This window comes from Phocoena sinus, chromosome 10 (genome assembly GCF_008692025.1).
Source record: "Phocoena sinus isolate mPhoSin1 chromosome 10, mPhoSin1.pri, whole genome shotgun sequence".
NCBI lineage: Eukaryota > Metazoa > Chordata > Mammalia > Artiodactyla > Phocoenidae > Phocoena > Phocoena sinus.
Genome location: NC_045772.1, coordinates 2,049,910 through 2,121,998, shown reverse-complemented (window position 1 = coordinate 2,121,998; position 72,089 = coordinate 2,049,910).

The window sequence follows — 72,089 nt, the reverse complement described above, 5'->3', positions numbered from 1 at the left end:
AATGTAGGCAAAACGGTGGAACAAAGTGTAGTCTACAAGTCTGGGGATGGGGGAGCAAGTATGTAGCTATAGTGCAAGCAGCAGCACGAAACTCCTATTTGAATAAAGTCTCTTTCCAAAATCCAAAACTTTCTGAAGAAATGGAATACAAACAAGACAGACTGAAATAGGTATGGGACTGTGGAGAATTTCCATGTATACATGACAGCGATAAGAGAAGATAAAGATGAACAGGAAGTATCCGCCATCAGTAAAAAGGTAAAGATATCATGGTATCAATAACAAGATACCAGTCCTTGAAAAAGATAGCTCATCAAAATAATACCAAGATTATCAAATGATGAATGGGGTATTTGAAGATTAAAAAGTCCAAAAGTTAAAAAAAATAAAGTACAACCAGAGTTACCTTATAACTATCTCTTCACTCTTATCTTGAATCAGAAAGAGGTTTTCAGTGGATGAAAATATCTTCATGAAAAAAAAAACACCACGAAAACAAACTCAATATTCAACCATCATGAAACCAACAACAAATAGTGTTTCTTATGATTGCATTTTAAAGAAGTGGATAGATTTTCATATTTGTGATTACTTTTATCCTACACAGTCTTTATTTTATTTCTAATACTTTAATCGTATTATTTTTTTCTCCCAATAATTTATGGAACAGCAATGTGTACTTAATTACATTTTTAAAGATTTTATATTTCAGTTGATCTTTTAAAAATATGTTTTATCATTTTTGGTATGTATATCATTTAGTTTCAATTTCTTTTTTAAGTGAATGTTGAACACTTAAAATTAAATGTCTGCGTTTTGGCCCTGTATAAAATACCCCAGTGGCAGTACTGTTACTTCATTACAGCCTAGGCATCATCGCTAATCCCTCCCCCCACTCCACTCTAGCCCCGCCAGCCGGCTGGCTGGACTTCACTGTGCATAGTGGTCGCTTTCTTGGCCAACGGCACTTGCTCTATGTAGGGCCTGGAGTGTGTTACTGGGAAACTCAAATGTCCTCTCAGTCCAGGCTTTTCTGCACGTCATCATCTCAGAGATGCTTTCTTGACCATCCTTTCCGGAGAGATTCCCTGTCACTCTCCGTGCCTGTACCCTGTTTCATTTGTCTTAATGGAATTAATTGATCTGAGTTTAAATAATGTATTTGTTGCTCGTGATCTGCCTCCCTTGTTAAAATTAATCACCATAAAAGCAGGGATACTGTCAGGGCTGTGGTAGAACAGTACTTGGCGTGGAATGACATTCAATATGCATTCCTTAAATAAATGAATGAGCATCGCCCAAAACAGGGGTGTGGGGAGGAGGAAAAATGAAATGTAAAAACCAGAGCTCAGAAGTGGAAGGAAAAATCAGAGATGTGGAAAGCAGAAAAAAATGAATTCCAACATTACTGATAAGTGGTGTCCCTTAAAAAAGAATCCAAATAATGTCTTTGAAAATGTAAAAAAGTAATTCAAAATGTTATTTCAGACATTAAAGGAATCTCTGATCCACCCATTAAAAGCGCACCTCATAATCTGGGAAAAACTGATGTCAAACAAATCATCACTGAATCCTATCACAATAAAATTCATTGAATTTTAAAATAAATAATATTTGAACATGCATGCTAAAAGATTAAGCCATCTAAAAGGGGAGAGACATCTCTTTGCTTAAGACTTCTCAACTATAATACTCAACACAATGAAAAAAAATTCCCCAAAGAAAGAGAAAGAGACCAAGAACCTACTACCCAGCTACACCCTTTTTGAAAATAGAAACAACAGACACCTGTTCTTAACACCCAGGACCCATGGCCACTTGATATATAACAGAGTAAACTTTGCAGGTTAGTGGGTAAAGAATAGCTCTTCAGTGAATTGTGCTAGGTCACCAGTAACTATAAGAAAATAATAAAGTAAACAGATCTCTACTTTGATGTAAGTACAAAAGTGATTTAAACACTCAAATCTAAATGACAAACTTTGAACATCTAAAAGAAAATATAAGAGGATGCCAGGGAGAGGCTTTTAAAAATAAGAACACTCTAAACATACACCTAAAATTAATACTTTGTAAGTTAATTAAAAATTAAAAATAATAAAAACAGTGCAAATCATAAAAGAAGAGAAGTTCTTTTTTGAAAAGTTACCACGAAGGGAGGGAAAATTCAATCTACAAAACATATTAGCAATTCATGTGATTTATAAAGAAGTAAAATTCAAAATATGAAAAAATTTTCAACAATCAATAGTTTAAAAAAATCCAGTTGGCAAAATATATGAATAAGCATTTTATAGCAGAGGAAAAGGACAATTAATACATGAATCAACAATATGCTTGATTAATAACCAGGGAAATGACAATTTAAAATGACATATATATTTTAAGCCAAAAAGATTGAAATAATTTTTAAAAATTTGACATTTGTAGGCAAATATGTAAAATAATAACATTGCTTAAATACTGCTTGTTACAAACACTTTGGTAGCGAAAAGAGTTAGGCTTTAATCTTGCAAAAAGTAAACATATTCATAAACTATGACTCAGCAAAAACATTCTAATTATATACACCTGAACCAAAAAGGAAATAATCAGAACACAAAAATTTATATGAGCACAGCAGGAAACATACAAAGTATTCAGAGCAGCTTTACTTGTAACAGCATAAAACTTGGAAACAATCCGAATGTCAATAGGGCAATGAATAAATAAATTGTGACAAAAAGATTCTGCACTATATAACAAAAACATAGAATAGAGTTATGTCCACCTATATGTATGAATCTTAGACCTTCACCGTTGATCGACAAAAGCAAATTGCAGAAGATTGCAGAAACACTGGTACCATTTGTAGAATGTGCACAGGCAAGAAAAGCTAAACAATCTGTAGCCTAGGGATATATATTAGTTTGGTAAAATAATAAAGGAAATCAGAAGATTAGTGAAACCCAGACCAGATTATTTGGTACTTTGGTGGGATGGAGCTGGGGTGAGGGAGAAGCACATGGGAAACATTAGCTCTGTCATTCTGTTTCCTAAGCAGGGAGGTGAGTGCGCAGGTGCTGGTTTATTATAAACATATAATGTATCTTCTTTTGCATATATTGATGTATATCTTTAGCTCCTAGAACACTGCTTGTTACATAATATATACTCATAAATATATGTCGGGTGAATGAGTGATTACACATTTTCTCAGGATGACCACCAAGAAAGCAAAGGAGTAATTCACAGGAGACGGAGACCTGTGATGCCGGAAATCGGGGACCCACCAAAAGAGCGAGTTAAAGACATCTCAGAGGACTCTGTGAGCCCACGTGAGGGAGGGGGAGACACACAGGGGCCAGAAGTGAAATGGATAGAGAAACTGGTGTATCTGCCTGTGACATCATGGCGATGGGTTTGCAGCTCTCTAAGGGGATCTGGTGAAGGATTCTTGGTCGTATTTAAATCAGCAAATGAGGCATTATTGGCTCCAGGGAAAATAGCAATGGTTACCATAGGGAAAGCGGTCATGGAACACTACAATATCGACATGATCATTATGCAGTAGGTACTGAAGGCTGATTCCACCAACACGGTGGCACCACCAATGGTGCTGGGCAGACAGGAGGAAAGGGGGTACATGCCTGGGGTGGGAGATGGGGGAGAAGGAGATTTTTAGAGCCTCATCTTCTGACTCTTGCTACAGCGGGCTTGGGAGTATACAGTAGGAAATGTCTACGTTTGTCTACATATAATTACACTGCTCTGTCTTACAAACTAAGAGAGCAGTGTAATTATATAATTTAGAATCTTGGAGGCAAGTAAAAGATGAAAGAGCTATAAGAGGTGAAACTAGGTGCCTCTGGGGAAGACTCAGGAGAAAGAAAAGGAAGGAAGGAAGGAAGGAAGGAAGGAAAGAAAGAAAGAAAGAAAGAAAGAAAGAAAGAAAGAAAGAAAGAAAGAAAGAAAGAAAGAAAGAAAGAAAGAAAGAAAGAAAGAAAGAAAGAAAAAGGGAAAGGAAGGAAGGAAGGAAGAAAGGAAGAAAGAAAGAAAGAAAGAGGGAAAGGAAGGAAGGAAGGAAGAAAAGAAGAAAGAAAGAAAGAAAGAAAGAGGGAAGGAAAGAAGGAAGGAAGGAAGAAAGAAAGGGGGAGGGAAGGAGGGAGGGGGAATAAGAAAGGGAAAGGAATGGGACCGTTTGCTGCTTTGGGTCATAAGTCTTATTATAACAGCATCTTATTAACCATATACACTCATTTCTTTAAAAAGTTAAAATTAAACATAAAATACTTAGTTCTGTAACTTAGGAAAACAAAAGGAAAAAGGAAAAAATAAAATTTCCAAAATATCACCAGAGGGGGGTAAAATATATATTTTTTCATCCAGAAATATATATATTTCATCATCCAGAAAGTTATTTTATTGCTGTGAAAATCTTTTTTTTTTTTTTGATTCGCGGGCTTCTCACTGTTGTGTCCTCTCCCGCTGCGGAGCACAGGCTCCGGACTCGCAGGCTCAGCGGCCATGGCTCACGGGCCCAGCTGCTCCGCGGCACATGGGATCTTCCCCGACCGAGGCACGAACCCGTGTCTCCTGCATCGGCAGGCGGACTCTCAACCACTGCGCCACCAGGGAAGCCCGGAAATCTTATTCTTTTGCAAACTAGCTGGCAGGCTCTCATTTACTTCACTCTATAAGGGTGTGATTTTATCTGAATTTACTACAAAATTAATGATGACCTTTAATGAAACAGTGTTCAGACCCTGGTACAACCTGATTACCTAATTGCAAATGTGTTTCCTAACATCGTAATAGCACTTTATGGCTTATGAAATCCTTTCTAACACCATTTCATTTTATCCTCTAATGCTACTTTTTAAATTATTTTCATGTTGCCCATATTTGGATTTCTCTCAACACCAAAAAAAAAAAAAAACAAAAAACATGATATCCTCAGACAAGCTTTTGATGTGAATACAGGAACAGAAAGCTTTGCTATTTATATTACTTCCCTTGAGTTTGTTTCATCTTCCATTTTTTTTCCAAAAGCTATTTCTGACTATTGAACAATGGTAAGTCTCAGCATTTTTTCTCCCAGAAACTTTCTTCCCGAGACCATGCTCCCTTGTTCTATTTCTCCCTCCACGCTAATAAAATGCCATACGCTTTCCACAGCTGGATCACTGTCCCCTGTAATTCTAGTTGCCTCCAAAAGCCTTCTTGGAGGCACAAAGGGTTCCTTTCCTCTGACTCAGTCTCTTTTGCTATTTAAACAGTCCAGGAGTACAGAGGAAAAATATAAACCGATCTCACTATCAATATATATATATATATATATATATATGTGCGAAAGTATTACTTTTGTATGTGGATTAAAAAAAATCTTTTGTCTATCTTGTCCTATTCTGAGTCCCAAAATCTTTATTAATGGAATATTCTATTTCCACCCTTCATTTTCCAATATGAGCAGGTGGATTTTGGAGTTCACTTTCAAATTGTTCAGTCTGTTTAAAGATGAAGTCCAGACTCAACACTGACCAGGTCTCTCCATCTTTGATTCAGTAACTGGTCACGTGCTTGCTTATAAATGAGTCCAGAGTACTGTGGGGCTATCCAGAGGCCCCCATGGTGAGGATGAGACAAACTCTGCTGATAAAAACCACAAATAATGTATACCCAGGAAATTATCCCCAGAAACTGTCTGTTCAGATTCACTGTTTCCAGACATGAATTCCTAAAGCTCCCATGTCACATTTCTTTGCTCATAAATTTATTTTCACCTCCAAGCATTCTGGTATCTCTTTTCCTGTCAGAGTTGTTGCTAACATTTTCACCAGCCCATCTTCTATTTTTATATTTCCAAAATTTAATATCTCTATTCTCTAATTTCTGTAACTTTGTTCATGATTTTCTAAGTCTTTTGTATATGTATGTGGGCATGTTACATCATTTTGATGCGTCAAAAATCCATATTTAAAAAGTATAGACAAATGAAAGAAAACATTCGATTTATACTAGGGATATCATATTATACAAGTGTGTAAGAATAAACCCAAATAGAAATGTGCAACATTGTGCAAAGAAGACTATTAAACGGTACTAAGGGATTCACCCAGAAAATCTTCGAACAGATGGAAGGTCATAGAATGGTCTTGGCAAAGCAGCCTAGATGTCTGAGAAATATATGATTTCCCTGAGAAATAGATGAGTTTAAAGTGATCTCACCAATGTATACTATCCCAATTATGGTTGCATACTTTCTTATATCTCCAGTGGTGTGAGTGTGTATACAGTATATATATAGATATATATACACACACACACATTATATATACAATATATATGTAATATCAAGTTGAAGTATCCATATATACTAGCAAGAATATCCAAGAGAGATATGTTTAAAAAAAGAGTCAGAATTTGCACTATTTACCAGGTATCATAACATGAACTTACACTAAAACAATGTGGTACTGGAATATAAATAGACCAATCAATTAAGCAAAGTGCATAACATAGAAATTCGCCCAAGTGCGTATAGTAAATTAATATGAGAAAAAAGCGTCATTTCAAAACCGTAGGAAAAAAATGGAAAATTTGATATATGTGTGGAGACGAGCATGGCTATTTGTAAAGAAAAAAATAATCCCGTGAGATTTTTACCTTATGACTCACATCACATAAATTCTACGTGGCTTGCTTAAAGGTAAAAAAGAAAGAAGGATAGAAGGGAGGGAAGGGAGGGAGGGAGGGAAGGAAGGAAGGAAGAAGGAGGGAAGAAGGATGAAAGGGAGGGAGGGTGGGAGGAGACAGGAAGTGTGGCTGGTGAGGTTCTGCCCAGACCCTGTTGCCGGGCTGTTCTTGCCTCCCTGGCTGCTGCAGATGTGGGCGCCAAGGGCTCCCACTGACTCTTCCCCAGAGGGTCCCCCTGTCTGTGGGGACACTAGGTGCCTGGAGCCACCAGCAGCCAATGACACTTGGGAGGGACAGTGCATCCTCTTTGCCCCCCCGCACCCCGGGGGAAGGGGAACATGGTGCTGTCTGCGCTCCGGTACCCCCATGGAACCGGGCAAGAGGCCAGGCTCCTGAAACCAGGAATCTGCTGCCCTCTCTGGCACGGTTCTGCCCCTCACTCTCTGACACGAAGTCGCCAGACCACACGCCCGCCCTCAATTCATCACTGGCCAGTGATCTCCAGATCAAGTTCTGCTTCTAAGTGATCTGGCCCAACACAGGTATTTGAAAAGCATAGGACGTTTTTTGAAAAAAAATTAGAGTAAGGAAGCCTTTTCTAAGAGATTATCACTAAAACTGTAAACTAAAAGAAAAAAATAATGAATTATACTAAAATTATAAATATTTAAGCAGCATGATAAAAAACGTAACATAAAGAAAGCCAATAGACAGAAATAAAACAAAAAATGTGTAGACATATGTCTCTGTATAGATACAGATTTATATCTATATTTATTATAAAGAGATAATTTTCTTAAAATTTCAAGAAAGTTATCAAATCATTAAGAAAAATACTAACAACTCAATAGTTAAAAGATATGAATGAAGATTTGGCCAAAAAAGGAAATGCAAGTGTCACTTAAACAAATGAAGGGCTTCTCAATCCACTACAAAAAACTAGGGAAAAAAAAAAAAAAAAACTACATAAAGACACTGTTTTGAGTTTGGCAGGTTGGAAAACCAAAAAACTAAAACCCCCAAAACCTCACTGGGATCTCTGTAAATTGTCAGGGTGCTGGTAGACCGGCACGTTCATAAATCACTGAGAAGAGCGTAAAACTTTCCAACCACTTTGACGTTCTGGCAACAGTTGTGAAATTACTAAGGTATCCACCCTTTGACTCAGCAGCTCTGCTTCTAGGGATTTATTGTACAGACATTTGTATGCATGTGCCAGATAATATATGACCAGGGATATTCATGGCAGTGCAGTTGGCAGCAGCAAAAGAATAGGGATAAAAGGGAACGTCTGTGAACAGAGGGGACTGTTTAAATAGATTGTAACACGGCCCTACAATGAAAGGCTCTGCAGTCATTAATTTATTTAAAAGAGAAAGAAAGAAAAACAAAGTACCATATTTATTGAAAAGGAAGCTCTCTCCAGTAAGTTTTAGGTGACAGAGGGGGGTGCAGGACAGTGCACCCATCCTAGAGTCTGTGTTGAAACTGAGAGCATGCCCGTGAGAGCGTTTTGCGCACATCATAGAAGTCGGCAGGAAGGATACAGAGCGGAGTTTGGAGGCTGGAGCAGGGATGGCGGGGATCTGCATGTGACACGAGTGAATTCCTCTGAGTGAGGGATCAGGCTCTCTCTCTCCTCGGGGGGAGGAAAGCCTTTCCCATGTTGCCTGCTCAGCCCCCCTCCAGAGCCCCCACTGGTCAGCTCCAGCTCCCTCCCGCTCACCCCTGCTCTCCATCAGCTGTGGTTCCTGGCGTCCTGCCGTCCACTGCTCCTCTGATGGCGGCCACAGCGCAGGTCCAGTGCCCATGTAGTTGGCCAGGCGCCGCAGTATGCTTTACTAGCATCATCATCGTCTCCGTTTAGTCCTTTATCACCAACCCCCTTGTAGAGATGGGCAAAATCCAGCTCAAAGACCCGAAGTCACAGGAGAATAAACGTCCTACATCAGGGTTCCACCCGGTTGTCCTGGGGCACCAGTGCCAGGCAGGTGCAGGAGGTGGCCCTCCAGCTGGTGCCCTTGGGGCAGTGGGCTGGCTTTTAGCCGACCAGCCTAGTGGGAGCAGACTGCAGCCATTGCTACATCTACAGTCAGTCCCCTGTCACAGTGAGAAAGCCCCAGGCCTGGGGGCTCCCCCGGTTCTGGTCAGGAAAGGAGAATGGGTGGAAGCCGCCAGCTCAGAGAACAGCAAGGGCCAGACCACAGAGAACGGGGTCGGGCATTCACCCTAAGGGCTGGAGATAGACAGAAAGCTGTGGGTGGGGACCTGGGACTGTCCAGGACCTGCATCTCGGAGGGTGGGTGTGCGGGAGAGTATAGAGCTTCGAGTTGATGCACAGGGTGTGTACAGGTAGCTGACTTTACCCACCAGCTGGCTCAGGCCCAGGTGGCCCGCAAGGGGGTGCATGGACAGCTGTGAGGCCTTCCTGGGGCCTGGGCCTGTGCTCTGGGAATTCTCATGGTGAATTAAGGCCAGGAAAGCTATGGTGCAGAGTGACCAAGGCATGGAAGACATCAGCCTGAAGCTGGAGTGTCTCACCCACGGTCTCCATGATCCCCAGAATACATCAGCCACACTTTGGCACATATATGCACATGCCACCCCAATTGTGGGTGGGAGAGGTCTGCTCCAGGACCAGGGACCCTGAACGGGGAAGGAGAGTGAGTGCCAACATGGTCCCTGGGCAATCCTGGTGCTGTGTCAGCCACGTGTCCCCGGGGACGGTCACTCCTCAAGAGGCCAGGACAGGCATGCAGCTGAGTCAGAGGGTGGCTTTGAGGCTGCGGGTCTGAGCCAGAGCTGCTGCTCAGCTGCTGTGTGACCTTGGCAGGGTCAGGCCGACCCATGCTGGGAGCTGGGCACCCGTTGAGGCTCTGGCCTAGCTGGCATCCAAGGGAGGCTTACCCAGTGGGTGAAGAGCCTGGCCCAGAGGTCAGCACACAGGCTGCTCCCTGGCTGCCCTGCGGTACGCATCTGAGCGGGGGCTGGCCTTCCTGCCCTGGATGGCGGCATCCATCGCTAAAGCCACGGAATGGACTTCTGACAAAGCATCTTTCCCACTGACCTGCTCTGCGTGGCCAACTTGATTTATTTTCAGACTGGACACATTTCCACCCAGGACAGGGTCCTGCTTGCTTCTGGGAGGGCTCAGACCGAGGACACTTGCTCTGGAGTACACTTCGGAGTCCACGAGGCTTCTCTTGGGCCGTCCCTCTGCCTGTCTGAGCCTCAGGCCACCACAGATTGGTATCTCACCCAGCCTGGTCATTGCCCTCTCCAGCACCGCACAGTCGTCCTTCAGGGGCAGCTGGAGCTCTCTGGGATGGTTGTGGCCATGCTAGCGGCGCCCCGGCTGGGAGCCCCGCCACGCGTGGGGGCACGTCCGCCTGGAAGCTGTGCACAGGCTAGCACTGCCGCAGCACCGAGACTCTGCCCTTGCACTTGCACTGCCTTCGGCCACTGCTGCAGAGACAGCGCATCCCCAGCCAGGGACCGGCAGAAGCTGCAGCTGCTTGTGTGGTCACCGAGGCCTCCAAACCAACGAGGGAGACGGATGTGCCTTGGAAGGCCCGGAGGAATTGCGGGGTCCCGGCTCTGTGACTCAGCCTCGCTGGCACAGGCAGTGACCACTTCTCCTAACTCCTGTCCCCGCGGGGATACATGCCCCCGTGCGTCCTTCAGTTCAGAGACCTGCATACAAGGCGGTGAGGACACGTGTCGGCAGGGAGCACCCTGCTTCCAACCTCCCACTGCTTACCCAGCTGGACATCCTTCAGTTTGTGGAAGAGAGAGCACAGAGCACGTGTGGCCTCATTTCAACCAAAGAGCAAAACCAGAGAGGCAAAAGGGAAGTTGTTTTATCCCCGCATCTAAACGAACACAGGGCCTCATCAGGAGGGTGATGCAGCCTGGAAATCAGGGTGGGGACGGGGTCTGGGCCGGAGCAGGGTCAGTCTGGGCTTAATGAGAGTCCACGGCTCCTGCCTGGGGGAGCAGGGACTGCGCCCCCTCCAGCCCCACGCCAGCCCCAGGCGCAGCCCTCTGAGCATCCCTGACCTGAGACCCTCAGACGGTGGTGCCAGGGGTCAGGTGGTGCCATTCTTGCGTGCACAGTCCCTGGCCCAGACTGAGGGCTCTGGGCCATCACCAGGTGGACAAGGTCCAACCCACCTGTCCCCCAGGGTGAAAGGAGCTTAGAGATCAAAGCCTGAGTCTCTGGATGAAGGCGCTCAGCGGAGGGCAGTGATCTGCTCGGAGTACCCCCTCTCCTTGAGTCTGCAGCCCCTCACCCCTCGGTCTCAGTTCAGCATCAGGCTGTCCGGGCATCTCCCTGCCTCTCAGATCCCAGGGCATGGTCCCTCCTCACTCTAGGCGCTGGGCACAGCTACAGCTCAGCTCCATCCATAGGCACTGGAATACGGGGAGGAGGGAAGTCCCAGGCCTGGGGGACTCCCAGCAGGGTGCTTCACCTGCTGGGGCCATGGGGTGAGGGTGCTTGTTTAGGAGGGAGATGTGCGCACACGTCTTCCCACGGTGCCAGGGTCACAGACCCGGCCCACGTCTGAAACCAGGCGGGCCTGGTGCCCCGTGTGCAGTTCTCCGACAGCACCGCCCTGTCCTGCAGGTGCCTCAATGGGGCCGAGAACAGGAGCCTGTCCGCTGAGGCCTCGCCCTCCCAGCCTGATGCCCTTTGAACATCTACACCTGCCATTCTCATGAGAAGAGAGGGCCATGGCTGGAGCGAGGACCCGTCCGGCAGGGCTTCTGCTTCCTGGGCCAGCCGTAGCTGTGAGCCTCGTGGAAAGATGCTGGGAGGCGTCGGGGTGGCCGGAGAGATGGCTGCCAGGCCCACAGGGTGTGAGCCGCCGGGCCGCCATCTCCCTATCACCTAGAGGTGCTGAGTCGTGAGATTCAATCCTTTCATCTCCCAAGAAAGGAAAAGGAGCCTCGATTCCCGGCAACCATGGAAAGTCTCCAGCTTTGCTTAGCTGCATGGGGATTGCACGTGGTGGGTGGTGATACTTCCGGGGCTGCCCGGGCTGGCATCTCAGGGTCAGCCCTTCCCTCCAGCCACCCCTCCGAGCATCTTCGGTTCCTGGAGCTCTGTCCACGACAGCTGGCCTACTCCGTCTTCAGCTACTGCTCTTGGTGCCCAGTGGCCGGCGCAAACCTCGGCTGTGTCCACCGCATCCTGGAGGTGCTCAGCCCCCCTCCCAGCACGGGACCCCCAGGACTTCCTGTCCCCCTACCTGCCCTCGCCGTCCCGTGTCTGCCGTGTGACCCTCCCTGGCCACTGGCAGATGCCTCGTAAAGCAGCCGGCACACGCAGGACCAGAGGTAGAGGGCCTTCCACCCACTTGCCCATCTGGCGCTGCTCCCCGAGCCCCCAGAACCTCAGCCGGCTTTGCGAAGAGGTCGTGGTCCGGGCACCGCCAGCTCAGAGTTCCTGGAGGGACAGATTCTTCCTCTGACAACGTCACTGAAGTCAGCAGCAGTCTTTCCTCCCATAGCTGATCTCTCACAATTATAAGACTGCACAGTCTGCTTTTACCTTATTAGGCTGTTTCTATTCTCGGCGTGCACTCAGAAAGCCACCGTGGGGCTGTCAGCTGTGGGTTGTCCCCGATGAGGATCCCGTGGGGACCGTGAGCCTCCACAGAGCTGCCTTCACCCCGGCGCTCACACCATCATCCCTGTCGGCCTGGAGATAACCTCCCGCATCCCTCCTGCCCTGACTGGTCCTCCGAGTCCTGCGGGGCCTGTCGGGGCCCCTGGGGCTGGTCCAGCATCCCTCGCAGGAGACCCTGGGGGCAGAGATCTGATTCTGAGGCCCAAGTACCAGCTTTGAGGATGTGCTGGACAGCACTTTCCAGGAGATCCTGGGAGAGCCGGCCGCCCAGATCTCGGGACCTACAAGCCACGTGTGGTGTTTCACCCTGAAACTGTCAGAGCTAAAGAGATTTCAGGATTCTGCTCCAACACTCTGCTTTCAGGCTCCAGCCTGAAGGCTCAGTAAGGAGGGTGGACGATGAAGAGGGTGGATGGACCCGGCCCAGCTCAGCCGTGCTTCACTAATCCAGAGCCTGTCGCTGCTTCCTTGGTCCTTAGCACACACATCTGGAGGAGCTTTGCCCTATGGAAGGTTCTGGAAGGCTGGATGAGGGCTTCTAACTGTGACTCTGACATGCGCGGAGGGGGAAGGAGGAACGTGCATTTCCGGAGGTCCCCGGGCTGTTCCCTGCAGGGTCCAGGATGCCAACATCACCTAGGACTCTGCTCATATCTTTCTTTCTTTCTTTCTTTCTTTTTAATGAAATCTTGTGGGGTTTTTTGTTTGGTTGGTTTTGTTTTTTTTAATATTTATTTATTTGCTTATTTGGTTGCACCGGGTCTTAGTTGTGGCACGTGGGCTTCTCAGTTGTGGCATGCGAACTCTTAGCTGTGGCACGCATGTGGGATCTAGCTCCCTACCAGGGATGGACCCCGGGCCCCCTGCATTGGGAGCGCAGTCTTAACCACTGTGTCACCGGGGACATCCCTCTGCTCATTTCTCAAAATCAAGAACACCCAGTGTTCTCGTCCAGTTGAGCTCAGGGCTTGAGGGTGGGCTTTGGGCAGAGCTGGGGCACAGGTACCTCTGGGGGTCATTGGTGAGTGACAGTGGTGACCGTGGCTGTTGTGTGTTGCACATTCACTGCCCAGGGTGTTCTGCACGTGTGTGACCTTAAATCCAGTGACATTATGAGGAAGGGCTGCTCATTTCCACTCAGCCACAAGTAAGCTAAATCTCGGGAAGGTGGAATCAGACGATGCACATAAGATACTCACAGTGCCACCTACACATCGTAAGCTCTAAAAAGGTCTCCATTAGCAAAATCATCTCCATCGTCATCTCCATCCCCTGGAGTCCTGCATCTCCCAGGGTCCAATGGAACATCCAAAGCAAGATTCTCAGCCTGTAAAATGTGAAGGCTCTCCCGACACCACCGCAACTCCTCTGGAGGGTAGCGAGTGTTTGGTGGGGCCAGCTCCCTGGGCGGGGGCGGTCCCTCAGGGGCAGCTTACTCGTGCACTGTCCATGTCCTTCACCCCACTTCCTGCTGGGTTCTGTTCAAAGGCTGTGTTACCTCTTCCAAGCATTTATTTCTTTTACCCCTGAGGAAGGCTCACACCTTTGCTGAGAACTACATTTATTTTTATCTGTTATTTATTCTCCTGACTCATGAAATTGCACCCTTCAAGATGCCAGTACAAAATGTTAAATAAAAATTAGTAAAAATGCATAAAATGGATGAAAGTTGTTAGGCTTCTTTTATCTCCTGAAATATGAATTTAAATACTTTCACTTTATGATCCTGAGAGAAAAAATTAAATAAAAAAGTAAGCACAGGGTCTTCCCTGGTGGCGCAGTGGTTGAGAGTCCGCCTGCCGATGCAGGGGACACGGGTTCGTGCCCCGGTCCAGGAAGATCCCACATGCCACGGAGCGGCTGGGCTCGTGAGCCATGGCCACTGAGCCTGCGTGTCTGGAGCATGTGCTCCGCAGTGGGAGAGGCCACAACAGTGAGAGGCCCACGCACTGCAAAAAAAAAAAAAAAAAAAAAAAAATGGTTGGATGGATTAAAGAATGGAGAGGAGATTTGGGGAAGAGAAAGTAGGATCTGAAAATCATGGATATGCAGAGAATGGCACATCTGGGAGGAAGAATGTGAGGCCAGCTGAGACTGGATAGGTGGGCTGGGAGAGGATCTGAAGTCTTGAGAGCTTTCAACTCCATCAGAAGACTGTCAAGATTTATCGAGGGAGGCAAAGAGGGACTCAGCAGAATCTTTAGAAGGAGGAGAGAGCTTGCCTGAGGCCCTACTTTCTCTGCATGCCCCACTGTGTCAGGCTCACCTGTGCCCACAGAGCTGGTGCTGAAATCACAGGGTTCACTCTAGAGGACAGAAAAAGGGAGGGTTGAGTTAAGGTGCTTCTTGGGAAGCTACCTTTGGGGGAAGAAGCAGTGGGGAAGGGGCGATGTCTTCACTCCGAGCCTCTCTGCGAAGAGAAACTCTCCTGCAAATGGCTCGGGTGCAGGATGGCAGGAGATAGCGATTTCTCAGCCCAAATCCAGGATCTCTTATGCTGATCCCAACCCCCATGTGAAGGCGAAATCATTTGGACTTTATGCTATTTCTGTCTCAGACTGAGCCCTATTTGAAGAGAGACAAATTGTGATAAATGATGTGCAGTTGTTTTCTCATGGGGCTGATTGCCAAGACCAAGTGAATTTCCTTGAAGGTCTCCCCAAAATGGAGCTGTATTTCTCAGGAGTAAGGAGGCAGGTGCTTCTCTGCCTCAACCCCTGCCTCTCTGATCCTGACCCCCTCAACCCCTTCCCCACTTTGGAGCAGGAGTGATGAAAACTGGAGCCGCTGAGGTCTTCATCATCGCTGCCCATACTAATTGACTCACCCCAAGTGGAGAAGGGCTGGCAGATGACACTCTAATAAGGAAACAGCTGCTTCTGTTTTAATGGGGCCCGTCACAGCCACCTGCAGAGCCCAGGGCTGGAGTGCTTCCCTAACAGGAATAGAGCAGCCCAACTCTGAACTTGTAAATCATTACAGAAATTGGGCTTCAAATACATCCCCAGAGGCTTGGGGTTTTTCTTTGTTGTGCTCCTAATAAGGACCATTCTTCCAAAGAAGTTTTTAATACCTTAAATTTTTTTTTAATCAGAATCATGTGCATTCTTCTGCCCCTCTGCTAGGTGAAAAATATGTTGTTAATTGTGCAATTCTGTGCCATCCACTGGGAAGTCAACACAGGGACAGGTACTTCATGATCTTTACAGAAGACTCAACACAACTTAGGTTCCAAAGTGGAAAAGGTCACAAGCAAAAGGTTCAACCAACCCAGCGCTGATGAACAAACCCATTCAGAGGCATTAAAAACCAAATGAAGTGTCATTGCTTTGAATGTGGTCCAAGAAGGGAAGCAAAGTCTTTTCCTCAGAGGTGTGTGGAGTAGAATGTTTTCAAGTGAACACACTAGGAAGAATTTTATACAGCAAAATGATAAAAGTTGGACAAGCCTGATGACATGCATGTCTAAGGACACACTTCAACCTCCAAGACATCCCAAGGATCTCCATGTCCACTCAGTGTCCAGAGGCTCTGAGTTCTGCTGTGTCCTATGTGCCATGTGTGGTAGGTACATGAATGAACAAACAATCAGACAATTCTAACTCTGGAGACTTATTCTTACTTGTCTCAAGCCAGAGTGGATTTGATGAATGGTTTTGAAAATATGCAGAATTCCTTGCATGCATCAGAAGGCTTCTGCTTGAAATATTGTTTTTTATCTTATTTGGAAATAATTATTCAGATAAATATTAATCTTGGATGACAAAGAAGTCAAGAAGCACGTAGAATACCAATAAGAAGGCAGATCATTTTGAACACGTGGGAGGCTTTGTACAGAATCAGAAACACATGCATGGTTACCTCTTCAATGGACACCCCCAATCTTTGTGCCCGAGTGCCCTAGCCAGACTGCTATCCTGACCGTGGGAACATTTTGTTCCCTCATTAAATGTTTTCTGAGCACTTGGGCTGCTCTGTTCTTGTAATTCTGCCTTGTGCAGAAGATACAGTCAATAAAACACAAGGCTGGTCCTTAAAGTCGCTTGTAGACACACGGGACAAATAAGTAACTAGACAAGTGACGTGCAGAGCAGTTGGTGTGGAGAGAGCTATGAGCACCCAGATGGGCATTCACAACTGCGCTCATCTGCTCGGGCTGCTGTGAAAACACACCAGACGCTTATTGCTCACAGTTCTGGAGCCTGGAAGACCAAGAAGAAGGTGCCAGCAGGGTTGGCTTCTGATGAGAACTCTCCCCTTGGGTAGCAGGTGGCTACCTTCTCTCTGTGTCTCACATGGTCTTTCCCTGGTACTTGTGCCCAGAGAGAGAGAGAGAGAAGTTCTCTAATGTCTTTTCTTATAAGGGCACCAATCCTGTGGGATCAGGACCCAACCCTCATGACCTCAATGAACATTAATTACTTTTTGAAGACTCCCTTCTCCAAATATAGCCACACAGGGGTTTGGGGTTTCAACATGTGAAATTTGGAGACACAATCATTGTCTGTAACAACAACCCAGGCAGGGAGGAGCAAAGGGTGTTTGTGGGGGTAGGTTTTATAGAGGACAGTAGGGTCTCTAGGACAAAAGGCCAAGTGCAAAGACCTGGAGAGTGGAAAGAATGTTGGTGATGGAGGAAACAAGACTGAATCATGTGTGTGAGTGTGTGCATGTGAGTGCTTGCCTGTGTGCACACGTGATCATTCTTGCAAGCACCCGGGTGCATGCGTGCTTGTGTGTATGTGTACCCGTGCCTTTGTGGTGGAGGAGAGTGGGGCCTGGGGACGATTCCCAGAGTTGGGAGTTGAGGTTGGGAAGATCAGAACTGAAGAGCCACAAATGCCATACAAAGGAGCCTGGAGTTAATCTCGAAGGTAGTGATGCTCCCTTAAAGCAATTTTCTGAGAGAAGCCTGTCAAAGGAACACGCATCTGAGGAAGAGACTGCAGGATGGTGAATAGTGGAAGTAAGCGATGTGGAAAGCCAGGAGGACCAGTCCCTCAACAAGCCAGCAGGAAATTCTCATGGGTCGTTGTGAGAAGTCGTGAGATCAGCCACATGAAGAGTGAGGGCACCGGACATCCAATGACATGAGCAATAGTGTGCCAGTCACCTGTCTGCAGGCTCTTCACCTCCACAGGGTTTGGGTTCTTCAAGGGAAGGGCCAGGGTACCTTTCCTCTCTGAAATCCCTATGTCTGGCACAAGGCACGTGTCCCACCATTCAGTTTTACAACTGTTCCATCTTCCTGATGAATCACACCTGTATGGCTAGGAGATGTCTTAAAATTCTATTTTAATGATTAATTAACACACTGTACCTCCAAAAATTACACATCATGATTATTCTCTATAATCAATATTTGTTTAGGTTTACTAATATGTTTACCATTTTTTTGCTCAACAATCCTTTAAACATCTTTTCCCTTGCCTCTGAAATAAGTATATTAGACATTTCTTTAGGGAGATAAACTCTCTCACTGTTAATTATCTAGAAGTGTCTTTTACCCTCATTGCTGAATAATGGTTTCACAGGTGAAAATGCGAGTGTAACTCTTTAGAAACAGAATTCCACTATCCTTTGGTTTCCATTGTTGCTGTTGGAATATAAGCTGTTGTTTCAAGCCATTTCCTTTCAGGTAATCTGGAGGCTTCTACAATCTTCTCCTTTTCCTCTGAATTAGGGTTCTCCATTGGTGTGTCTTGATATTAATTTATTTCTATTTATTTGCATTAGGGTTTATTAAACTGTCAGGATATGATGATTTATGGTCTTAATCTGAAAAAGTCTTTGCCATTATGTTCAATTTTGCTTTTTTCCATTTTTTCTTTCTCCCTTCTTTTCTCCCTTCCTTTCTTCCTTTCTTTCCTTCCTTCCCTTTTTTTCTAGAATTCATATTTAAATGTAGATTGTTTTTCTCATTCTATCCTCTACTTCTTTTAAACAGTCATATTTCCCATATCTGAGTCTCTCTGTGTTGAATATGGGGTGGTTTATTGAGACCTACCTCGCATTCTACCTGTCTTCTGCTCAAGTACTTCAAATCTTCCATTTAACCCATCCACTGAGAATTAAATTCAATTGATGAGATGCTTCACTGTGAAAGTTCTATTTGCTTTTCAGCTATGCCTGATCTTTTTGATTTTCTCATTCTTTTTAACATTTTTACTCAAAACTTTATTTTCTTTAAACATATCTGTTTAATATTCTTTTAAAATATTAAGCCTTGTATATATAAGTCCTCTGCCCCCCACCCATACCCTTCACTCTTGATGTGTTTTACCTGATTTTAGTTATTTCTATTCTTAAGCAGAGTGTTTTTGTTCTTTGAAATCCCATTGAAGTCATGGATGGTAGTTTTTGAGGGGAGTGGGTACCACCAGGGAGGGTATGTGTTTGCTTCAACCAAGCGCCTGGGAGTGACAGCAACTGAGAATGATGTTAACAAATGCATCCACTTGGGACCCAGCTTCTCATTCTCAGTGGTAGCTCCTGCTTTATCCCTGGTACCCAAGGAAAATTACCTTCTGGTCTCCATTGGCATGAGGGGTGTGGGGAGTATATTCTTCACTCGTCCACTTACTCTATGAGGGAGTGGCATTTATTTAAGAGTCTCAGTTCAAGCCCCCCCTCTCCTGGGGCCATCCCCATGTCTCCCTCACAACTGAGGTCTCCAGGGTCCAGGGTCATAGAATCCCTTTGAGGCAGTACAGCCATCAGCACAGCATGGATTTGTTCCCTGAGGACTCCCTGTGCTTTCATGGAAGCTTGACTACACACTTAAAATGTTGTTTTAACATGTAGTTCAGCATGTTTAACCTTGAGTCGTAGGGGGTTTTCCAGGGTGGGAAACCCACCATGTGTCCCACAAAAGAGTCCCCCTGTGTATTTCAGACACATCTCAGCCACTCAAGTACAGGGACCGTAGCTTCCTCAGCTCTGAGTCTCCCGCACCCGGCACAGGATCCTCCCCGGGGAATGATTTCATATCACGAGCATCTTCTCATCCATCATGTATTGCACCTCACAGCTATTCTACGCTCCAGGTGTAGCAGATGTTTTCTCACTTTATCATGTGTGTAAAACCTGAGACTCAGAGATTTTTAAGTGACTTGCTTGTGATCACACAGCTCATAACTGGCTTGCTGACATCTCAAATTTTTTGTCACGAGACCCTGATCACTGTCCGCATGCTCTGCCTTCATGACAGAGCTTTATCTGTGTCCATGCAGTGTGGCGTATTTATTTTACTGCCTATGATGGGTTCACAATACATTGCAGACATTAGTTTTACAGCCAGAGGGGCTGTTCATTCCTCAGCACTTTTAGAGCAGAGTTGCTACCGCATTTTCCTTTAGAGGGAAAGTTCTTTGGAACGTCCTGAAAAGTTTTTGCAGGACTTGACTGAGGAGTAGCCTTTGATGCGTGCTGCCGAGGATGAACTAGACCATCGCATTCAGTGGCTTTGAACGGAGGACAGGCAATTACTGCTCCCTCATTGTCTCCAGGTCTCTGTTCAATCTCACCCTTCCTGTCAGACCTTCCCTGATGGACTCTTTAAAACAGCAATCCAACCTCCACCCGGGTGCTCCCCACACCACTTACCATGCTCTATTTTCATCTATAGCTTCTACCATCATCTGACATGCTGTATGTTTTGTCTGTCTCCCCCATTCGAATGTCAGTGCCACAATGGTAGAGACACTGGCTGGATGCTTTATTAATGTGTTTCCAACGCTGAAAAGAATGACGACGATATAATTTACAAGTGTGTGGCTCATTCTTTCCATTATTTCAGTTGAGACTGGTATCAGCCTTCTGAGATAAGCAAGGGAGAAGTGCAGTAAGTCTCCTACATACGAACCTTCAAGTTGTGGACTTTCAAAGGTGTGAACGTGCGTTCGCATGTCCAATCGCGTACGTTAGTTCACACGTCTGGCGTACATCGTCACGTACGTGCATCCTCTACAAGTGGTTGTGCTTTTGTGTACTTTACTGTACAGTACTCTATAAGGTACAGTAGTACAGTATCTTTATTTCAAGTCCAGGATGTCTGGAAGCAAGCGTAAAAGCAGCAGTGATGTAGCTGGTACTGTTAAGAAGCACCAAGCGATAACGACGGAGACAAAAATGAAAATAATTGAGAGAGTGGATCAACAAGGGGAATAAGAAGTAAGTGAAGAACTGAAGAGATTCACGATGCAGGAAATGGCAAGGGGATTTTCTTTATCTGAGGAGGCACTGTTAGTTTTTGAGGCACAGGACCTAAACATAGAACTGTACACGAAGGTTGCAACAGCTGTTCAAAATGCAATTCAGTGCTACCACGTCATCTATGATGAGAAAAAAAAAAAAAGAGCTACTACCCAGACATCAGTGGATCATTTTTTCAAGAAGGTAGATAGAATTGAATCCAGCAAGGAACCAGAACCTCTTTCACCAGCGTCAGGCATAAGTGAGATTGCAGCTGGCCCTCCGTCTCCTACTGCGGAAGATCCTTCAGCTCTACCATCTCCCACCTCCTCTCCTCTCTCTCCTCCAGTCAGTAACTCTTCACTTCCCTGTTCACTGGATGCCAGCTGTTTACTGTACTACTGTACTTTTCAAGGCACTGTGCTGTAAGATTAAAAATGTTTTCTTTTTTTGGTGTGTGTTTGTTTTTTATGTATTATTTGTGTGAAAAGTATCATAAACCTATTATGGTACAGCACTATACAGCCGATTGTGTTAGTGGGTACCTAGGCTAAATTTGTTGGACTTATGAACAAATTGGACTTACAAATGCGCTCTCAGAACAGAACTTGTTTGTATGTAGGGGACTTACTGTAAATGATGGGAATGCAAGGATGCTCAGAGAAGCCTCTGTAACTGAGAGCTCGGGACTCATGACCAAGATGGTGGCCAAACTTCACAGCAGCCAGTGACATTTCCCAGAGTTCCCCTGCTACCCAAGGACAGGGAAGCCAATTAGTCACTGAGTGGCTTTGGGTAATATACTGTCTTTCCTCACCTAAATGTTCCCATCTGTAACCTCTCAGGTGGTTTCCAGATCTGAGTCATTGTGAGTGATCTGGGGGGCTTCTAGACCGGTGACACGTTTTTATCAAATCCTGAACATATTTTTTATGCATTATCTCCTGTACGTACACCTGGTCTCGTTCTTACTCCAGATCACTTCTTCTACCCACAGTTTATACCCCACAATGTCACACACACACAGTATTCATATGAAGCCACCTGGTAAAAGCCCTAGATTTCCTACACCACATGGTGAGGTTAAAAATAATAGTACTCACATCTCACGGTTGCCTGGTACTGAATAGGCACTGATTGTCTAGTTTGAGCGTCACAAGAACGTGAAGAGTCCCATCCAAAGGATGAGAAACCTTTTAAAAGTTGTGGGAGGACCCTCGTTAGTCAGGACCCTCTCTGATGTCCAGAGTTTCAGCCCTGTGTTCCCCAAATCAAGACCAGTTACTAATGCCACTTGTGCATTGATGGTCACCCCATGGATGTGGACAGGTTTCCGTAGCCCAAGGGCCCAAACTAAGTACCACACGACATGCAACACAAAGATGGTCCTTGTGTTTGTTTTTCATTCTGGCAACCGAACAGAATTAATACTTTCACAAGATTTGGTTTTAAGAGTATTATGGGGATTCAAAACTGTCAAAATTACCAGCCAGAATGTATCAGTATTCCTTATTTGTTCTCACCCTCCAGAATCCACATGTTCAACCTTACAGGTTTTCTCAAAACACAAACCATTTAAAATTCCCAGCCAGTAAAGGAGCCAAGAAATGACATGTCTAAAAATGAGCTGCACTATAAAAAAGAACAAAATAATGCCATTTGCAGCAACATGGATGGACCTAGAGATTATCATACTGAGTGAGGTAAGTCAGACAGAGAAGGACAAATATTATACGATATCACTTATATGTGGAATCTAAAATATGACGCAAATGAACTTACCTACAAAACAGACTCACAGACGTAGAGAACAGACTTGTAGTTGCCAAGGGGGAGGGGGGCGGGAGGGATGGACTGGGAGTTTGGGGTTAATAAATGCAAACTATTATATATAGAATGGATAAACAACAAGGTCCTACTGTAAAGCACAGGAAACTATATTCACTACCCTGTGATAAACCATAATGGAAAAGAATATAAAAAAAGAATGTATATATATATGTGTGTGTGTGTGTATAACTGAATCACTTTGCTGTATAGGAGAAATTAACACAACATTGTAAATCAACTATATTTCAATAAAAAAGAAATAGATACATCTCAAAAAATGAGCTATACACACAAGTACACATGTGCACACATGTACACACACATGTACACACACATACCCACACACACTCAAGTGGGTTTGGGTTTGGAGCCATGGGATTTAGGACAGCGGGTCAGTGAGATTTATGAATTGTGACCCGGTAAGGGGCAGACCATTGGTTTATGAATTTCAGCTTTTGTGACAGGCTGTCATGATGGAGGAGTTCACAGCATGCCCAGCTGGGCTCACATTCTCAATATTTAAGTATCATTCATAAGTTTATGAAACTGTCTGAAAATGTTCATCTCCCTGCTGATTCTAAAGATTTATTCTTCCTGGAACTTTTATTTATGTAGCTAAGTCCTGGAACTGAGACTCAGAGCAGGATTTTATTCTATATTTTGGGGGGTGAAAGTATCTGTTAAACAAGTAGGTGTTTTCTGCGGCTCTGGGCACTGGGCTGAAGCATCTGGCTGGGCTGGGAAACATTCAAACCAGTGGTTTTCAACAATTTCACAGCAAGTACAGCTTTTGTCATTTCCTTCCTATTAATTCAGGTTTTTAAATAAAATAGTTCTGACAAAACCTGACTACTGTGTGCTGTTTCACAAGTTTCCTGTGTTTTCTTGGTCAGGGTGGTACACCTCCAGGCTGGGCCTCATGCCTCCAATATTCTATATGCTCTTGTCTTGTCTGTTTGGACTATTGGTGAACTTTGACCTCCCTAACACTCTGTGAGCTTGATTTTATCCTGGCATTTCCAGTACGTCCTCGTACAATGCCCGCCTGCTACGTGCACTCAGAAATAGCTATTGAATGAATGGATAAAGAAGATGTGTGTGTAGGGGTATGTGTGTGTGTATATATATATATATATATATATATATATATATATATATACACACACACACACACACCCCTACACACACACAATGGAATACTACTCAGCCATAAAAAGAATGAAATAATGACATTTCTAAGTCCAGCAACATAGATGGACTTAGAGATTATCTTACTAAGTGAAGTAAGTCAGACCGAGAAAGACAAATACCATATGATATCACTTATACGTGGAATCTAAAATGACACAATGAACTTATCTATGAAACAGAAGCAGACTCACAGACATGGAGAACAGACTTATGGTTGCCAAGGGGGTGGAGGGGTTGGAGAGGGATAGACTGGGACATTGGGGTTAGCAGATGCAAACTATTATATACAGAATAAACAATAGGGTCCTACTGTATAGTGCAGGGAACTATATTCAATATCCTGTAATAACCTACAGTGGAAAAGAATATGAAAAAGAATATATGTGTGTATATATATATGTATATATGTGAATCACTTTGCTGTACAGCAGAAATTAACACAGCATTGTAAATTAACTATACTTCAATTTAGAAAGAGAGAAATATCTATTGAGCTGAAATCCAGCACATACTAGAACTCAACAAGCCTGGGAGATAATTAGGGTGGCTGTGCTGAGTCTGATCCTTCAGCTATAGTAACTGACATCAATGGAGTGGCTACAAGACACCACTCTTTCTTGAGGATGTAGATGATTGCTGTTCCATGCCCTAAAGTCCCTGAGATCCTTACCTCTTCTGGTCCTTGACGGACCACTTGAGTTGGGAGTGGAGGCCTTTGGGAGCCAGAGGACACTTGTCCTGGGGCTGATGCTGAATTGATGGTGGTCCCAAGGGGGTGGATGTACTGACAAGCTGTCAAAGGCTGCAAAAAGTGGGTGAAAGCGGGGCGAGAGACAGGGCAGAGAGTGAAAGGTTGGGAACAGGCTCTCAACCTGCAGGTGTGAAAATATATTCTTTGCAGAGCACTGTTCAGAAATAGCCCCGATATGACATTTGCATTGATTGGTCTGTAGGAATTGAATATAACACGGTGTGTGTATGTGTGGGTGCGTGGACCCGAGCTTATGTGTCTGCATGCTTGAGGCACCACATTGCTATTCACAGGCATACACACATACACCAAAGAAGAAACTCGTATGGGTCAAATGATTTGTATTGTTTACAATTGTGTTCACGATGCACAGGATTTGTGCCGAAGGTCTGTTTGCTTTGCTGCAGCTTTGGTCCCAGGGGTGCTGCAGAAACAGGCTTCCTCCACCAGTGGGGACAAGCAGACAGGAGGCAGCAGAGGTGGAAGCAAGGAGGAGGGTGCTCAGTGAGGCTGTGTGGATGCTCGGGGCCAGTGGCCCAGGCTGTGCTGTTTCCGTGGTTGCATTTCCTCGCTGGGACCGTGTGGCTGCCCCCCTTCCCAGTGCTCAGGGCATGGTTGGTCTCCCAAGGGATTCAGGAGAAAAGCTGCCAGGTCTCCTGTTGCACCATTTAGGAAATGAGCTGGGATCTTTTGGGAGACAGATTCTGGGCCACCGAACTTCTCCCCAATCCTCAAGATGCCTACTGTCTCCAGTCTTGTCAGTTTCCATGTCCATAAGCCTGGTATATCAAGAAGAGGTGGTCAGCTCAGCAGTGCAGCCTGTAGGGATGGAGAGGGGCATTTTGGGAGAGAAGGGGTCAGCTGTGAAGGGCATCATTAATTCACTCAGTCATTCAACAGACACTTATTTGGCATCTACTGTTTACCAAGATGTTGTTTCTTGTTAGGGTTACATTTATGGCTAAAACAACCCCCCAAATCTAGATCTTCTGCAGGAATTGGGAACATTTCCCATCAAGGTGTCGAACTTCTTCCTGCAGGCTGTGGGTGCCAGTTTCTCTGTGCTCTAGTTGTTCCAAAATTCATTCTGTAGTAAAATCTACATTAGAGATTAATCTAAGTGAGGGGGAAGGTTTATTTCTTCCTTTATAAAATGGGAAGTGAGAACTAATGGACCTTGGAAGCCTCTTCCACATCTAAGAAATGGTTACCCCCCAGCTCTGTGATCTGCACTTGGGGTCATTTCTTCTGTCACTGACTCCACTGGATGGTGCCAGGTGGGGGCAGTTGTCTCCCCTGGATCATTTGTCCATCCATCTGTTGATCCCCCTCCAAATAACTACCTATCCACCCATCACCCATCTATCCATCCACTCACCTACCCACTCACCCACCCATTCATCCCTTCATCCTTCCAATCTTCCACCCGTTTACCCAACACCCATTCATCTCTTTATCCATCTGTCTGTCCATCCCTTCATCCCTCCATCCAACCATCTCTCCTTCTTCCCTCTTTCTCTCTATCCATCCACCCATCCATCCATCCATCATCCATCCATCCATCCACCCATCCATCCATCCATCCATCCATCCATCCATCCATCATCCATCCACCCGTCCATCCATCCATCCATCCACCCATCCATCCATCCATCCATCATCCATCCAACCATCCATTCTTCCCTTCCTCTTCCCTCTTCCCTCTCTCTCTCTCCATTCCTGTCTTTACACTAAGCCAAGCACAATGAGCTCACCTATGCTTTCACCTGGGTAGATGCTGGGGTGAGGCTGAGATGGAGAAAAACATGTGTCCCTGGCTTCCTCCGCTACAAGCCAGCAGCTTACCTGGAAGACAGTCATGAGTTAACACCAGGATCAAGTCAAGCCTGCTGCGTGGCAGCTCCAGCCAAGCTACCCAGGATCAGGAGTGCAGGGCCTGAGACCCAGCCTTGCGGGAAGGGCCTGGAGCCCCCTCTGGGGAGTAGGGCTGGCACATCAGGCCACATGTGTCAGAACTAACCCCTGAATCCAGGAGGGGCTCCCATGTCTCTGCTGGGTGAGGATGCCAGGCCTGGCCTTGCCTTGTTTCCTGTCTGCTAGATGGGAATTCTAGAATACTCTGCTCCATGTCCTTCACTAGTGTTTTTTGTCTGTCTCCTTCTTATTCCACAAAGCCTCTTCTGTGATCACTGCAGCCTCCCCTCAATTTCACTTGTTCTCCAATAATTACTCTAAATCAGTCCACAGTGAGGGAGTCAGTTATGGTATCTTTCCAGGCTTTCGGGAATCACGTGGCGCAGACTCCCTGCCTTCACCATGAGGACATAATGCTCACTCTGCCGACTACACTTCTGTGTTAACCCTCCTTGGTTATTTTAGAAGTGGATGTCTTATCCAAACATCAGGCTCCATGTGGCTGTGAGTAATATCTCGATTCTATTTCTTTATCTTCCACAAACCCCAGCACCATTCTGGGCAAACAGTGGGGGTTAACTTGTTGGTTTAATTAGTTTGTGTTTCCAACACCTGCCCTAGTGTTTTCACAGCTCTTCTTAGCTCTCTGCCACAGCCTGAGCTGTACTTCTTCCTGGAGGCTGGAGATTCCTGCTCCTACAGCCCATGGTCTTACGCCTTGAGCAGCTCTGACCTGATCTCCACTCCATCAGAACACAAGCGAGTTCTGATCACAGCTTCCACACAGGGAACCTAGGGCACTTGTGCTGTATCTCTACACTTCCTCTCCTGCAGCCTTCAGAAGCCCACCCTGCCCCCAGAAAATCCCCTTTGATTTGATGTATGTTATCCCCATAAGTTCTCCAAAATTTACCTCTGACCACAGACACAGTCCCTGTATTAAGTGACAAAAGAAAAGAGAGAAGCTTCTTTTATGTGGCGCTGGGCTGTAAATCTCAGACACTCAGTGAACTGGGGGAGGGTGTGTTACGATCAGGCATCAGGAAAGAGTTGTGTGTGGGCTTGTGTGCTTGGGGGCAAAGCAGGCAGGAGGAGGGGCTGTGCTCGGTGTCTGCAGGGGGCCGTGGGGGGCACTGCGCTCAGCTGCCCACTTCTAGTACTGAGATTAGGGACATGGTAAGCACCTGCCATGATCTGTGTTGTAAATCACTTTCTCTGTAGATGAATCCCAAACTCCTTATGTTGAAAAAAATAAAAAGCAAACAAAAATCAATAGTGCCACAGGGTGAGTTAAGGAATGCCCAGAAGCTGAAGGTATCCTTATAGCGCATCCGCTGAAAGATGGGTCACTCACCAGGGGCTGTGAGGTCTTGCTGCCACCGCTCTGTACTGAGGAATCCAGAAACAATGGACCAGCCCATCGGGGAGAGAGCATATTCTCAGGTTCAGAGCCAAGGTGGAGGTGGGCTTTGGGGAACTAGGGCTATAGGGGTACAGCATGAGCCTGGATTTTCAGTACCTCAAATGCCAGCCTCAGTGGTTTACCTTTGATCCTGGAGCCATGGGTAGTTTCCCGCGCACAATCCAGCTGAAAATTCCCCAGCACCCATTAGATATCCTAAGTGTCGGCAGAGGGCTCATCTGTCGGAGGGGCTGGGGTTCTCATTCCTGCTTTCTGCAGATCTATTTTTTTGTTTCATTCGGAAGCTGGCCTCTGCTTATAAAGTGCTGTTGCTCTATCATTTTAAATAAAATTGATCCTTTTGTGGTTTCACCCCTGCACACGCTTTAATTCATGGGAATCCAACTGCACTTCCCAAGGGACATTGCTTAATGCGGTGTCAGAGGTGAATAAATAATAAATAGGGCACATCAGGGTTCCCGCATCCTCACTGCTGGTGGCTCTTCCAGGGGTGCACGTCAGCCAAGCATGGGGGCGTGACGTGCCCAAGCCAGGCTCCCACCCAGACTGACACCCAGTATGTCAGTGGACACTCGTTTGGGAGGGAGGCTACTTACCTTCAGCATCCTCTCTGCACATTTTGACGTAACCTACGCACCGGCTCTCCTTCCGGCTGTCCATGCACTGTGGGTCTGCAGCTTTCTGCCCGTTAGATTTCTGGGGCTGAAGAGGTTACAGTCTGGCCAGGAGTCTGGCTGTGACCAGTCCGTTGAAGGATGCTGGACCAACATGACTGGTAGAACGTCAGGAAGGGTGAGGCTTCTTGCTCTTGTGGAGAACACGGGATGAGCATCTTGAGACCCAGGCCCTGAGCTGGACACGGACCCTGTGATCTAGGAAAATGACATTTTAGGGTCTTGGTTACCTCGTCTATCAAACCAGCAGGCAGACCCCTAAACTGCTCCAGTTTGTCTGAAGAGGCAGGACCCATTGTTGAGTCCTGGGAGAACATGTCTACTGGGGAGGTGGACTGTGGGTGCCTAAGCCCTCCCACGAGGAATGAAGGGATGAGGGGAAGATGTATAACCTCAGACAGGACATACTCACAGGTGAGGATATTTAGGGATGCTGGCTAGTGGACCCCAAGTCAGGATACAGAGAGAAAACAAAGGTTCCAAATCTGCCCTTCCTGTTGGTCAAGATTTGTGTCTCATTTCCATTTTCTAATAATATGCATTAAAAGTAATGGAGATATAGAACCCCTTCCCCAGCCATGCACAGAGAAGCGGGCTCCGAGATCCTGACGTGTAATCAACATGCTTCCCACAAACTAATCCACCGGCCGAGCCAGGAATGATGGCTGCCCCTGAACAATGGCAAAGACCCCTGAGAAAGTATTTTGGATTCTGATCCTATCTTTTGTACCAAAGGAGGAATTCCTCCCCTGGGGTCCCCACATGACCTTTGGGTGAGGGGACACGAGAGCCCTGGATGTCACAAGGCTGCAGTTATCCACACACACACGCGTTTCTGGGCTGCTGTCTGAGGCTCAAAGGGCAGATGGTAGGGTCTCCACAGTGGAGCCAGACTGCCCCCATGGCTCCTGCAGCCTTGCAGAGGGGAGAGCTGTGTCCTGGAAAAGCACAGGCCCCGGGAGGGTCGCTTTCCATTGGTGTTTCTGGAAGGTAGAGAGAGACGAATGGCTCCGTGACCGTGGGCGTGTGGGACAATTGCAGTGTGATTTCTCTAAGTGTGGCATGGCAGCTCCTAAACCCCAAAGACGGAAAGCATCAGTAGTAAAATGCACATTAAAAGAGAATTTAACCGTAAGAGCATGACTACTCCTTTAACAAGAGTCTGCTTTCCCTTGGAATCGGCTCCAGAAAGCCCAGCCAGAGATATTTGATGAGCACATTTGCTGCGAGCCTAGGCACCTTGAGTCCTGCGGGCTGGGCTGAGTGGCCCTGTGGATCGCCTGCACCCCCTCCTCTTCCTGCCCTTCTCGGCAGCCTGGTCCCGCTACATCTGATTAAGTTACCTGACATCAACCTTGAAGGTCTCCTGGACACTCTGGTGATAAAGTGCTCTGAGTTCTGCAGGGCGCCCAATTCCAGAAAGAAAGTGGAAGAAACCAAGCAAAACGGTAAAGGAACAAATGCATATTTTCAGGAAACACAGGCAAAATGATCCAATCTAGAGCATGGAAGCAGCTAAAGCTGGAATTTTGAAAGGCTGGCAAGATTGGCAAAGAGTAACCAACGGAAACACAGAAGGCACCATGACCTTAGGGAAATGAGCAGTTTCACAGAAAATATACTCTTATTGAAACTGAACAGTAAGGATGGAAGAGCTCGGTAGTCAGTAGGAACCCGAGTGAGCAGATGATACCTTCCCCCAAGACCAGCCCTCTGAACTTCAAATCTGTAAATCAAGCTGGACGTTTTCTTTTTTCTTCTTCTTAATTTTATTGAAGTATAGTTGATTTACAATGTTGTGTTAGTTTCTGCTGTATAGCAAAGTGACTCAGTTACACATATATTTATACTTTTTCGTATTCTTTTCCATTATGGTTTATCACAGGATATTGAATATAGTTCCCTCTGCTATACAGTAGGACCTTGTTGTTTATCCATTCTCTATAAAATAGTTTGCCAGAGAGAAGTCCCAAATAAACAAAACAAGAAACAAAAGAGGAGAAATCACAACTGATACCACAGAAACACAGAAAACCATAAGAGAATATTATGAACAATTACACGCCAACAAATTTGACAACCTAGAAGAAATGACGACTTTCTAGAAACATACGGCCCCCCCAAAACTGAATCAAGAAGAAACAGACAACCTGAACAGATCAATCACTAGAAATGAAACAGAATCTGTAATTAAAAAAAAAAAAACCTCTCCCTACAAACAAAACTCCAGGACCAGGTGGCTTTACTGGGGAATTCCACCAAACACACATGGACATTTTCCCTGAGATTTCTCAAAGGGATGTGGAACTTACCCAAGAACCCTTCTGTAATGCCCACGGCCCTGATCCTTGCCCCAGCCTGTGGCCCCAACATTGTTATTTATGAGCATCACCATCGTGTACTCCACCCCTAACCTGAAAGCTCCAGTCACCTCCTTCCCTCATCCCTCACATCCAATCTTCTTTTAAGTGTGTCTGGACTCTGTCCCCTTCATCCTCCCCATCGTCTTTTTCCCAGGGTGGCAGGGACTGCTCCCCCAATTTCTAGGGGTGCCCTATTTACCCATAAGGTGGAGGTCATGTGATCTGACAGCATAAGTGGTGTGGACTGCTCTGGGCAGAGGCAGGGAAAGACCACCACATCTCTCTTCCTGGGGGTACTTAGCACAGCTGCAGGATGGCAGCAGACCACCCACCATGAGGAAGGTTTAGAGTTGGGGAGAAGTAAACCTATTACTTTGTGTTGTGTGTCTGAGGTAACACACCTGCCTTAACTTATCTGCCTGGGATCACAGCTGTGCCGGCCTCACTGGTGTCTCTGATGCCCCCTGAATTCATCCCAATTCATGTTTAATGATGTGCTCACGGCAAGCTTTCCTAGTGCAGGTTTAGTCTACGTGCCCTTCAGCAAGCGGCCAGCTCTTCCTGAGCCTAACCCACTGTTTCCACAATCCAGCTCATTCCTTGGCAATAAATCTGTTTGCTGCTCTTCTCACCACTAATTCTGAAACCTCGTATGTATAATCTCATGGTAGAGCATAAACTCGGAGGAATCATTCGGACGGACATGCCATGCAGGCAAGGAACAAACAGAATTTCATCCCGGCTCAACCCCAAGTCCTCCAAGACATCCCTGGAGGGGCAGCGTACTGCAGCGGTCACTGGGAACCTTCCCGGGGGGGAGTTGGCCAGAGCTTGGATCCTGGATTCTCCACTGACTACCCAGGGTGGCCCTAGAGAAGCTGCAGAAGTGTCTGTGCCTCTGTTTCCTTAATAACAACTACCCAAGCAGGGAGTGGGTGGGTAAAGAACCAGGGAAATCACGCCTGCAAAGCGCTCAGCCCTGCGCCTGGCCCAAAACACGCTTGCCTAACAAATGTTCAATACGGTTGCTCGCCACGGTTGGGCAGCTCTGATAATTTTTCCTCTTTCTGCATCTACATCCGTTCCCCTGCCACTTCCTTCCATCTGTCTTGCTCCAATCCTTACGGCCACACGGAGGAGGCCCTCTCTCTTCCTTACATGACAGCCCATCAGAGACGTTGTAAGACAGGAATCATCTTCCTCCAAGTCTCTGCCTTCCTTCCTGCTCGGACCCAATTCCCATATCAGCTGCATCCCTGCTGGAGTCTCTGTCGAATGCCTGGTGCTGTCACCTGGCTGCCAACAAGGCTGGACCCTCGTTACCACAGTCCAGACTGACTCAGAGTCAGCATTCTTCTATCTTCCGTGGAATGCGTTAGTTGTCCTGAGAAATGTCTCTGCATCCCTAAAAGGTAACCACTTTTTTTCTAGTTCGTCGTGAGCGTCAGATTTCCTCGTGAGCTGCAGAATTCCTAAGCCCTTTTTGAAGGGAATACCTTTTTACTCAATAAATTAGAAACTGATCCATTCAGTGGGACACCAGCACTGGGTTGTGGAAGGGAAATGTTTGTGCAGTAAGTTTCTCCCGGAGGCCCATCTGTCCCGTGACCAGGCACTGAAGAAAGCATTCTTGTCAGACATGCACCAAAGGCTTTCAGGGGGAATGGCAGCGGGCTACAGTTCTCTGGATGCTGGCAAGAGACATGCCAAGGTCTCCCGAAGGCTTCCAGGGTCTGGGTTCGCTACGGCAGCTGCTCTGTGTTTGCTGACCCCTCCAGGGACTTCTCCTCCACCTCCCGAGGGGCTCCTGTGCCGTCAAAGGCTCTGACTGCCGCACAGGGAGTCGCTGGGCCTGCACAGCACCCGTCTGGGCTTCCACTCTATCGGATGGTCTGGCATTGGGCGTGGTCTCCCTGCCTCCACCGTGGTCCCGCCTCTGCCTCTATCTCTCTGCTGCCTATGAACACTCTCCTCTCTCTTCTGGCCTGACTCCAGCTCCTGGGGCTTCCTCCACCTCTGCCTGCTGACCTTCCTGAGGGAGGGCTCACCATCCAGGAGGATCTCAGGCTGAGATCCATGCAAACAGGTATTTCTCCGCTTGGCACTTAGTGAGTGACACCCTCCTTGTAAACCTTATCACACACGCCATCTCACGTGGAACAGTTCCCACATAGGGCTGGGGACTTGCCCCATGTGTGAAGTCTGCCCCACGGCCCTGTGATACACAGAGAGTTCTTTTCTCTTCAGATGAGAATTCTGAGCTTGGGGGATTTGGAGACTTGCCTAAGGTCACACACTGAGTTTGTGGCAAGATTTAAAGCAAGTCCACTGGCCCAGATTCTTGGTCCACACTGATTCTAGTGCGCTAGGGCTCACCAATATTAGAACCAACCTTCTCCTCCTCCATTGCAGATGTGATAAAACAGGTCTACAGGGGTCAGGATGCTATTTCCCCAACCACAGACAATGATGGACAGGGAACTCTAACCAAGAGGTCCCAGCTCCCAAACCAGATCAGACCCCTCTCAGTGAACCACAGCCACTACGCACTGGAAGCAGAGGTCCCCTCTTCAGCCCATGAACACGCACATCTGAGCAGGTCCTGGGCACCAGGCACTACGTGGGGCAGGGATGGGAAAAGGACCCCTGTCTTGGGGAGGCGGCAGTTGCCATGGGGGGAATGAAGAGGGAAAAGGCATAGGGAGAAACTGACATGGTGGGTGGAGAGTGCTTGCAAAGTCCCTGGGTGGACTGGATTTATTTATGCTTTTCTTAGCATAGGCTCACACAGCGCTGTCTTCCAAATATCATGATAAACACTTCACAAAGTGGTGAACCCTTGAGGTGGTGTGAAGGGTCTCTTCTTATCCCTTTGCAGGTGAGGATCTGAGCTACCGGAGGTTCTAGTCCATTATGAGGGTCAGACCGCAGGCAAGGGTCCCCACTCTCCTCCACAGACACCTGCACAATGGTGGTGCCCTCGGGGCTTCCTGCTAAGCGGGTACCTCGGTACCATGTGACGTGGTGACAATCGACCACGCTGCCTCCTGGAGCCCACTTCTGCCTGAGTCAGGAGCCTCGGAGCGCTGAGGCCCAGCCACGTTCCATCAGCTTCAGCACTTGGCATGTGGACAGAACAGCCACAGAGAAGCGACCTTCACTCCCACACAGGAAACACTCCTGATCTGTAGAGCCCTCTGGGTCTTGAGGACAGGCTGAGGGTTAGCCAAGCAGCAAGGACATGAAACAGCCTTCCAGGTACCAGAGTGAGCAAGAAATCAGGGAAAATGGGCCGCAGACATCCCAGGCGAAGGAAGGAGGATGCAGGGGTCCCCTCCCTGCCAGCCCCTCCTCCCCGGGGTTGCTGTGAGCAACAGGCAGAGTGGGGAGCTGGATCCAGGCTGTCAACACGAGGGCTTTGACAAGACCGGTTCTGACAGCCTCAGAGAGCTGCAAACATCCGGCATCGTGACTATTTATAACTCTGTGCTTCTCGTCACCCAGAAACAGGGGAAATGAAACAGAGCTATTTGGTAAGAGGTTTGGGCAGCCTCGATGTGGAGGATGCATCTTTCGGGGGCAGGAACCACCCACATGGCACCAGGGGCCACGTGATCTCTCCCTGGACGGAAAGCCATCTGGTGCCCACACTCTGGAGCCAAGATGGCCCTGGGCACCTGGAGCCCAGGTGCAGGAGCTGGCGCTGAGCTCACCCAGGCTGGGGCCCGGCTCGCCCACTGGCATTGTGGTGGGATGAGGTTGACAACATCTAGAAGCCTGGGTCCCACCCACAGAGCTACTGCACCGGTGGATCTGGGCTGTGGCCTGGGCACCAGGATATTTTAAACCTCCTAAGTGATTCCAATAATCAGACGGTCAGGAGACCTGGAAAAAGAAAGTGTGGTTTGGGGCAAGTTATTTCTACTTTTGAGCCTCAGTTTCCTTCTCTGTACAATAAACAGCTCGGGCTAAATAATTTACAATTTATTTTTTTGACTTAGCTTTTCTACGATGTAAAAAGCCACTGTCCTCAAATTCAATGTCCCTCCTAACAGGTTTTCTGGCTTAACACTGCTGGTGAAGGAAACAACCAATGTGGGAAGTGGGCAGGGAGAGCTCAGCTTTCTGGCTCCTGGGCCAGTCCCGCTCCGCCCCACAGGCCAGCGACAGCCCAGCTGCCCGGCATGGGGCGGCCGATCCATCCTGGGAAGCAGTGATGCTGCTACAGGCTCGTGCGGAGGTGTGCTGATGCAGTAAGTCAGTCTTAAGTATCTCCCAGCATAATGTCAGCTGGTGTATTTTCTGTCTGAATTGCCGGTGTGCCACTGATTGGGACATCCACTGCTTCACTCCTCGGCGCCCAACCTGCTCTCCGAGTCTATCATCCATCATCATTTCTATCCTGAGAGAGGCCACGCTGCCTCGAAAGATAAAAGGAGCCTCGTGGGGAAGTGAAGAGACCTCTCTCGTGTGATGCGCTTACAGCGAGACGAAAGCGACCAAAACACCAGGAGGAGGAGGTGGGAGGGGAGCGGCCGTCCCCACCTGTCCTCCTCCATCATGGTCTCCTGAGCATCTGCCAGCATCCGGCCCCTTCCCTTCCAGCTTGTTTGTTGGAGTTTATAGAGGGGTTTGCGGAAGATAAACTTATAGTGGCCTTCCTCCCCTCTTCCAGATGCCTCTTGGCTTCCCCAAGCCCTTCAGCAGTGCCCCTCACACCTACATCTCCACCCCTCATCTATGGTCCGTGATGACATCTCCACACCACACCACCACCCCTGCCCATCAGGGTCTCCCCAAGCTCCACAGCCTGCAGGGATGCAGAACTCCCTGGAAAGCCTTTAGCGTTCACTGGGATTTTCAAGGATGGTCCCCACATCAGGAGCTCTGGGTCTCAAAACCAATGTCCACTGGGTCACCGGATCCCATCTGGAGATCTGCCTTAGCTGGCCCTGGGGTTGGCCCAGGCATCAGGATTTTCAAACGTGGAGGGTTATTCCATAAGGTCCTCCCCCTGCTTCTTCCCCTGGGGACCCTGCTGGTTCTCCAGTGCCAGGTCAAGCCCCAGGGAACCTGTGAATCCTTTCCCTCTCTCCCTCCCTCCCTCCCTCCCTCTCTCCTGACTGAAGGGCCCCTTCCACTTGTCTCCAGCTCCAGGGAGACACCAGTGTGTTTCTGCAGCTCTAGTCCCTGCTGGTCCACAGTGTTTCTGAAGCTCTAGTCCCTGCTGGTCCACTGCTGTACCAAGCAGTCAGGATTTAGCCATCTCTGCTGGCCCAGCACAGAACGTGGGTCCTGCACTCTGCATCCCAGCCATCCTGGCAACTACCCCCGCTGCATCTGTATGTGCTGTTGACATTACTTGGATTAGCCTTCTTGTGTTGTTTTCTTGGATAAATCCTACTCAATAGTCAGAGGTTAGATCAAGAGCCACCAGCTTTGTGCTGTGTTATGGGTTCATTTGTATCTTCCAAAAAAAGCTATGTTCTAGTCCTAAATCCCGTACCTGTGAATGTGAACTTATTTGGAAATAAAATCTTTGCAGATGTCGTCAGGTAAAGATGAGATCACGCTGGATTAGGCCCACCCTAATCCAGTAACTGGTGCTCTTACAAGAAGAGGGAAACTTGGACCTACAGACTCAGGAAAGACGGCCATGTGGAAATGGAGCAGAGCTTGGAGCGATGCAGCCACAGCTCGAGAAGCCGTGACAGGCAAGTAAGGACCCTTCTGCAGAGTCTTCAAAGACAGCACCTGCTGACACCTTGGTTTCAGACTTCTGACTTTCAGAACTGAGACAGTACATTTCTGCTGCTTCAAGCCACCCAGTTTGTGTTACTTTGTTACAGCAGCCAAGGAAACTGGTCCAGGCTGCCTGTCCTGGCCCCTCAGCCTGAGATAGAGACCTAGATTCCTCTCCTATCTCCACCCCACATCAGGGTGGCTCCCCCACCAGCTGGTAAACCCTGACCTTCGACGGGGAGAATCCAGGGCAGCTTGGACTCACTGCTCTGGGTGCAGAAACTCTCGTGCTGTGAGACCTGCCCAACCTTCATTCATTCATTCATTCAGCCAAGGTGTGCGGCCCCATGGGAGGCCCCAGTGCCCCAAAGATGTGTGCTTTGGTCCCTGCTTCTAGAAGCTCAAGGAAACAGGTGGAAACATAAACATCACCTCCCAGAAGCGGGGGAGCAAGGAGAAGGGGCTCACCTCTGCGTGTGGCTGTCAGGGAAACCAAGCCCTCTTGTGTTCTGGGTTAAGAGGATTGGGACTCGGCGTTCACGTGAGTGTCAGGGGGCTGAGGGAACACAGTTCAGATGTGTCCCCCAAAGTGAGGAGAGCCACAGCCCTGTAGCCCAAGGCCGTGGTGGGCTGAAACCTCTGTGAGAAGCCACGTGGGTCTCTTGTCTGCCCGCGTGTGGGTCCGGGTTCCCCTGAGAATCCTGGTCCACCTCACACCCAGCCCCAGGGGAGGGGCTGGGATGGGAGGGGATGCGGGAGATACAGCTCTGGATCCTCACTCCCGTGGAGATCAGGGCGTGGTGGTGATGCAGAGACATTGGATCATTGGCAGTGTCCACTGCTTCTTCAGCTCAGCATCCTGACCACTTCCCCACATCCATCCCCCATGTCAAGCCCAGAGCAGCGTCAGGCTCCAGTCTGACAAGCTGAACCGTCCCTCGTAGATCTGAAGATGCTCTCTCTCTCTCTAGATGGCAGACACCAAATTCCACATCATCTATTTCTGGGTATGTCCTTCTAGCTCAGACACAGTTCTCCTTTGATATTTTGTGACTTCAATCCTGAAACACAGGGCTAATCCTACTACCGCACGTTACATGGGGCACTAAGAGAGTGGAGGAGGGGGCAAAGCAACATAATTTACGCATCATATGCTCTTAAGCATACTTTCCTCCAAAATACAGTGAACTGTTACCATCCTCTTTTCTGCACCTGGTTATGTGACCGCAGCTGGTATTTATAACTTCCTTCCTCCATTATTCACTTCAGACCCCGTTTCCCCTGAGCCTCAGCTGGTTGCAGATTTTTGTAAGGTGGGATGACCGAAACTTTTGTCCCTAAGGGTCAGGGTCATCCTGCCTCTGTTAGTTTATTGCCATTGTTCATGAATTCTTACCAGTGGATGGCAGGCCAGAGGAGACGTGCCGGAGAATGTCCTGGGTTTCAGGTTGCTATTGGCTAAATATATGTGTCCCCAACATTCATAGGTTGAAATCCTAACCTCCAATGTATTAAGAGGTGATGAGGTCATGAGGGTGGAGCCCTCATGAATGGGATTAGTGCCCTTATAACAGAGACCCCAGAGAGCTCCCTCACCCTTCTCGCCCTGTGAGGACAGGGCAAAGGGTCTACAGTCTGCAACATGGAAGAGGATCCTCACCAGAACTCAACCTTGTTAGTGCCCTGATCTGACTTCCAGCCTCCAGAACTGTGAGAAATCTGTCTCTCTTGTCTATAAGCCACCCAGACTGGGGTGTTTTGCTGTGGCAGCTTGAGCAGACTGAGACACAGGCTACCTTCTCTATGCCACCATAGGATCTGGGCAGAACAGCCCCTCCCCACCTGCTGGTCCAGGGAGAGGAAGACAGCAGGTGGCCTGGTGACCACTTTCAGCCTCCAGGCCAGTGGGACCATTGTTGTTTCCCTGATAGACACATCTCCTTTGGGAACTAAGACCATTAGACCATCAGAGCCCAAAATCATGGGGCCAGAAAGCTAAGGTTTCACTAGTGTGTGATTTTAGGTAATAGAGAAAGGAGCCTCTCCCACTTACTGGCTTCTGTTTCTGAACCCGTGGATATTAGCTGTGGGAGAAACAACATCATTACAGAGCATTGGCTGCTATGGGTTAGATTCTGCCCCCCACCCCCAGAAAAGATATGATGCAATCCTAGCCTCCTGCAAGTGTGAATGTGGCCTTATTGTCAAATGTGGTCAAGTTGACACAAGGTCAGTAGGCTGGGCCCTAATCCCATGTGACTGGCGTCCTCATAGAAAAGAGTGACATTTGGGCACAGAAGACATGCACAGAGGGAAGACCATGTGAAGAGACCACAGGAGAAGACCACATAGAGATTGGGAGTGTCCAGGGCAGCCAGAAGTGGAAGAGGCAGGAAGGGTCCTTCCCTCCAGGTTTCAGAGGGAGTGTGGCCCTGCAGACACCTTGATTTTGGACATTTAACTTCCAGAACTGTGAGTGAGATTTCAGTTGTTTCAAGCCACTAGGTTTGTGATACTTGCTACAGCAGTGACAGCAGTCAATGAGGCACCCAGCTCATCCCAGGATGCTTGGGGCTTGTGACAGCATCACAGTGAGCAAGAGAGGCAGATCCACGTTCAGAGTCAGGGCTTGTCCTAGGGACAGATCACCACTCCTTCTGGGATGGAAGTTGTCCAATCTAATCCCTTGCCACCCTACGAGTGGCTGGACCCCAGGGAGTGGCACCACAGAGGGTCCTTATAAGGAGAGAGGGAGCAGGAGGTCAGATAAGGATGTGATGGTGGAGGCAGATTCCTGACTGACGCGGGGCCACGAGCCAAGGAAAGTGGGGGACCCCAGATGGTGCAGAAGGTAAGGAAATGCTTCTCCCCAGAGCCTCCCAAAGGATCCAGCCCTGCCCACACCTTACTTTTATCCCAGTGAAACCCATTTTGGACTTCTGACCTCCAGGACTGTAAAGAGAATAAATCTGTGTTGTTTCTTTAGCCACTAAGTTTCTGCTGACCTGTCACAACAACATAGTCAACTGATATACGTGTTTCATAGTTAAATTTTCAGTCTCCACCAGGACCCTGCAACAAGCCAGAGCTGTTTCTCAAAGAAGAACAGAAAAGGACATGCATTGCGCCAAAATATGTAGGTTCTGTGCTGGGATCCACAGTCTTGGCCTCAGAAACATTATGCACCAACCATCTTCCGGGACTTACAGTCCAAAGGGCCGAGCAGCTTGCCCAATAGCCCGGACCAGCTGCAGTGCCTTCTCCTATCTGGATCACTCGAAACAAGAGGCCTGTGGGCTACTCAGAAATGGGCCAGGGCAGCATGTGGAGGTGTATACTGCCCCTGAAATCTAAAAACAGTCCAGTGGGTGCTGGAACTCTTTCTCATGGTCAGAGTGACCAGGGGCAACAGCATGTCCATCCATTTGGAGGGGATTTTCTGACACACAACAGACCACTGAATCCCTCAAACCTTCATCAACGTGGCAGCTTCCTGCAACGTTAGGAAATGCACGGACAGTGGTGGAGGTGGGTAGCAGGGATGCCAAGCTTACGACGGAGCCCAGCCAGGTACTAACAGAGCCCAGGGGGAGAGGCGCACGGTTCAGGGAAGGATGACAGGGTTGGTTGGTATGAGAGGGACCACAAAAGCCTTCAAGGCAGAGAGAACTGTTTGACAAACTTTGGAACCTCCTGACCCATCTCTGCCAACACGGAGCACCGAGCTTGGGGTGAAGAACAGGCTGCAGTACTGTCAAGTTTCAAAAGGACAGTGAGGAAGCAACTGAAGATTGATTTAGCTACTGGAGTGTTTGTCCCAGTTTTTGACTCAGAAATGTATGAGACCTCCTCTCTGACTTTGAAGATTTCCAAGAGGGGCAGAACTCACCTCCTGCACATGGCACCCAGCAGCTGAAGCCCCACCTCCTCTCTCCTCTTTCAAGTCCTTGCTAACAAGGAGCCCTGCTTCCCCATCACACTTTTCATTTTATACAAGTAAACATCCTTTAATTGAAACTCCTGGGCATTTAACATTATTTATAACTCTGCGAATTAAAAGCCTCATGGAACCCTGGTTCCATCTCATAACCGGTGATTCCTGGACTGCTATCTAATTATTTGGGAGATGTTGTGTAGCATCACTAATTATAGGGTTGATTTAAAATGGAGCGATCGGAGTTGCCATTTCAAAGGGAGACTAAAGACAGGCATATTTGGACTTCAAAGTTTCCTCTCAAGAGGAGAACCGTCCAGGAAGCTTTAGAAGCCAAACTTCTAAGTTTCCACAAAACTGGCAGGAGCCCTTGTATTGGAATTCTGCCATCCCGGCCTTGTAACCTGATCTAGCGTTGTCTCTGTTACTTATCTTCAGCAGAGACCCCTTCTTCCACATGTAAGGCCCCCTTCTCCCCGGAAGCTGATGGAGACTGCTGCTCACAAACTCTACTGTGATTAAGGACAACATAAAAGTGCTGCTAAAATTCCATTCCCTTGGTGCCCCCCGACCCAGAACCTTCTGATCAATATGCTATCAGGCGGGGGTCAGAGAAACACCCAAGGCAAATTTGATGCACGCCCCCCCCCCCAAGCATGGACTAGACCTCCTTTAAGTAACACTGGCTCAAAATATCCCCTCATGTGTCTGTGTCATGAGAGGAGGGGCTGCCTTGGCCACTGGGCACAGCCATTGTGCTGCAGGCATTGCTCAGCTCCACCTCGGGCTGAAAAGAGGCAGAAGGAGGGGAGACGAATGTTTGGAGACAGCAAGGCCTTGGATGAGAAGCTTTGCTATTCCGTCAGGACCATGTGGTCTCAGCTTCATCTTCTGGGCCCCATTTGCAGACAGCTGTCTGTCTCCCTGACAGAGCTATTTGTGTCCCTGAAATGTGCTCACAGGCAGTAGAAAAGCCCTCAGAGGTCCTGACATTGCCCCCCTGACAACCTTCCTGTCAGCTCGCTCCACAGGACCTGCTTTCAGTGCTACTGCTGCTACCCCCACCACCCAAAGCCCCTGTTTGAAATCTCTGCTCATTGACGCCTGCTGGTTCAGCACCCTGGACAGCTGCCCCGGGTTTCAGGACTTGGCAGGGCTCTGGACTCAGCGCTGCTTCAAACAGGTTAACCTCTGGCTCCGGCCCACAGCAAGTGAGAGACACCTTTTCAGAAACCGGCACTGTGGCTGCCAGGCCCGAGTCCCTGCGTGGAGGGCACCGCAGAACCTCCACCTCCCTCCGCTGCTTAAGGATAGGTGTTACAACGATAAAACTTTTAGAAAAACACATAAAAGAAGAACAGAAAAGGGCGTGCATTGTCCCTTCTTTGGGACCTTGCACTAGGCAAAGTCTTGGCACCAAAAGCACGAGTCATAAAAGGAAAAGTGATAACTTGGACCTCATCCAATGTAAAAACTTTTGTTCTGTGCACAAATCTGTTATGAGGATGGAAAGGCGAGGTGAAGCCTGACAGAAAATATCTGCAAACTACACACCTGACAGAGGCTTAGCATCTAGAACGTATTTAGCAGGAAGCCATCCTGCTGAGCCCTGGTGCCAGAGCCAGAGTGTATGTTCAGCTCCTGCAGGGCCCCTGACACACCATCCCAGCAAATGTGGTGTTCTGATCCCCTGCCTCATCAACTGTGGACGGGGTGGAGCTCGGTCCCCCTTGATCCTCTGACCACATCCCAGTGACAGTGGACACCTCCTCCCATTATCTCATCACCATGGACACCAAGTGGGCACCATCGCCATGACGGGGGGAGCTGAGGGCTGGCTCATACCATTGTGTCAGGATTGGACCTTGCTGACACCAGGAATGGGGAGGGGAGGGCTTACCAGCCCCAACACACACACACACTTACGCTTTCTCATTGGGTTGGGGTGGCAATGTACCTCTGCCCCTGTCCCCTACAGGGGAGTCAGATCACCAGCTGGCTCCACTGGGTGGGGTTAGGGATGGGTGGGGTGGAAGATGAACTCTCCTTCAGCCCCACAGAAACTATGGTGTGTGTGTGTGGGGGGGTTCCCTTGCTAGCAGCTTTTATGTGAAGTTTTGTCATATGCTTTTTTGATCCCAGTAATATAATAAATGATTTTTCTTCATTAACTAATAATTCAGTACATTACTTTAATTGATTTTCAAACATTAAACACTTTGCATTTCCAAGATAAATTCTACTTGATTGTGGGCACCATGTGTCCTTGCAAAGAATGTGTATTCTGCTATTGGTGGTGACATACTCCAAAGATGTCCATTAGATTCAGTTGGTTGTTGGTTTTCCATTCTCCTAGATACTAATTTACTTCCTGTTCACCATTTCTTTCTTTTTTTTTTTTTTTTTGGTAGGCGGGCCTCTCACTGTTGAGGCCTCTCCCATTGCAGAGCACAGGCTCCGGACGCGCAGGCTCAGAGGCCATGGCTCACGAGCCCAGCCGCTCCGCGGCATGTGGGATCTTTCCAGACCAGGGCACGAACCCGTGTTCCCTGCATCGGCAGGCGGACTCTCAACCAGTGCGCCACCAGGGAAGCCCCCCTGTTCACCATTTCTATCTACTGAGAGAGGGGTATTGAAGTCTTCAACTGCAGGTGTGAATTGTCTATTTCTCCTTTCAGTTCTATCTGGTTTTGCTTATGCATTTTTTCAACACTTTTGTTGGGTGCATACACATTTATGGTTGTTATGTCTTTTTGGTGAGTTGATACTTTATGTTTATATTATGTTCTTCTTTATGCCGGGTATTTTTCTTTGTTATAAAATCTAATTTATCTGATATTAAAATAGCCACTTAATGTGGAATGTTAAAACCTTAGTAGTGCTCTGGTCCCTTTACTTCCATCCCTTTATGTTGTTATTATCTCATTACTGCATCTATGTACTTAGAAACCCTACCGGACAATGAATGGTACAATTTTGCTTTCAACTGTCAAGCGCATTTTAAAGGACTCAATAGGAAAACAGTCTATTGTACCCTCTCAGTTATTTACCATTTCTGTTGCTATGTCTTTGTTCCTGATTTTTCAAGTTTCCTTCTTGTATCATTGCCCTTCTGTCTGAAGAAATTCTCTATAAATTCTTTTAAAGCAGACCTGCCAGAAATGAATTTTCAGTTTTCCTTCATTGGAGGATGGTTTTATATGACCTTATTCTTGAAGGATATTTTCACTGTGTTTAAAATTTTGGATTGACAGCACTTTAAAATGCTTTCAGCTCTTTAAAAATGTTTCACTTCCTTCTAGCCTCCATAATTTATAATGAGAAAGCTTCAGTGAGAAAAAACTGTTGTTACCCTATAAGTAATGGATGAATTTTCTTTAGATGCTATCAATATTTGTTTTTCTCTTTACATTTCAATAGCTGCATTATGGTGTGTATGGTTGTAGATTTCTTTTTTTTTTTTTTTTTTTTGTGGGGGGGCGGTACGCAGGCCTCTCACTGTTGTGGCCTCTCCCGTAGCGGAGCACAGGCTCTGGACGCACATGCCCAGTGGCCATGGCTCACGGGCCCAGCCGCTCCACAGCATGTGGGATCTTCCCAGACCGGGGCATGAAACCGTGTCCCCTGCATCGGCAGGTGGACTCTCAACCACTGCGCCACCAGGGAAGCCCCTGTAGACTTCATTTTTAAAATCTTTTTTCCTCTCTCTTTTTCACATTGGATAATTTTATTATCTATTTTCTTAATCATCTCCAGTCTGCAACTGAGACTAATGAGTATTTAATCTTGGTTATTACACTTTTCAGTTGTAAAAATCATTATTTGATTCTTCTTTACATCTCCTATTTCTTTGCTGAAATTGCCTTTCTTTCCATTTGTTTCAGGAATGCTTACCCTTATTTGTTGGAGCGTATTTATAATAGCTCCTTTATTTTTTGTTAGGTATTTCCAACATCTGCTTCATGTTGGTGTCACCGTCCGATATTTATTCCCAGGTAATTTTAGATTATATCCTGGATGTTGTACATGTTTCACTGTGATACCTTGGGTCTTATTTAAATCCTATAAAGAATGTTATTTTTGTTTTAGTGGGCAGTTTGGCCCAGTTGACGTTCAGGTCTCCAGTCCCAACAGGCCCTTAGTGGGTTGTGCCTTGAAGATCAGGTTAGTTTTCAAAAATTTGCAGAGCTTTTCAATCTACCCTAAGTCTGGTGTTTGGGGCATAGTCTATTCTGTAGTTCAGTTCTCAACATCTATGTGTACTGTCTGCAATCATATACACACACGCACATCTTGGGGATGAGGCCAGGAGTTCATACACAGCTCTAAGAGGTCACTTTCCCAAACTCCTCCCTCCTCACAACCTCCTTGGTGTTTCCAATTCCCACCTTGTTCCTCTGGCCAGTCATCCCATTCTGCTACACATTCCTGCAACTGTACCCACATATTGAGGCAAAGCAGGAGAACACAGAAAGAGAAAAAGCAAAGGAATTTTGCCCCACCCTCTTGAGATCACAGCTTCTTTGGTAGGAGAGGAAGCTTCCCTCCCTTGGGCTGTTGGCTGCTGTGGGCTCCACAGCAGCTCCTCTGCTGCCACCGTGGGATTGCTGGGGACCGGGACATGAGAGAACAGAGGAGAGAAAAAAGCAAAACAAGCAGTTTTCACTACCTTCTCTGAGCCTGAGGTGTTACCTGGCTTCTTTCTCAAGCTAAGACTAGAGAGTGTCCCTGGGGTCCGTCTACACGCACAGCTCAGGGTTACAGGCTGAACCGAGTCCAGGCTGCAGGAATGCAGAGTGTGGCAGAGGGACTCACTCCCTGTAGGTGGTACTTGGGATTCTGACCTTTTCCTCCCCAATCTTCCCACCGCTATTTACTTTTCTGAATCCTCAAACAGCAGGTCCAGGCATTCTGTTCAGATCCTTCCCCACCTTCAGTGGAAGAGACGGAATGGAGCGTGCTTTTACCGTCCTACCTGGAACCAGCACAGTCACAGCTTGTTTTATTTTCTGATGTTGCTCTGTGATAATGGGATGTAGTGTGTATGTACATACACGTGCACACACCCACACACACGCTGACTTCAAGGTTTCAGTCAAGTCTGCTAAAAAACTAACATCTGGTAGGAATGATCTTGGGGTGAGTCAAGAAAGATGTCTGTATTCCTCTAGACAGCTCATGTGAAACATTGCGACATCCCCCAGAACTAAGTCATTTCACCGCCAGAGTTAAAATATAAACCCGAAAAGCCCCAGTTGTAAAGTCTGTGGCCAAATCTAAGCGCACTAGACCATACAAGTAGTTAGCGAAGTAAGTGAAAACTACCTTTGCTGCAATACAGAGCTGATTAGACCCAAGTCCAGAGCCTTATTTCCTTTCTACCAATTCAATTCACCAAAACCTTATGGAATGAAAGAACAGCGTCAGACACTCCTTGAATCGGATGCTTCTGACCAGCTAACTTTTTCTTAATTTTTATTCACTTTTTTAAAAACAGCTTTATTGGAATATAATTACTTTACAATGTTGTGTTAGTTTCTGCTGTATAACCAAATGAATCAGCTATATGCATACCTATATCCCCTCCCTCTTGCACCTCCCTCCCACCCTCCCTATCCCATCCTTCTAGGTGGTCACAAAGCACCGAGCTAACTTTGAAGTCCCGACTTTCCATGTGTCAAAGCACTCCTGGGTTGAGAGGTGCCACCCAAGCATTCAACGTTGAAATGTGAGGACAGAGAAAAGCGAGAGAACAGGGCATCACCTGTGTGAAGCGCTCTTTGAAGATGGTCCAATCAAAGCTTCCTTTTCTCCTCTTGGGCTCAGCTCTTCATTTCCAGCACACCGCATCGACCTTGGTGTAACATAGCGCGTTAAAAGCACCTGTCAAGTGAAATCTGGATTTTTTTCAAATCAGTTTACATCACGTTCAGGTTCCATGACAAGTTTTATAATTAAATTTCAATGACTCCTACCAGGTCAGGTGTGCCTGAAACTCTTTTCACAGATGTGTTTTCACACACACAGGACCAATGTGATTTTCATGCTGACACCTCTTTGGATGAATGGGTGATGTTTACAAAGGGAATCTCCTGGTTCTCTAATTTGTCAGTATAGGCTAAATGGGAGAAAGAAGAGGAATAATGTGTGAGGATTTGTTTCATTCATTTGTCAAATATTAACTGGACGTTTAAGTGGTCCCTGGCTCCCCTGGGTACTGGGTCTGCACGTGGTAGATAGCATTTTCATAGACTACAACATAGCTAAGCCAAAATGTAGCATCCTTCATCTTTAATCAAATGAGCTTGACTTCTATGTGAAGCTCCTACTCCACCACACTGACACGGAAATCTTAGTCTGAACTCCAAATTAGGAGTTTGGGATTAAAATATACACACTACTGTATATAAAAGAGATAACCAATAAGGACCTACTGTATAGCACAGGAAACAATACTCAATATCTTGTAATAAACTGTAATGGAAGAGAATGTAAAAAAAGAATATATGTATTTATACATATGTATAACTGAATCACTTGACTGTACACCAGAAACTAATACAGCATTGTAAATCAACTATGCTCCAATAAATTTTTTTTAAAAAATCAACTCTATTTCAATAAAAATATTTTAAAAATTAAAAAAAAATTTTAATAAAGAACCCTCAGTCTGGACAATTTAAGGTACACTCAATCACACTGGGATGCCTCACGATTATTTCAACTAGAAACCTACAGAGCTGCGGCCCCCTCCCCACTCCTTGGTGATATCTCAGTTCAGGAGAACTGTTGAAAACATCCTCCCTCCACTCAGCTTGGGCAAATGGTGACAACAGACCTCCGTGGCCTACCGTTTGTAGGACCCATGTGCACCTGCCAGGGGCATCCTCTGCCACGACCAGAGATCTTCTTCCACTCTTCCCACTTGTTACCCCAAGGGCAATGTTGAGTGTTACTCCACTCCCCCTGGAATCGCAGGAGACGAGGCATCTCCGCCCCAACCGCTCCGGCCACCACGCACACCTGGGGTCAGCCTCTACACCGGTCGCACCTGAGTCTCTGGGAAAGTGTGGTCCCTGCTCAGGCTTCCCCTGGACAGAGGGGAACACCCTCCCCTTCAGCGTCTCCCATGGGGTTTCTGGCATCCTCGGAGACCCACCAGTGACCGACTCCATTGCTCGACTGTTTCACCTCGAGAACGGCCAACCTTCAAAACATGTTGCCAGTTACTGTTTAGAACACACACGTTGCGCTCTGATCTTTCAAGGTCGCAGGTTTTAGGGACCTCGAACAACTGTCCTTAACTTTAAAACCAACCTCTTGCTTGTTTGTGGCCCTGGCTGTTGAGACTGATAGATGTTTTTTCGTGAGAGGAGCACGCAATGTAAGAGCGACCCTCTTAGCAAGTTTTAAGTATGTAACTCAGTATTATTCACTACAGGGTCTATTGGATAGTGGATCTCCAGAAATAATTCATCCTGCATAACTTGCACTTGTACTCTTTGATTGACACAAAAATGTTTAAAAATAAAGGGGCAGGAGGAAATTTTTGGAGGTGATGGATAAGTTAATGGCCTTGACTGTGGTGATGGGTTAATGGCTGTATACTTATCTCCAAACTCCTAAAGTTCTACATCAAATAGGCACAGTTTTTCTGTACATCAATCATATCTCAACAAAGTGATTTAAAAAAAGAAAAAGACTGATCTATCTGATATGTATTTCCAAAACTTACTGTGAGGGAAAAATGTTCAATATCAGACTCTGTTTCTGTATATAATCAGCTTCTGTAGCGATAGTTTTAGTGGTAGAAGGGCACTTTCTATTTCTTCAGATGGATGTCCTAAGAATGAAAAGCCATTGACAAGTATTTTAAGATAACATGGATACAAATCCTTCAAGAATATCACAGTCCATTGAGGAAGCAGGTGAATTAGGGTCGGTTGAATAGTAGCAACAATAGACCTCCCAGATATCAATGGCTTAGGGATGAAAAACAGTGTTTGAAACCAGTAACAGTCCTGAGCTCATGTCCAGATCCATGGGAAGCTCTCCTCAGGGATCCTGGCTGGCGGCCCCTCTGCCAGCCCAGCATGGGGCTTCCAAAGTTTTCCTGACAACACCACTCCCCAGAGGTGGGGGGAGGGTGTCCTGGCCAGAACTGGGAATACCACACATAACCTTTGTTCATATTCCATTGACTGTAGCTCAGTCAGGCCATGGTTTCCATCTTCAAAGGAATCTGGGCACATGGGGCCACTGGGTGCCCAGGAAGGGGAGCACAGGGATGCTGGTGAACATCATTGCCAGGGTGTCCCTTTTTGGTCACCAGATATCCAACTGCCCCTGTCATCACATAGAGAATACACTCCTCTCCCCACCACGGAGACGTGGAATGTCGCATTCTTCTCCTTCATCCAGCTCAAAGCCTTGAATGGCTAGAGGATGCTCAGGCCCATTCTTCTGGTCCTAGAAAGTATGAAGAAAAAAGGTCTCTCTTCTCTCCCTCTGGACACACACACCCAACCTAGGATGGCAGTGCAGGGCGAGGAGACCCACGCACAGTCGGCTCTGGCCCACAGCAATGACACACTGACGGGAAGGACATGCGAGGTCCTCTGGACACAGTGAGCAATGTCATGACTGGACACCGAGTCTGCTCTCCAGGGAGGGTGGGGGGCCCCTCTGTCCATCGTTTCCATGGTCCCTGTTCTCACACACTAGTTGGCTCTCTGTTGACCACTGTCCATGGCGACATCCAAGCGCGTTTCCCTGGGGCGCTGCACAGCTTTTCCAGCTGAATTCCTACAGGTCCACGTTCAGCAGCCCCAAGACCATGTAAATGCCTATGCAGTAAATGCCTTCTGTAGCCCCAGTGTGTTGCTTCTTTACCAGTAACAAGCAGTGGGTTTAGCAAAATTGGAAACATCATTTCCGCGTGCCAACAACCCTACCGAGAGTTCTGTTCTTCCCAGATATCGTTCACAAACTTCCATTATTTCTTACTTTCTCTGTTCCCAAATCTTTCTCTCTCTGTCAATTTAACAGCAGCTTCCTTGAGGCTACGAGGGGAGAAAAGAAGTTTTGGTAAATAGAAAGTATCCTTAATCTGTTCTTTGCTGCCTGGTTAAATTCCTCTGTTTAGTTGGGAAGTCTTAATGGGATTTTGAAGCTCAATGCCTTTTCAATCTTATCTCCTACTGTTTGGGATCCAAAAGTGCTTTTCCAAACCAAACTTGTGGATTCTCTCTGTTTTCTCTAATTTTTATGTGCAGACTAAATAAGTTATTGCCTGAGTTTACCTCTTTCTTAAAAATCTTTGCTGTAAGTGACAAGGAGTCACCAACACATACTCCTGTTTTGGTCCTTCTCCATACTGGTGTGGGTCTCCATTCTTCCTGAGGGGTATTTATTTCCTTACTGCTTGTTACTCTTGTAAAAGCCAAGGCTGTAGCACCTCACCTCCACAAACCAATTTCTGTAATAATTAGGGTATGTTAGGAAGAAATCAGAAATAGACCCTCACATTTTAATGCCTTAGAAAAACAAGAAAATTATTTCATTTGCCATTAACACATGGACCGGTGCTCAGGATGGCAACTCAACCCTCCTGCACAGAGCCCTTCAGGTATCCGGGCAGACAACAGCTTTCAGGGTTGTCTTGCCATTGCTGGAGGAGAAGAAGATCAGGAAATGGTACGAGGGCTGTTTTCATGGGTCAGGCTGGGCAGTGACATATGTCATTTCCACTGGCCATCCATTGAGTTAGATCAAGTCACACAGTGAAAATGTCCAGATCCCAATTCCAATTCATTCAGGGGTGGGTGGGGGATGGATAGAGTGTGTTTTCACCACCAAGCGAATCTCTGGACACCAATTGGGTGTCCTACAATTCACTAAGCTCTGACACCGTCTACCTGGGGATCCCACAGGTTAAGGTCTCAGTCCTCCAACGCTGTCCCCACCCCCTGCTGGTGGCAGTCATAAGCCCAGGTTGACACCTCCACTTCTGACTGTCTGGCTGTCGGCCGGAAATTCCCAAGATGCCCCCCTTGGGTGGGATTAATTCACTAGAGCTGCTCACGGAACTCAGGAAACCCACTTACTCATTAGATCACAGGTTTCATATGAAAGGATATAACTCAGGAACAGCCAGATGGAAGAGGTGAGAGGTGCACAGGACAAGGTGTGGGGGAAGGATGCTTCCACGCCCTCGCAGGGCCCAACCCTCCCCACAGCTCCATGTGTTAACCAGCCTGGAAGCTCTCTGAACCTTGTCCCTTTGGGTTTTATGATGGCTTTATTACACAGGTATAATTGATTACATCATTAGCCATTGGTGGTTGAACTCAATCTCCAGCCTCTCTCCTCTCCCTGGAGTCAGGGCTTGGGATGGGGGATCTGAAAGTTCCACCCCTCTAATCACATGCTTGGCTCTCCTGGCAGCCAGCCCCCACCCTTAGATGAGGTCCAAAAGTCACCTTGTGAATGTAGCAAATGATACTTTTGTTGCTCTCATCACTTAGGAAATTCCAACAGTTTGGGAAGCTTTGTGCCAGAATTGGGGTCAAAGGCCAAACATATTTCTTATTATAAATCACAAGATCACACATAGCCGTGCCTGACAGAAGGGATCCTGAGAAGTGCAGTTTAGTGCATGCCCAAGAAAATGCAGAAATTGATTTTCCCAACAGTTTACAGCTTGTGCTGCAGAGAGGCTGCTATGGAAACAATGAGAAGGTCTTGATACACTGAAGACATGTGCACATGGAGAGGAGAGCACAGCAGGACCAGGACGTCTGGAAAACTTTGGGTGGAAGGTGAGGTCTGGGTTGCTACTTGCGTGATGGGTGAGATGTTGTGGGCAGGTGGGTGGGGAAGGAAAATGAGGCAGAGGGAACACGTGGGTTAAAGCAGGGCTTGCGAGACCATGAGTGAGAGAGGTACAATGAGGCTGGAAGGGCTGGGATGCGGGTGGGTGGATGGAGGATGGCGGGGGTCCTCTGGAGGATTTGGGGGAGGGCTAATGTGGGTTACCAGGGACAGCAGTCCGTCAAGCAGATGGTTCTCAACCTGAAACGAAACAGGGTCAAAATTATACCCTATTCCTCATAACTCAGACCACAGTAACTAAAATTTGGGATAACTCAGTTGGGCTAGGATGGTACCTGAGTCTTTGGTCCAGTGCTCTTCTGTGAAGGGCTCAATACTTTGTCCTGTTAAAGGGCCAGGCTGCATGTCCCTGCACAAGACAGGATCTTGACTCCCTGATCACTTTGAATGGTTGGGTTTTGTCAGCAAAGAGGGACTTGAGAGTAGAAACAGTACAAGAAATGGACTTTTAACAATATGATTTTGAAAAACGAAAATGAGATTGACTTAACCAAAACTCTATTGATCAGTGAGACAGATAAGATGGGAAATGTGATGCTTGGAGAGGTGCTGTTTGGCCAATTGGACAAGTCTGCTATCACTCTTCAAGGCTGCCTGCCTTTCTGGGGTAGGCTGACCCCTTGATCCCCACCCCAGACTGACCTCAAGACCTCTCCTGGGGTCCCTCAGGGCTCAGAGTTTCAGAGCATCACAGCATTCCTCCGTATGGACCCTGAAGGTCTTTCTACAGGCCTTCTTCTATCATTAAAGTTCTGGCATCAAAAAAAAAAAAAAAGAAGAAGAAGAAGAAGAAGAAACAAATATAAGGAAAAGACAGGCATCCTTCCCCAGATAATCCCTCACAGGGAATTATGGTGAGTCTATAATTCATTGAAAATCTTTCCATGTCACAAAGACATCGGGGATCACCCCATGTATCTTCAGAAACAATTCAAAAATGGAATAAAACCATTTAAAAGAGAGATTATGAGACAACAAGAGAAAACAATAGAAAACAAATAAAAAACCTTTTAGAAATAACAGCTCTATTAGGAGCAGTAACATTTTGGGAAGCTGACTGCAATCAGATGGGAGATATGTCATAGAGACAAAGACAAAACAATGCATAATTGGTAATTTATAAGAATAAAACAGAAAATGTACACAAACATGTAAAAAAAGACACTTTCCTGAAGAAATGGAGCACTTGAATGTGCCGATCAAAACACGGGAAGGGGGAAGGTTAAGCTGGCACGAAGTGAGAGAGTTGCACTGACATATACACACTACCAAACGTAAAATAGATAGCTAGTGGGAAGCAGCCGCATCGCATGGGGGAGATCAGCTCAGTGCCTTGGGACCACCTGGAGGGGCGGGATAGGGAGGGTGGGAGGGAGATGCAAGAGGGAGGGAGGGGATATGGGGATATATGTATACATACAGCTGATTCACTTTGTTGTACAGCGGAAACTAACACAACATTGTAACGCAATTATATTCCAATAAAGATGTTAAAATAAAAGTTAACTAACAATTATAAAGATAAGGAAGAAATATTAAAAAAAAAAAAACCAGGGCATCACGTGGAAGTCTCTGAATTGGTGGAGGGGTCAGGCTGGCCGCAGGTGTCCTCAAAGCAACCACCAAGGAAAAATTAAAAAGAGTAGGACAATATCTACAAAGTTCTGAAGGCAAGAGGGCAAGCAGTCCTTCTAATAAAAAGATAAGAGATAGACAGTCCATGTGCAAAAATCCAGAAACAACAAGACCCCAAAACTTTTCCTGGGGAAGAAAAAATCCATCTCACCAAGAGATGAATCTAAATAAACACAAATGGAGACTCCAGAGTCGAACTGAAGATGAACCTTGGAACTATTGAGTATTAAACTAAATCAAAACAACTGTGGGGGGCTTCCCTGGTGGCGCAGTGGTTGAGAGTCCGCCTGCCAATGCAGGGGACACCGGTTCCTGCCCCGGTCCGGGAGGATCCCACATGCCGCGGAGCGGATGGGCCCGTGGGCCATGGCCGCTGAGCCTGCGCTCCGCAACGGGGGAGGCCACAACAGTGAGAGGCCCGCATACCGCAAAAAAAAAAAAAAAAAAAAAAAAAACAACTGTGGGGTCTGTGGGCTGGATTCCAACCAGGAGGGATGGTTATCGGTACAAACAAAATGAAATAATTGAATGATAGAAATACAGGCGACGTGCGATTGTGCTCATTCTTTTACTTTGATGGCAGAGAGCAATTACTACCATATACATTTCAAACCCATACTTAAAAATACACAATGATTGTTTTTCAACAAGGGTGTTCTTTCAACGGGGGAAAGAATGGTCTTTTCAACAGATGGTGCTGAGACTACTGGACAGTCACAGGCAAGAATAAAGTTGAACCTCTGATTCACACTGTATACAAACATTAACCGAAAATGAATCATAGACCTAAATGTAAGAGCTCATATTATAAAATTATCACAGGAAAACCTAAGTGTAAATCTTTGTGATCTTTGCTGAGGGAATGGTTTCTTGGATATGACTCCAAGAGCACAAGCATTGAAACAAAGAAATAGGTAAATTGTACTTACCAAAATTAAAAAAAACTTTTATACTTCAAATAATACTGTCAGGAAAGCAAAAATGTCCTTAGAATGGGAGAAAATATTTGCGAATTATATATCTGATAATGGACTTGTATCCAAAATAGATAAAGAACTATTACAACTCCTATATATACTATTTAAAAATAGTCAAAGGGTGTAAATAGACATTTGTTTAATGAAGATATACAAATAGCCAATAAGCACATGAAAAGATAATAAATATCATTAGATATTAGGGAAATGCAAATCAAAACCACAGTGAGATAACACTTCATACCACAAGGAAGGCTATTATTAAAAGGATTAACGTTAACAAGGGCTGGTGAAGATGTAGAGAAATAGGAACCCTCCTGTGTTATGAGCAGGAATATAAAATGGTGCAGACGCTGGAAAACAGCTTGGCTGTTTCTCAAAATATTCAACATAGAATTACCATATGATCCAGCACTTCCTCTCTCTCTCTCTCTCTCTCTCTCTCTCTCTATATATATATATATATATATATACACACACACACACACACACACATATGTATATATATATCCATCCAAGAGGAATGAAAACACACGTCCACATGAAAACTTGTACACAAATGTTCACAACAGAATTATTCATAATGACAAAAGGTGAAACTATCCCAAGCTTCCACCAACTGAGGAGTGGTTAAACAAAAGGTGGTGTATTCATACAATGGATATTATTGGGCCGTACAAATGATGAAGTACTGATACAAGTTGGCTGAACCTTGAAAATGTGACCCTAAGTCAAAGACGCCAGCCACAAAAGACCACATATTTGTATGATTTCATTTATATGAAATGTCCCGAATAAGCAAATCTGTAGAGACAGAAAATACATTTGTGGTCGTCAGAGCTGGGACTGGAGGAAACGGAGGATGAAACGGAGTTACTAGGTGCAGGGTTCTCTCTGGGGTGACGGGAATGTCCTAAAATTAGATGATGACGTCTCTGCTGCTTTGTGGATATAGTAAAACCATTGATTTGTACACGCTAAATGAATGCTTTTTATGGCATGCCAATTATATCTCAATGTAAGCTGTGAGAAAATACACAATAACTCTAATATCCTAACACATTTAGTAGTCATTTTATACTAAAATACGTACACATTTTTGAAACTAACTCTAATGAATAAATCTTTTTTTTAAACATCTTTATTGAAGTATAATTGCTTTACAATGGTGTGTTAGTCTCTGCTTTATAACAAAGTGAATCAGTTATACGTATGCATATGTTCCCATATCTCTTCCCTCTTGCGTCTCCCTGCCTCCCACCCTCCCTATCCGACGCCTCTAGGTGGTCACAGAGCACCGAGCTGATCTCCCTGTGCTATGTGGCTGCTTCCTACTAGCTATCTATTTTACATTTGGTAGTGTATATATGTCCATGTCACTCTCTCACTTTGTCCCAGCTTACCCTTCCCCCTCCCCGTATCCTCAAGTCCATTCTCTACTAGGTCTGTGTCTTTATTCCCATCTTGCCCCTAGGTTCTTCATGAGTTTTTGTTTGTTTGTTTGTTTTTGTTTTTTAGATTCCATATATATGTGTTAGCATACGGTATTTGTTTTTCTCTTTCTGACTTACTTCACTCTGTATGACAGACTCTATTGAGTTATTTGTAATAAATCTTTTTTGAAATTTTAAATTTTCATTAACTGAACTTCCCTTCCATTGATTCATATCTAATATGTATACTGCTTACTGTATGCCCAGAACTCTTTGAAGCACCTCCATATATTCATAGTAATTCTTTCACTTCCCACAACCACGAGGAATACACTATTATTATCTCCATTTTACAGAGGAGGAAACTTGGGAAGACTTACTTGTTCATCTGGAGCTAAGTGGTAGCAGCAGGACCTGAGCACAGTCTGTCTTATTCCAAGCCTGTACTCTTAACCCTGACTCCACACTTCTTCTCCAAGTAAAATATGTCTTTTATTAAAAACTGATGGGTCAGAGCCATTTTCATTTCATGAGCCCATTTCATCTGGCTTATGCATTTACCTGCCAGTCTATCAATGCATCCTTCCATCTTTATATATTCATAGAGATAAGTCTAGAATAACCTTCTCCAAATATTATCTGTGGTTATTTCTGGGTTCTGAGGATTGTGGAATCTTTACTTTTTCTTCTGTCAGCTCTGAGTCACTTGATGTTCTTATAGTAAGCTTGTGTCATTTTTACAACAAATTTTTAAAAATCATTGTCCTTTTAAGATGGAGAGACCAGTGGAAAGGTGGGCAGACATAAAAACAGATATGTGGATGGATGAATATTAGATATATAAGATAGATATAGGTAGATAGATTAGGTAGATAATACAGTTAGAGATAGGTAGATGGATAGATAAATCTAAATAGAAAGATTAGATAGATAGATAGATAGATAGATAGATAGATAGATAGATAGATAGATAGAGAAGGATGGAGGTGAGATACCATTAGAAGCAGATGGATTCTGACCCAATCACAGATCTCTGGACCCAGAACCTGGGTTGAGAATCAGATGCTTCAGAGCCCTCCTGGATGAGTCCAGCCCAGCGGGTCAGCTGATCACTATTTGGGAACCACTGATGTATCAGACCGTGCAGGGGACTGGGTGTCTGGAGACCCGGGTGTTAGTTTTAAGTCCACACCTAGTGCTCTATAAGGATAAGACACCTCCTCAATGGGCTTCATTTCTGGGACCATCAACAACCATTGTGTGCTGGGAATTAGGCTTCTTGTCAATTTATGTCTTCCCTGCTTCAGGGAGGGGTGTGACAACCACAACTGTATGTGACAGATGTCCTAAATTCTTAATCTCTGCTTTTCTCTTTAGCTTTGTTTTTAATGACTCTTTCATTAGTGCTTTATTTATGAACAACCCCAAACACTTTACTTCCATTGCTTCATTGATGACGTCATACTCTCCATCTATTTCCCCATCATTTCTCTTGACAGTTGATGACAGCATTTCCTTCTGTAGTTGTGTAAGTTTATTTAGTTTAATTTTTATTTTACATTAGACTATAGTTGATTTACAATATTGTGTTAGTTTCATGTGTACAGCAAAGTGATTCAGTTATACATATATCTATTCTTTTTCAAATTCTTTTCCCTTTTAGGTTATTACAGAATATTGAGCAGAGTTCCCTGTGCTATACAGTAGGTCCTTGTTGGTTGTCTATTTTATATATAGTAGTATATATATGTTAATCTCAAACTCCCGATTTATCCCTCCCCCCCACACCTTTCCCCTTTGGTAACCATAAGTTTGTTTTCTAAGTCTGTGAGTCTGTTTCTCTTTTGTAAATAAGTTCATTTGTATCATTCTTTTAAGATTCCACATATAATCGATATCATATTATATTTGACTTACTTCACTTAGTATGATAATCTCCAGTTCCATCCATGTTGCTGCAAATGGTGTTATTTCATTCTTTTTAATGGCTGAGTAATATTCCATTGTATATATGTACCATATCTTCTTTATCCATTCATCTGTTGATGGACACTTAGGCTGCTTCCATGGCTTGGCTATTGTAAAGAGGGCTGCAGTGAACATTGGGGTGCATGTATACTTTTGATCCATGGTTTTCTCCAGATATATGCCCAGGAGTGGAACTGCAGGATCATATGGTAGCTCTGTTTTCAGTTTTTTAAGGAAGCTCCATAGTGTTCTCCACAGTGGTTGTACCAATTTACATTCCCACCAATACTGTAGGAGGGTTCCCTTTTCTCCAAACCCTCTCCAGCATTTATTGTTGGTCGATTTTTTGATGATGGCCACTCTGACTGGTGTGAGGTGATATGTAAGGCAGCTCAGTGTTCAAAAAAAATAAACAACCCAATCAAAAAATGGGCAGAAGACCTAAATAGACATTTCTCCAAAGAAGACATATGAATTGCCAAGAGGCACATGAAAAGATGCTCAACATCACTAATTATTAGAGGAATGTAGTTGTGTAGGTTTAGTTCCATTTGCTTTACTTTGTAGATTCACACCCTCCCTCTAAGAACCCCAGCCTTTCCAGGAAATCTTTCACTTATGTACTTACCCATCCATTCACTTATTCATTTTTCATTAATTCCAGGTACATCATGGTCCAGTCGTGATTCTAGAGGCTGGGGACTGAAGTACCCATCAGAACCCAATTCCTGGTTGCATACATGAACACAAGATGCTGTGAATGGGGGTCTTAGCAGTGGCAAAATTAAGGGGTCCTTAACACATCCATTCCATGGGCTTAGCGTGCCCGTGGAAACCTACAGTGGTTTCCAAGAACCTCAGAGTCCGGTTGGTGGTAGAGATGAAGTTAACAAGCATGGAAGGAAAACAAACTTCCTTTTGCTCATTCATTCATTTACTAGTTGGCTGGTGAGCGGAGCTGAGCTCAGTGTCAGGATGACAGAGCTAGGCAAGCACATCCCTGCTCTGTAGGAGCTCAGGGACCATCTCTGGAGGCTAACCTGACAACCATCACACAAACTGGAGAGGGAGGAGGGATTACCTGAGTCCACTGGGTCAGGGTCAGGGTTAGGGTTAGGTTCAGACAGATAACCAGGTGTTCAAGGAGTCATCATGGAAAGGGTGTTTCATGGAACAGAAACAGCATGTGTGAAAGCATGGAGGGCTGGGATTGCCGGGCAACCTGGGATTATAAACAGGTCAACAAAATGTGGGTAGGTGGACCCTGAGGCTGGGAGGGTGCAGGGTTGACTTCGCACAGAGGAGTGACAAGAACCTAAAGCCACGGCCAGAGCAGGTGCAGGACCTCCCACGGGGCACACCTGAGGTCAGACGTCCTTGTCTTCATGAAGGCGCATCAGGCAGAGAGACCAGATGACAACCGTTGGCGATACTCCTGGTGACAGAGCTGGCACTCACAATGGCCTTAGGAGTGGGGAGGAGGGAAGGACATGGCCCAGAAGACAGGAGGTAGGATGTGCAGGACGAGGCAGCTGAATGAGAAAGCAGGTCCCAGGGTTTCTAAATTCCCATTTGTGAGCACAGATGCGTGATGATTCCACAAACGGAACCGGGGGAAGCAGGAGGCAGGCAGTCAAGGGGTGGGGTGTGGGACACCAGGAATGAGGCTCCATAGACCTCAACATGGGTCAAACTTCTACAAGAAATTGAGCGTAAATTGCTAGGCACGCAAAGCAGGAAGACACAGACGTCAGCTGAGGGTCAGCAAAGCAGCCGTGGTGGAAGGAGACCCATCCTCTGACTTGGAGTCTTTAGAAAACATCACAGCGCTTTGAAGCTCAGCATCTCTGACCATGCCTCTCACAGCAAGAAGAACCCTGGGTGCTAATTTTTGGCAAGATCATGTCTAAGAGATATTCTCATGGATTTGGGGCTCTGTTTTTTTTTGTTTTTTTTTTTTTAATTATCTCTTTCCTCACCAAAAAAAACCCCACAGTGCTAAACCCTAAAAACCTGAAATCAACCTCCTTGTACTAATAATCTTTTGCTGTTCAAAATATCAAATGAGATAATACATAAAGTGGGCTATACCTGGAACACACTCAGTCATCACCCCCTTCCTCCCACCCTGGGTCAGGAAGGTGATTTAATAGAAAGTGCATTTCTTTCTAGATGCCCTGGGCTTCATACTGAGGGGCTGGAGCGTACCTGGGCCCGACTGCATCCAGCCTCAGCTCTGCATCACCCCTCCTCGGCATCCTGGCTTCAGACGCCCACATTTCATCCCTGCAGTTGCAGTGTTATGGCAGAAATAACCATATTCTTAAAAAAGCGCCGCGTTCAGCCATAAAGCCAGATAAATACGAGACTAAATTAAAAGCTGAGTGCTTGGTTTGGTCTTCACGGCTAATTTACATGCCCTTTGTAGCGTGGGGGCCATAATAGACGCCTCTCTCTGAAGGCATCCACTCCCGTTTGATTTCGCTCACCGAGTCATCGGCAGGGCCCCGGCCTGGACCCCTTGACGGATGGCAGGACCGCCGCCCAGGCCCCGCGCACAGCGGCGCCATCAAACTCAGCCGTAAAGATGGCTTCCACCGGGTCCAAGTTCAGCCTCTTCTTAGACTAAGCAACTACGGGAAAGAGATATTCTGTGATTTGGAAACTTTACTGTTATAGTTCTTCACGGGCCTGCCTCACTCATGGCCGATGCCAGGACTCCGAGGCCCAGCGTTGTGGCGTCACGGGAGATGCTTTTGTGGTTACACCAGCCTCCCAAGGCCATGGGGGCTCTGGTCTCCTCCCAAGAGTGGCAGGTAGTCCTAAATCAACCCCTTCTGCCATCTTGCATGATCTAGGGCTCTCTGAACACTTAGAAGGTTATTCTACATTACTGACTTGTTTCCACACCTCAAGCCTACTTTGAGGGTAAGTTTTCCAGATGTGCTTCCTTTAAATTACAAAAACAAGTAATAACAACAATGAAAACAGCCCACAGCGGTTTGCAGGCCCCACACACCTGCCAGAAACCGCTCTGTTCTCTGTCTCCTTTACTCCCCCAGGCACCCTGTGGCTATTGGTCCGGGGTTCACATAGAGCTGACTTGCTCGGTCTTGCCAGGAAAGAAGGTAGTGGTGGCAATGGCTTTTGAACCCCAGCTCTCTGATTCCAAACTTGGCACTTCTTTTTTTTTAACTTCAAATTGCTGTATAACATATACACGAAAAAGTGCACACAGTGTAAGGGACCCCCTCTAAGGATTTTCATAAACAGACCACCCAGGTCAACAAGATCCAGATAAAAGAAACAGAAAATTGACAACATCTGAGAAGCGACCCTTCGGCCCTTCCAGGACCTGCCCCTACAAGGGCATCCATCGTCCTGACTTCTGACTCAGCACATGCCCTGTTTCTGAGTTTTATACAGTGTGAGGATGCAGGACATACTTTGTTAGTCTGGCTGGATTCACTCAGGGCTACCCGTGCAATGTGTCTGTGCTGTTGCCCTTGGGGCCTGGCTGTAGGTTGTTGGTTCTCACTGCTGTGCTGGACCCCATTGCACGACTACATCGTGTCTACTGAGGGTGAGAGTGTGAGTGGTTTCCAGGTTTTATAGTTGTCAAGAGCGCTGCTAAGAACATGGGGGTCCATGTTTCATGGTGGAGACATGGATACATTTCTGGTGAGTGTATACACAAGAGGGAGGCCACCAGGTGATTGGAACATGTGTGCAGCTGTAGTAGACGCGACCCAAGACTTTCCAAGGTGGTGCCCGATTACATGTGCGCCCTCAGCCACTGCTCAACACCCACTCCTAAGTTCCAGACCATCACACTCAACCAGGAGCTCTCCTAACCTCCCCTACCCCCAGCTCCATCTCCTGACTCTTGAATTTGAACACCTCCCCATACAAAAAGGAAACAGGGTGCAGACTCCGGGAAAGCCAGAACATGACAGATACCACTCATCCTGCATGTCGGGTCCTCCCTGGGTCACCTTTCCTCTGGGTGTGTGACTCTGACATTTAAATGAGGTCGCATTCCCTGTGCAGAGGCAAGAAAGTAGAAAGGCAGGACTTGGAAACAGAAAAATGCCACCCCTATTCTGAGACCGGCCAAGGGGACAATTCAAATCCTGTAACAGAGCCCCCCAAACCCTGTGGCAGAGAACAGCGCACACAAACGATTTCCCACGGGTCTGAGTCATCCGGTCCTGGATTGGCCTTTCGGGGGGCTCTGCCCCACATGTTCCCCATCCTCCCGGGGGGCCTGCAGCCCAGGATGCTCTCGTGACAGAGCAGAGGACCAAGGGCAGGCAGGTCCAGTCGGAAGCATCCTTCAAGGTCTGGAGGCCACGACTGAGGAAGTCCTCTTGGCCGCTGCAGGTGTCCACCTGCTTGGTCTGCCCCCAGGGGAAGCATGGAGAGTGACTGGAGGACAGCGTGGGTACAGGGTGGGTAGGGGACAGAATCGGGGTCAATTTCTGAATATGCCGCAAACCCTCAACTGGGAGGAAGGCAAGGGAAACTCTGTCCTCGTTTCCTGATGGAGCTGTGGCTGGAAGGGCACTTTGCTGAGTGTGGAGTAAAGTAGAAAGAGGAGAGATTATTATTATAAGGGGAGGTGGGATAAGTGTGCAGGAGGCTAGCAGGGGTCGCCTGGCTGGGCTGAGTGATGCCCCACGGGGGACGGAGATTCAGGCCAGGCAGGGAGCCGAGGGAAGGCATGTGGGAGGGAGCCGAGGGAAGGCATGTGGGACGAAGCCAGTGCAGTACCACAGGCATCCTTCTGTGACCCAGGATGCCGAGCAGGCGGAGGGAAATGCATCTCCCATTAAAAATCACACACCTTCCTGGATTTGCATTTCTACACTGTGTTTCATCCCCCACAACAAAGTTACTGGCTCGGCCTCTCTCTCTGATGGGGTTCAAATGGAGAAAATGTCATACCACCGTTTCCTTTCACATCTAATTATGGGAGTGGAGTGTAGAGGTTGCCGGGCCTGAGAGCAAACAGGCCTCCCCTCTGCCCACCTGCATCCGTGGGTGCCTGAGGGCAAATTCAAAGGCCAGCCAAGATCTCAGCAAATGGTGACAGAGCACCAGGAACCTGCACATCTATGTCAGCTTGTTAGGACTTCAGGAAGGCAACCTGGCGAGATGTTTCATTTCCCACAACTTTCTTGGGAGAGAAGGGATTCCGTGTGGTGCTGTGTCATCATGTCCGGGGCCTGTGGACTGTGGGGCTCTGCCAATGCTCAGGGTGGGGCTGGACCCACCCTCATCCGGCCCGGCCTCACTCCCAGAAAGAAGCAGCGGAAGGGGCTATGCAGTCGTGGGAGCTCCTGGTACCTGTTTCTACTGGAGACTGTAACCTTTGTGTAAAAGCAAACACCTCTTTGATCTGGCTTGATCGGTCCCCTTTGCAAAGATGAGTCAGCAGTGGCCTGAGAGGACGAATTACCTGAAGGAGGGGATGAGGCTGGAGTGGAAGCAGGGGTGTGACCTCATCCCGGCAGATGGCTCATCTTTCAGCAAAGGTGAAAGTAGTGGTGTGGGGTCACAGTCAACATTGTCTAACATCCCTGTACTTTTGGAGGAGGGAGGAGACGCTGCTTAACTTTGGACTTTACTAAGCCTGAGAGCAGTATAATGTTAAGAATAACCATTGCATTTTAAAAAAAATAAAGTATATAAATTTTATTTTTTTTATTTTTATGTTTTTAATTTCTTTGTCTTGATGTGGACAATTTTCAGTCTTTATTGAATTTGTTACAACATGTCTTCTGTTTTATGCTTTGGTTCCTTGGCTGTGTGGCATGTGGGATCCTAGCTCCCCAACCAGGGATCGAACCCACACTCCCTGCACTGGAAGGCAAAGTCTTAATCAGTGGACCAGCAGGGAAGTCCCTGTATAACTTTTAAATTGTAAACAAAAAGGAAGGAAATGAGACAATTCAATAAAACCAACACAGAGAAAAGAGAAGATAAAATTAAGAAACTAAAGAAAACCACGGCAAACAGAAAGCATAGACTAGAAAGATAGACATGAACTCCAACAGTTCAATCATTTAAATTCCTGCAAAAGGGTTGAACTCACAATATAAAGTCTTAAGTAAAAAAACACACCCCAAAGCAGGCATCCACTTATGCTGTTCACAAGTGCCTAAAATGCACCTGGGACACTAAAAGGTCTACAGTGTGGACACAGAAATAAACCACTCCAGGCCAAACATAAAAATGAAAAATAAATCCCAGAATGAGCTAGAGTAACTATACTGATGTCATATAAAACAAACCTTAAGGCTAAAACCATTATTATGAATAAAGAAGGCTGCTTGACAATGATTGAAGGAACAATTCAGGAGAATAAAACAATAAACCTGAATCACTATGCACTTCATAATATAGCCTTGAAATAGTTACAGGAGATCTGCGTGGAGTTACAGGAAATTCTGAAACACACACACGCCCCATCGTGGTTGATTTGAATGTACCACTAGCTAGGTGACAGATCAAGCAGACTGACCATTCCTAAGGACACAGAAGAAGACTGTTGTTCTAAATAAAGTTTTATTGGAGCACGGCTACCCTCATTTACATATGGTTGCCCACGACTGCTTTGAAGCTACAATGAAAAAGTGAAGTAGCCACGACAGAGACCACATGGACAGGAAGCTGGAAATATTTCTGTCTGCCCTTTACAGGAAGAGTCCGCCAACCCCGATGCAGAATCTGGGAAGGGCGTAATGAGGGTGCCGATCAAAGTAAAGGATTGAGCCACACCTGCTCAATCCTTTTACAGTCGAGTAAAAGTCATCTTCTCCAGGAGCCATGGAAGTTACAAACCTCAACCATGTTCCCAGTCACTGGGAAGTCTCAAAACTACTAGAAGATCAATATCATACAGATCATCTGGTCTGACGACAGTTTGATAAAAATGCATTTCTAAATGATTTGTGGGTGAAGGGAGATATACGAATGGAAAAGAGAACATATTCGAAGCTAAAAAGTCATGAAAGTGCTACTTATCACAACCTGGGCGGTGCTGTTACAGCAGGACTCGGGAGGAAATTTATACCTTCACGTGAACATTTTTGACAAGGGAAAAATGTTAAAATTACTGACTGCAGTGTCCTCCTGAAAAAACGAGGAAAAGAACAAGATAAATCCAAAGAAGGTAGAAGAGGAAAATAACTTTACTGAATATGGAGATGTGAGTGGACAGCAGGTCTTGGGCGTTGTTATGTGGACACAGTGGGAAGTGTCTGAAGTCTGCAGGTGTGGCCTCTCCAGGCCCCAGCCCTGATCTTGAGATGGAACAAGATACCCTGGGATATGTAGACCTCCAAGGGGCGAGGAGGGGACCTTCCTGTCATTTTGCACTGGCAGGACTCTATATTCGAAAAGCAGATGAATTCTGCATGCCATACAATACCCTACTGTTGGGGGTTGAATTTTCTGTCCCAAAAATGTATGTTGAAGTTCTAACCCCAAACACTGCTCAATGTGCCACATTTGGAAACGGTGTCTTTACAGAGGAAACCAAATTACAATGAGCTCATCAGGGTGAACCCTAATCCAATAGAACTGTGTCCTGATAAAAGGGGGAAATTCGGACACAGACAGACACACACGGGGCATGACGGTGAGGATGGAGGGTTGCAGGGATGCATGTGTGAGCCAAAACACACCTCGATTGTCGACAGCACTGGAAGCTAGGAAGAGGCAGGAAAGATCCTTCCCCTACAGGTTTCAGAGGTCGTGGGGTCCTCCCGACACCTTGATTTTGTTTTTTCGTTGTTGTTGTTTTTGGCTGTTTTAGGTCTTCATTGCTGTGCAGGTTTTCTCTAATTGTGGCGACCGGGGGCTACTCTTTGTTGAGGTGCACTGGCTTCTCATTGAAGTGACTTCTATTGTTGTGGAGCATGGGGCTCTAGGCGGTGGGCTTCAATAGTTGTGGCACATGGGCTCAGTAGTTGTGTCTTGCAGGCTCTAGAGCGCAGGCTCAGTAGTTGTGGCACGTGGGCTCAGTAGTTGTGGGCTCTAGAGCGCAGGCTCAGTAGTTGTGGCACACAGGCTTGGTTGCTCCGTGGCATGTGGGATCTTCCCGGACCAGGGATCGAACCCGTGTCCCCTGCATTGGCAGGCGGATTCTTAACCACTGTGCCATCAGGAAAGTCCCAACACCTTGATTTTAGACTTCTAGTGCCCAGAACTGTGGAACAAGACATTTTTGTTGCTCTAAGCCACCCACTCATTGCACTTTGCTTTGGCAGCCCTGGTGAACTAACACACCTGCTCACCCTAATTTGTGATCACCAGGCCTGGGTGGGCCGAGTGGGCCCTGCAGCCCTTTATGAGGCCCCTCTTTTCTGGAGTTTAGGACCATCTTTAGGGCCCAGGATGGAAGACAAACTTATCCCTTCATGGCTTCTTCCCCGCTTTATTGCTCTCAGAATTTTGACATGATGCACATTGTACTCATTGCCCTGGTCCTTTTTCTTTCCAACTGTGATGTGAGCTCCACCAGGACTGTCTGTCTCCTCCCAACCTGAACCCCAGAATCTCAAGCTGGTCTGCAACCAATGAAAGCCCCATAAACATTGGTGAATGAATGATAACAAGAATAAACAGGTACATATTTCAACCTCTCTTAAAAAAAATAGAATACAATAATTATAAAGATCTCATGGCATAATAAATGTCCACAGTTAGCTAAGAGATTATATAAGAAAAAATAATGAGAAAGCCCTCCACATAACAGATGTCTGCTACAAAACCATTGTCATTACTAAAAATCTGAAATGGCCTAAAAATAGACACAGAGAGAGGTGAGCAGACGAGAAGGAGATTCAGAAATAGAACACAATACTTTGAGGAATTTAATATAAAACCAAGAAAATCCTTTAAGTCAGTGTAAAAATGATGGTTTATCATCCAGATAGAAGAAAATAAAGCTGAGCTCTCACTTCACCATATACAAAAATAAATTAAAATGAAAAAAGAAAGTCTTAGAATGAAATTTTGGAAACTGCATTTATACATTTTTAGTGTTAGGGCACCAGTAATGCCTTTTCCCCCTAAAAAGAATTAATTCTGACAATAAGAAGAAAGTGAATTTCACTGTGGAATAAAAAGGAGAGAAAAGAGACCTGTTAATTTGTTGTGTTGGGAGGTATGAAGAGACAGAGGTGCCCTGGTTTGCTTACATTTCAGTTCTTCCACTCTTGGCCCAAAGATAGAATATTCTTAGGAGCATATGGACTTTGGGCCATCAGACATGACGACTCAGGTCATAGCCTCCCCACAGGGATGGGTCAGGGGGCGTCATGTCTTAGAGCTGAGTACCAGTGGTCACAGCGGGAAGGAGCTGGCTCACCCAGCCCAGTCCTTCCTCTGCCCTTTTGGGATTTTCATGCCCATATGCTCTTGGCCGAGGGACAAGCTCAGAACTCCATCCAGGGGCACTCGCAGGTCACGTGGTCCCAACACAGTGATGTCTGCGCCAGGTTCGACCCTTCTCCAAGTCCAGCAGAAGCATGGCTGCCCTGCTCTGCTTCTCCTCCCCTGGACTGTTACATCACACTCAGAGGACCCATCTTTCAGTGGCTTGTTTGAGAAGTGTGAGGATTTATTTACCATTGGCTCAATTCCTCTTCCTTTATAGGGAGAAAATATTGACAGTTCTACAAATCAATATCTTTTCCTTTCTAGTCTGTGTGGATCTCAGCACCAAATTATCTCAGTTCTGCGACACACCCCCTTGATAATGGACGTGTACCACCCATGCTCCAAACATGTCAATGTGACCTTAGCTTTGATTTTCCAGTGGAAGGAAACCAGCATTGTTCTGCAGAATAAATTTGCCATGTCTAGTCTCATGTATTTCTTTAACTTTCTCACCCTTCACGGAGCTATAAATCCACAAGCTGAATTTTTAAATTGTCTTAACAGAATTAAATGGGATATTTTTTAATGTGCTTGTAATATTTCCTTTCCACAGTCAAGTCTGCTGAAATAATTTTGGTAAAAAATGTTTCCATCATATAGAAAATTACCGTAAATAGTACAATGTAAACCCAAGAACCCACCTTTCAGATTTGATGGATGCTATCGTGTTACCATCAGGACTTCATGTTGAGGAGAAGAGTCCTATCAAATACACCCTATTATCTCCACCTTTGTTGTGACTCAAGTTAGAGAGAGGTTCGGGTTGGCTGGAACGGAAATGACAGCTTTATTACACCTAAAAGCTGGGCTGGAGGAGCTGCCAGAGCAGGTGATCATGTACGTGGGTTTGCTGACGCTCCCTGGATCGGCTGCATTCTGTCCACACGATGGAATAGCATTTGGCCATGACAAGGAATGAAGCAGTGATACTTACTACAACATGGATGAATCTTGAACACATTATACTAAGTAAAGAAGACAGTCACAAAAGGCCACACTTTATATAACTCCATTTATATGAAATGTCCAGAATATGCAAGTCTGCACAGTGAGTAGGCATAGTGGTCGCCAGGGGCTGGTGTCAGGAGAAAAGGCTGAGGGATGGCTAATGAGTACAAAGTTCTTTTGGAGGTGATGAAAATGCTCTAGAGAATATAGTGGTGATGGTAACACAACTCTGGGAATATACTAAAAGCCACTGAATTGTGGATTTTAAAGGAGTGATCTTTTTGTCACGCGAATTATACGTCAATAAAGTTGTTATAAAAAAAGGCTGTAACTATATTGTTCCAGCCAGCACATGTGCCCTTCAGAAGCAGAAATGTAAATATTGTGGCAGTTAAATGACTCCCATAAAACTCTATAGACACTTTAAGGTGATTCATACTGGAATAGATTATATGACTTTTGGCTTCTGGTAATGGTGAAGGACCTGATGCTGGACTAATCTTCCCATCAATAAATTTATTATGAACTTTAGACCAATTGTAAAGATAAATATCTAGATAATTATAAAGCCAGCTGTTTTAAGACATTGGCAGAATTTGGACATGTTCAATGCTGGACAGAGTAATGTCCAAATTTAACTGGATGGATGTAAAAAAACTGTTTCTTTTATTCTCATAAATCCTTTAAAGAAATGAGCATTTAAAGCAAACTCATAATGATGTGTTTTGATGTTTATACCATATATGCAAGTAATATATACAACAAGAACACAATAGATAAGCAGGCTGAATAGAAGGCTGCTGAATAATTTTAATTCAGATAAACTATGATAAATTAAAGATGAGTATTGCAATCTCTAGAGAAAGCAGTGAGAGAGAAAAAAAAGAGATATGATAAAAAGCGAATTTAGGGCATAGTATAGAATACACACACACACACAAAAACTTGACTAAAGCAAAGAAAACAGGAAATAGAGAACCAAGAAGCAAAGAGCAGGGGGAGGTAGAAAACAAATAGCAAGATGGTGCACACAACCCAGACACATCTACATTCACATTAAATGTAAATGGATCAAACACTCCAATCATAAATCAAAGTCTGTCAGACTCTATAAAAATCGTTAAGATATGCATCGGCTGTCTACAAGAGGGATGTTCTAGATGAAAATACACAGTTAGGATGAAAGTAAGAGGACAGAAAAAGACACGACATGCAAGCAATAAGCAAAAGACACTTGTGTGGCCATTTTAATATCAGGCAGGGCAGACTTCAAAGAGAGGGGCGCTATAGAGACGAAGAGGGTCATTTCATAGTGAAAATTGGAAAAATTCATTAAGACGTTACGAAACACAAACCAAAATCGGATGTGCATGCATCTAATGACAGAGTTTCAAAATAAATGAAAAATTTTGAGAGAATGAAAGAGCGAAAAGGACAACTCCATAACAATAGTGGGAAACTAACACCCTCTCTCAGCAATTGATAGAAGAATAAGACCAAAGACACAGTGAAGACAAAGAGGACCTGAACAGCACAGTTAATCCCCCTGACCTAGATGATATTGGTAGAACTTACACCCAACAACTGCAAAACACACTTTCTATTCAAGTGCACGTGACACGTTCACCAAAACAAGCCCGATGGAAGGTCATAAAACTAGTCACAATAAATGTCAACTGAATCAGATCATACAGAGTTTACCTGATGAAACCTAAATTAACTTAAAAGCCCTAATGATAATATATCTAGAAAAATCAGCAAACATTGTTGAAATGAAAACTCCCTCTAATTGATCTATAAATTGAAAGTAATCCCAATCAACATCTGGAGAAATTTTTTTTAACAGAAATTGACAGGTTGAAGCCAAAATATATGTCGAAATGTAAAGGTCTACTATAGCCAGTGAAATTTTGAAAAAGAACACATTTGGAGGATTTACACTAGCTTATTTCAAAATTTAATATAAAGCTACAGGAATCAAGATAATGTGATACAGTCTCGAGTAGAGACGAATAGACCAGTGGAACAGAATAGAGACCAGGCATAGACCCACATGTATTTTGTCAACTGGTTTTTGACAAAGGTGCTATTGTAGATTTTCATATTTATCATTAATTCTAACATAACCAGAATTAATTTGGGTGTTTATAGAGGAGTAAAATCATAAGTCTCTTTCTTCCCTCAATGCACTAACCCATTATCCCAGAGCACCTCAACGCAAAATCCAAAGTTTTCACAAATATGTATGTATTTCATTTTAATGCATTATTTTTTCTAATGAAAGAAATAAATGTTTACATTAAAAAATGTAAAAAAGATGATGATGCTACTAGTGTCACGTGTGCTTCTAGTGATGCTGTGTCATAGCACAGGTGGTCTATCATACCCTGGTCCATGGTGCGTTGGTGGGGATGGCTGGAGGGTGTCCATGCAGAGACTGGTGGGTCCAGGGTCCTTTCTTCTTGGGACAGCAGCATCCTAGGGCCTCAGTGTTCTCTGCTGGATTCTTTTCATCTGGCTGGCAAAAGGGGGAAAAGGGAAGGAGCACAGATCACAAGAATGTTTTGGGGGTCAGTCCTAAAAACTGGCCAGCACTCAATCATGCAGTCCACTAATCACAAGAGAGGCTGGGAATACAAGTCAGTGGTGGGGCAGGAGGAAATGAAAGGGCGCGGTAGACACATGGCATATCTTCCCTGACACCGGAGGTCGAGTGAGAGCGTGCCCTATGCCAGGCTCTGCTCGTGAACTGATTTGTGTTATCCTCACAAAAGCCCTCTGACAACAAAGTCAGGATCTGGGCAGTGGGGCTGGAAGGGCTGAGGTGGACCTCAGATACACGTAGCAGAACTTGGTGGTCATTGCGCTGGGAAGGAGGGGACCAGTTAGGGAGGAGAAGACCCCAGAACAGTTTCCAGGCCTGAGTTGGTGGTAGCCCCACCAGTCATGATGGAGCCATACGGGAAGATAGAGTGGTGGGGAGCTGGTCTGAGAGCAGCTAAGTGCCCCAGTACTGTCCCAGCTGCTTTCCCACTGACCCCCCTCCTGGCAGACAACTGTAGGAAAGTACTAGGCTCCAGAACCGAACCACTTGGGCTCCAATCTCGGCTCTGCTGGTAGCTGGGCACTGTGTCCGGGTGCACTGCAGAGTGGCCCTGTGCCTCAGTAATGGGACAGCAGCCCCCCCACATCATGGCACCAGGGATCAGTGACTCGGACAGTGTGATTTGAACCATGCCGCATGAGGCCCGAGGTAGATGCTCCCATTATTATGACACAGCCTCAATCTGCTCCCCTTGTACCATCTGACTCTGGTGCTGGCCTTCCTTCCATGCAGCCCTCCATGTCTTTATCTCCCCAGGCTCCCCTGATCAGGGTACCCCCTGCCCTCTCCCGTCTTTCTCTTTCTAAGTCATTTCTCAACATCTGCAAGACACAGCAAATCTTCAGGCTCTCCAGGGCGTCCTGGCTGACTGCTGCCACCCAGGCTCATCCTGGGAGCTCCTGGGGCACCGTGACCTTGGATATCCACGTCCATCATGGGGAGAAACTTGAGCTAGAAGAGGAGGAGGGGAGAGCCGAGGGCAGCTCTCTGGTTTGGGTCCCTTCCCAGCATCCCAAGGACTGACTCAAAGCCTTTGCATCCAGCCTTGGCTACCAGCTTCCTGGTCCTGCATCTGACCTGGTCCAAGAAGATGGCAGAATGGAAAACTACCAGGTGTTGTCCTGAGGCCAAGTGAGAGGCATGTTTGCAAGTGTTCCCAAGCACGTCTGGCTCACTGTTCCCTATAAGAATCAGCTAAATACTTAGGGCAGGACACACTGGCCTGCCAGGCTGATCGGCAATTTATTTGAATGTAAAAATAACTGGACAATAGAGATTTCTGCCTTGACTCTTTGTCATGTGGTAGGAAATAAAATGATGTGTTATAATAAAGATGGTATTTTTGTGTCTGCGGCTTTTCTGAAGCACGAACACATTTGAGAACAATTTCTTTAAGAAAATCAAAGATAAATCATGGCAAAAATATCTAGCAGCTCCTAAAACAGAGATTACGTCTCTCAGAGACGTGAGATTAAAACTTTGTTAGATTACAAAGCCTTGTTATCAAGGCTCTGGGACCTGCTTTACATTTATCACCTACGTATTGACACTTTACCTTGTTGACAGAGGATCTCAGGTGGGGGACTGAGACAGCCCGAGAAGCTCTGTGCTCGGTGAGGACTGCTCCTTGGATTCTAGCAGGAGACACATGACTTGGACCGGGACTGGCCTTGGTGAGATCCAGGCCAATTTCTCAGCCAGTGCTGTCAACCCACAGTAAGAGCCACATTGGCCAGAGGCGCTAAAATTAAATCAGACTTGTGCCTTCAGCCCTACAGGCAAGACGCGTTCCTGGTGGATCACTGTGGCCATCCCCCTGTTTCTAGAAGGCTTCCAAGTGAACCACCCAAGAGCAAGG